Below are 55,296 nucleotides of genomic sequence, written 5' to 3'. Positions count from 1 at the left end.
TGTTAAAAGTGGCTTTGGTCCCTTGGCTAAAAAGTGCTGCAGTTGGTGTTTTTAGTGTTGCAATCGCACCACCAGTGTACCCTCAGAGGTCCTGCACACTGACAGGGCTTGCTTTATCGCCCACCCTAGCAAAAATAAAGTGCTCTGCGATATTCTGTGTTGCACTGGGCTCTGTGAACTGGATCACTCTCTCTGATGCAGTGAGGAGCCATCTGGGTAAAATCTTGCAGAAGCAGGCAAGCTGCTTCCTCCAGCTCCCAAGCACACGTTGTCTCTTACTCATTCAGCAAAGCAGTTTCATTGCAGGACAAAAGAGGTGACAGTCAGGGGAGCCAGGGAGGTGTCCTGGCCAAAGGATTTGGTAATTGCCCCCTCTGTCTCCAGATTATGCAAGGTCAAGGATGTGCTCAGCTTGGGAGAGCCTTTGCCTCGCCCTGACCCCAGGCTGTGACCCCTCTGCAATGACGAGTTTAAAATCCTGGCGGCAGCATTGACCATCCCACCACCCCCCGGATCGTGTGGCTGCTCTGAGTGCTGCATGCCCCTTATCCATTAAGGTTCTTCTTTCCTTTGTGGCACCAAAACTTCCTGCCTGAAAGAATTTTGATGCATTTAATAAGCGTTAGTGGATCAATCTGTGATTTATGCAGTCTTCTTTTGATCCCCTGTAAACTGTCAGCACCCGCAGTATCCTGTGGCACTGAGGCCGCAATTACACATTGGGTGGAGACGTCATTTTTGCTTGTTTTGAAGCTGTCACAGGTTAGCGCTGTTTGGGTTGCCACTGTTCTTGTGCTGGGAGAGACATGAAACCAACCCTTTCCTCCTCCCCAAATCACTGATGGCTTCAGACCTCAGCCGTCTCTTTCCCAGGCTGGAGCACCTCAGATACTCAATTGTTCTTAAAAAATAAGCTGTTTTCTACTTGACTGTGCGGGTCAAAATGCTTTGAGTAGCTCCTCCAGGTCCCTTCCAGGTCTGACTCTTGCAGGTCCCATGTGTTAAGCTTCCCAGGTCTCAGCACAGATACCTGGGGGGCTCCTGCTGGGACCCCTCCACTCACACACACGTGTACTGTTGCTCTCTGTCTTCCAACAGTCACATAATTTCCTGTCCTTTGTCACCAGTCACCCTGGCACTGAGACTGCGGAAAGGGAAGTGGCTGGCTGTGCCTCCTCTGGCCTCCCACCACATGTCCCCTGGGGACCTGATGGGGCTGAGCTGAGAACAAGTGAAACTACAACAGAATAAATGGCTGTGTACACGTGTGCTTTTTGGTCGCTTTTGGGTTTTTTTACAGGTATCTTCAAGCCTGCAGGACAGGCGAAGCTGGCTTTGGGGATGGAGCCACCAAAAGCTTGGTGACAATGAGTGGCTGGTCAGTGCTGCAGTCCCAGGGACCCGTGGAAAGCTGCTCTTGCCCTAACGCATCCTGACTCTCACCCCTGCAGCAAGGGAGGGGACAGTCTTTGCAGACAGGACCCCATGACTGGGGAGCCACAGGAGCCAACAGAGCATCTTCTGAACTGGGTGTGAGACTTCAAGAAAAACAGTGGTACTCACCTGAACATGCTTTTCCGTGACGGTGTTCCCTCTTCCTCTGCAGCAGCATGCTTGCAGCTTTGCTGGGATTGTCCTGTGCAACAGGGCGGCACAGAAACCCCAAGTGAGGTCAGATCCCCCTGGGGCAGTGCTATAAAGGCACAGAAGAAGACCTGGCAGCTGACCTTAGAAGATTGCCATTCATACAGCCAAGGAGGATGAAAGGGGAATAAAACAACTTCGGGATTAAGAGAGGAGAAGGTGAGCATGTGTTATGGACAGAGATTGTCTCTCTGAAAAAAGTACTTCAGGGAATTGAAAGTGGCAGGGAGCAGCATGGGATCTGTGCTTGCAGCTCCTGGGGTTGCTCCTCCTTGCTTGCTCCTCCTCCTCCTCCTCCTCAGTGAGCTCCCAAGTGGAAGGAGGCAGCCATGGCGGGGAGATGCTGTCTGGACGTGAGGAAGGTGCAGGGATCAGTGGCGACCTCCAGCACAGCAGTGCCTAGGAGGCACTGGGAGGGCAGCCAGCACGCAGAGGGGCTGAGCAGGGCAGCCCATGGCGTTGGAACAAGGGGCAATGGCTGGGTGGAAAATGGAGCCAGAACCTGACTGCCAGAGGGGGGTGCCAGGCTTTCTTTTTCCATGCAAGTGGGTGTAATGACATGTGTGAGTATCCTGTTTCTTTCCTTGTTCCTCCTCTCTCAGCCACTTACAGGAAATGTATTGTTGCCTTCTTCGTCAGGACATGCATCCAAGGTATATTTAGTGGCGCTCTCGTGGCCAGAGAGGAGAGATTTATAGGAGCCCATCCCTGCAGCACAGACAGGTAGACCCAGGGCATAACATGGAAGTCTCTGATGTACTGTGGCAAATGGTGGAGATGATACAACCAGGCTGACTAAGCATGGCTGGGATGCTCACTCGAATACCCATGGAAGCCCAAACTGCCTCGGAGGTTTTTAGCAAGCTGGGAACATGGGAATGAACAATTCAGGGCCTGCCTATAGCTGTCAGCACTGCCTGGATTTCTGCCCGTAAAGCTCCTGTTGTTTCTCTTTGACTACGTTTAACCATTCCACAACTGCCCTGTCATTGTCCTCAATATCCCATGCAGAGCTCTGCAACACTGGCTGAGCTCAGCAGCTTCCCAGCCTGGGATCTGGGTCTACCTCTCTTTTACTTTCTGCCTCTGAGGCCAATCTCCCAGCCTCCTGCTGAGATCGGCATGGCCACCAGCTTGAAGTGGGGCAAGACTCTGTGATCATTTGCTGCAGAAAGATGCACCTCGAGGAGGGGAGTTGGAGAGGATGAGTCTGATCTTGAGTGACGGGGAAGCTTTTGACCATCTCGGTCAAGCGAAGTCTTGGTATTAAAGTTTGTCTCCTGCATCCCACATGGTGGCAGTGGCAGGCTGACATCCCTGCTCCGCCCCCCCGCCCCATGCTCATAGCTGTTTGTGGGGCTGTGCTGTGAGCTACATCCACGTTTGCATCAAAACCAGCAAAAGGCTACACAAGAAAAATCAGAGTTTGAGAGAAGACCGAGTGGTAAATATCAAAAAAGAAAAGACATCAGCAAAACAGTAAGATGAGCTTTTTGAATCTGTAAAACCTGGAAATACTTTTTCAGGTTTGGATCTTTTTACACTGAAATTTCCATTAATACCTTTTTTCTTGTAGAAAAATCTTTAAAATAAAAAAACCAAAACCCCCAACACCTGCTTTATTCAAAGAATAAAAGTTTTCACAGTTTCTCAGACTAACTTAGTTTTAAACACATTTAACTGGGAACAAGAGCAAGTCACTTTAAACGTTACCTCTGTTAGGTTTAAAAATTGTGACAATCCTGGGTTTGATTCATTCAGCACATGGCAAAGGACTCTAGGAACGGAAATGGAAAATCACTGTGGAGCAGGGGCACATGACACCATGGGGTTTGTTAAAGACCCTCCAACTTGTTTGGCCACTGCTGGACTTCTGCTGCCCTCTGCAAATCCAGCCCCTCTACACACCTCTGCAGCAGAGAAAAATGCTGGATCTGTGTGAGGAGCTCTAGCAGCTACTTTGGGCATCTGTTACCCAGGCAGTCAAAGAGGGGTGAGAAGGTGGGGAGGAGGTGCTCTGCAAGCCCCAGCAGAGCCTGCTGCTGCTGGGCAGCTTCAGGAGGGCAGACGACAATGTGATGAGGGGCTAAGGAGGCCCAAACAGAGACTGAGAATATGGAAAAAGGCACAATAAAAGTTAACAGGGGGCAATGAGAGAGGAAGGAAGGAAGTGTACCACAAGGAGGAGACGTCAGACCTCGCAGAGCTGGTGAGGACAAACATGGCTCAGCTCCAGGAACAGTCCCAGGTGTACATGTGTATGCTGCAGGCAGAGGAGCTCAGCACTGGGGGACTCTGGGGCTCGGTTGCTGGCTTTGCTTTAACAAACCAGACTTCGCTGGTGAATGGAAGGTTTAGCGACCGCCGACGGGAACCTTCTTTGGGACACCTCCAAGCAGCCTAAATGCAACTGAGGAAGTTCCTCAGTGCTCCTCTTTGCATTGCATGAATTTTCAGGCAATGCTGCCAGTGAGAGATGGTTTTGTCCTCTTTGGGCGGTTTCCTCCAGCCCATTTCCTTGTCTTGGCATGAGTGATTTCAGAAAGAACCAGATCAGTTCAGACTTCTAGATGCCAAGTAATCCTGGGTGAAGGTAGAAGTTAGGTGATCCAACTTAAGCACAACTGCATGTCAGAGAACAGCTAGCAATTTGCTTGGGTGGGGAGGGGGGCAGGACTGCTTCTTAGAGCAACAATTTGTAGTTAGATTATTTAAAACCATTTGTGAATTTGTATCTTCTGCCTCCAATGCCAGAGATTCTGATGCATAATAATACACAAGCAGAAAGGTTCTGTCCTGCTGGGAGATGCTTGTTACAACAGGTCCAGGATATCCAGAGTCCTGCGAGACCTAGAGATGAGCACCGTGCCTCTTCCATGACATCAAAGAAAGTGCCACTGAGACTGACAGTTATGATACCTTCAGCCCACAGCAATGCACTGCCTGCCAGAAACTTCCTTGTGGACAAAGTGGTGGTGGTAATTTGTGGATTTTGCTTTGTGGTGTCTTCAGTTTGTTTTTTGCCTTTCTCTGAAGTTTAAGATCCCAGGTTGTTCTGTGGCAGGATAGTAGACTGGAAGTGCTTAATAATGATGTGTTATGAGAAATCCTGTCTTCTGTGTTCCTACACTCAGCGATCTTTTGGTCATGGTTTGAGAGTTGAACTGACTCCCATATTCAAGCCTGGGACAGCTGGTGCCATAGGACCCATTAGCAGAGACCTTGCTGCTCTGTTGCCTTGGTGGGTGATAGAGGGCACCTCTGTTGGGCTCAGGTGGCCAGTTTCACCTCCCTGCCATATACCACCATAAACTCAGAGCTCCTTGACTGTTCCCAAGTTTCTAGTTCCAGTTTTGAAAGGAGTCCAATCATTTTATAGTAAGACTCATCTTCAGATTTCAAAACTCGTGGCTGGGAATGATTCCACATATTTTCTTCCTGGTTGTGATCTCCCATGTTCCACTGGCACACAGTCTTGGATACATACTCTGCAGGATTGGGCCAAGACTAAAAAGAGCATTTCTAGAGCTCTTCACCTGAGCTGAAAGCCCACAGAATTAGCTCCTTGATAACTGTTACTGTGGATACTGATCGGTCTGGTCTCTTGATGGAAAGGACAATGGAGAAACAATGCTATAGCTGACTTACAGGTTGCCCTGGCATCTGAGTACAGCCAAGCCTAGGATTTGCAGCAGAAGGAAAAATTGTTTTTTATGTGGTGGGAGTCTCCATGTGACATATATGACAACTTACATATGTAAGTTCAGTCCAGAAGTTTGTTTTTAGAAATGCTTTGAACTGAGGTGCCAAAGAATCCCCTCTGAGACTGAAAGACTTTTAGCTGCTAGCTTGGCCAACTCACCCCAGAATCTGCAAGCTTCTGCACTGGAATTGCCATGGTTCTGTGCTTCTGTGGATAACTATGAACCAGATTGGACCTCAGCTCGCTGTCCCATTGGTAAATGGCTCGGCAGGATGTAACAGAGGGAAGAATTTGTGTGAAATTGTACATTCGGGTGGTACTGCTGGGCAGAGAGCCCTTGGGACAGGAGCTGTGCTGCCTATAGCTGAGAAGAGCCCTCACTACACTAGCTCTTCTGCCTACAGGTCAGCAGACAGGGCTTCAGCTGCTCCTGGAGGAAACAACAACCAGCAAGAGGAAAAAGTGGCCTCTGCATCTGTTTTTTAGACACAAGGGTTTTAGCAGCTACAGAGACAAGCAATTCTCCTCAGTTCATGGCTGCAGAAAGGGATGCAGGTCCTTTGCTGTTTGCCAAGGGGCAGAGGCAGAGCCATCTTCTCCCCAACCCTTCACTTTCTCCACTTGTCACGTCCATTTTTCTGTGAGTTTTTTTCTTTGGAGGTTGCCCACTAATGTCTGCCCAACATTGGTGAAGTATGTTTTTTTTAATTTTCCGGTTATGTCTTATCTTCTTTAGAGTTATCTTTTTTCACCTTCTAACAAAGGCCTCACTGGTTACCAAAGCCTAGGAAAATCATATTTAGCCAGCTAGGCTGGGAAGTTTGCACTCCTTTAAATTTTTGTGCCTTTGCCTAAGCATGTCTAGTTTTTTTCCCTAATACAGCATTGCAGCCTGACCCTGTTGAGCAGAGCTGATCAGAGGAAGAGGGTGAAGGAAAGGCACATGGAGGCAGGAGTCATCTGAGGGTAAGGCAGGGCTCAGCTAACTCCTCCAGTGATGCTCTGCTGCTTTGCACGGAATGACGTTGGCACGGGATGATGTTGGCAGGCACAGACAGCAGATCACTCAGTGCTTCTCTTTGGAACAGAAGCTCAGAGCACAGTGGCACCCCCGGGATGAGAGACCACACTACCCCACAGTGTCCTGGGTCTGCAGGACCAGCTCTCTCCCTGGGAGAGAGAAGGCAGAAAGCTGCAGGTGGAACATCTAAAATGCTGCGGCGGGGTGCTGCACAAGAGGCCAGCAGCAACTGGCGTGGGGATACAGCATCTGCCTAACAAGGAATGCTTTCTCTGCAGCAGAGGCTGCTATGGACGGGGACCAGCCATGAATTTTCACAGCAGATGCGGTCCAAAGCATCGTCTCTGATGCTGGTGAGCGGAACTCATCCTTCAGGAGAAGAGGACCAGGATGTGATCTCATGTGGGATACAGAAAAGTGCATATGGGTCAATCTTACTGTCTTCGTGTTCAGGCAGGAGCAGGAAGAGATTGAAACCTGCAGGAAGACACGTGCAAAAGTTGCAGGTGAGGTGGAAGAGAAGCAAGGGAGAAAGGCAGCAGGATAAGGAAGTCCTAACAAAAGGAAGCAGAAGTCAAGAGACAGCAGGGAGATGGGCAGTGAGGACCATGCTGCAGACAGGACCATGGAGGGGGAATCTAAACAACAAACCTCAGCAAAGAGAGAAAGCAAAGGGCATGAAAACCATAGTGCAATGTGGCAAAAAGCCAGGAGGAGAAATCCTGACCTTGAGCTCAACAGGGCCAGGTACTCCCTGGCTCTGCTTCCCGTGATCTCAGGTTAATGTTTATTTGTGCCTGATCTTTCTTGCATCTCACGGTGTTTTTAGACATGTCCGAGCTCCAGCAGAAAGTGTTTAATCTACTGCCACATCAGACAAAGATCTAACTGTGAATGTTGAGGAAAATACCTTCTAGATAAGACATGGCCCAGTCTTCCAATTCCCTGCAACCTACAGCAAGTTAACATCTATCTGTGTACAGCTACAGGCCAAATGACAGAAGCTGCAACTGAGATTTGCCTTTCAGCAAGCCTAAGGGGACTGACCTTGTGAACAACAATGATGAAATGACTTTTCTACCTGCGTTTCTTATCTCTCAGAGAAGGTCAAGTCCATCTGGCAAGAAGCAGCAAATCATAGTCATATAACATAGTTATATGATTATATAACTACAATACTATAACTTAGTACCATAGTTATCGTGGTACTAAAACCACAACAAAACTATTTTACTATCTATTTTTATTTTTAAAATTGTGGATTCTCTGGATTGAGTTTTACAATGCTTTACTACTCAGAGAGGACTTTTCAAAGCTTGACAAGGAAAAAGCGGCAATCCAGACTGTTTCTGTTTCTCCTGTGAGCTAAAAATAATTTTCCAATTTGGGGACAAAATCCAACACTTTTTTTTCTGAGAATACTGGAAAAAGATGACTTTAATGTTGGCTGTTGTGCAGACCACTGAGAAGTGAAGTCCTTAGAGGCTTTGACTTGAAGGTATATTGAAAACTGACCAAAAACATGAGAAGGATGCTTCCGGAGAGATGAGTGAGGAGAGGCAGCCTTTTGTGCCCCCAGCAGTCACCGGCAGGACTGCAATTCAAGACATGATGTTTGCCCTGTCAAGAGATGGGCCAAGTTTGAGCAAGGCGCAAAGCTATCGTGGCTGTACTGCTCTCAGGGACCAAGGGAGCATCTCCTAGTAAAGAATTTGCAATGTCACTTCTAGTAAGCAGGCTCAGACTGCCTGACCGGGATCAGATGCTGGCTGGGTAATAAAAGAGGAAAGCAAAAAACGTTGGAAGAAAAGCAGTTTTGCCTCTGACCCAGGTCTGGGGGGACCTTATGCCCAGGACTACTTGGGATTAGTATTTGAGCATTTCCAGCTCCCTTGTGCTGGGGGTGACAGAGCGATGAGCTGGGGCAGGGTTGTTGTCTGCTATTCTGCAATCAAGGGGTGTCTGGCAATCCAAAAGGCAACAGAAAAGACAGAAAAGAGCAACAAGCCACAAAATGAACCAAAGTAATTGAAAAAAAAAAGCACAGAAAACCATTTTTATGAATCTGTGATTTATTTTCTCCGCACCAAATGTGGAGGAGAAAAGAGGAATTAATTCAAAACACACCCTATGCTAAAGCCACCAGAAAAGAAATCTTGAATTGTTCCAGAAAGGCTGGCAGCAAAGTCAGCAAGAGAAGAGACCATAACTATTGTCGAGAGGCAGCAGTCCCCAGGCTCCTGAGGGGCCAGGGTAAGCACTGCTGGAGATCCTCACCTCCACCTTGACCATAGCAAGCAGCAGCTATGCAGGCAGGAAGGAGCAGGCAGGCATGAGTGCTTCATCGCCAGCATGACATCAGAAGTACCGTGGGGTTTCCAAACCTTGCCCATTCAAAAGCAGCGAGCACATTAGTCCTGCAGGTAGCTCTGCTGGGTACAGGGACTGGCTGGCAGAAGGGTGCTTTAGCAAAGGGACAGTCTGACCCCAGGGGAAGTTTTGGAGCTGAGCTCCAAGCCCAGAGCTGCTTCTTGCTGCTTGGAGTATTTTACTTACCTCTAGAGTCTCCTGTTTAAGCCTTTCATCCCTCTCTGCCAAGAGATGCACAGGTGTGGGATTGACAAGAACAGTGAAAAACAACCCTGCTGCAGTACTAGGTGAGGAGAAGACAGGCAATAACAGAAAATCGTAGTATAATTCACTAAATATATTAGTTACACAAGAGGGAAATCCATAGGAAACCAGAATTTCCTATGAGCGCCTGTAAAGGAATAAAACCTGATGCCTTCTTGGAAAGTCTTACAACTTCCAACCCTGATGAAAAATGCTCTTGGCATTTTTCTTACCCGACTCGGTAGCAGGGCTGCCAACTTGGAAGGGTGCACAGGGCACCGGCCACCACAAGGCTGAAGATGGAGGGCCAAGTGTCCAGTCCCAATTCATGATCCAAAGGCAGCAACGGGAAGAGAAGCAGGACCAACAGAAAAGACTCCAATTTGATGTAGATTTTAAAATGTCTTACTAGTACAAGACATTCCATGGATTTGTGTACGTGGGGGCAGTTTGTTTTTAGGCTGAACTCCCCTGCAGAGGTACCTGGTTTGAACGTGTGCGCAAAGTCCCTGTCCCAAGCCGTGTCCTGTTCCCAGCCTCGTTGGCTCAGTTTCTGATGATTCAGACCTGAAAGGAAGTTGCCCTTTTGTTTCTGAGCTGGCTGTTTATGGCGATTACCCATTCATGCTTTGATCATGCAGCTACACAAACAGGTCACGGTGACGGGGCTCAGAAGTTCGCTGAAGCTACGCAGATTCCTTCAGCTCGTTGGTAGCCATCAGAAAGATTATTTGATGACCTTTTTTCTGATACAAGCTGCTCAGTCACCTGAGAACAATTATTATTTTTGTCCATATCGGTGTTCCTCATGGAAATAAATTTTTCTTCAACACTTGGCACTGGGGCTATGGATGTTGTTGCTGCTGGAGAACCTTTGCCTCCCTCTGTGACGCCGCTGGCCCAACGGGCACACGGAAGGTCCTGAGTCCTGCACTTTGTTGCTTGCCTTGTGTTCCTCACTGAACACCGTGGGTTTGGTATGCTCAGTAAGCATGGTATTTGAGATACTTTGCTACATAAATAAAAGTCTGATCAATGGTTCAAACCTTTATTATGCAGCCACGTGTACTTTGTCCATGCGTCCTCCAAGCCCTAAAAATGACATACCACGCGCCAGCCCTGTGCCACAACCCCCAGGGGAGGGATGCTGAGCCACGTGCCACCCTCGCCAGGTACAAGGTGTCACCAGCATCGCTCTTAGTACCACTTAATGTGCTCCCAGAGGACCTTTGCCTCTCCCGGATGCCCTCCCAGCCTCCCCAAGGAAGGTACACCACGGGCCCGCATCCCACGGGCCCCGGCCCTGCTCCAGGAAGGAGCCTCGGGCTCGCTAGTGGCCTCAGCCCGGGCTCCTGGGGCCGGCCACCATCCCCCGGGGCTGGGAGTGGAGCAGGGGCGATAGCGGCTCCCCAGGAGGCTGCCGGGGCGCGGGATCCCACCCGGGCCAGGGCCCTGGGCCAGGGCCTCCGGCTAGGCCAGGCCAGGCCAGGCCCGGCCCCGGCGCCTCAGGCCCTCATCGGCCCACGGCGGCGGCGCGGCCGGGACTTGTTCCCGTCCCGTCCTCTCGCGAGAAACTTGCGTCACGAGGCCACCGCCGTATCCTTCCGCGCTCTCCCCCTCCCCCTTCTGGAGAGTTCTGCACGGCGGACGCAGGACAAATAGTCCCCGCCGTCCGCCGCTCCTCCTTTCTCCCGCCCGGCCCTCCCCCTTCGCGCCTGGCCCGGTCTGGGCCCCCGTCGCGGCGGCCGCCTCCGCGCCGCCGACCGCCCGCCATCCGGCGGCGGAGCGCGGACCCGGGCGTAAGGGGCGCCGCAGGCGGAGTGATACGCGGAAGGCCGGCGAGGAGGCGCCAGCGCATAAAGACGCGGCGGAGGGATGCGGTAGGAGCTGCGGCAGCGGCAGCCAGCTCCAGCCTCAGCGGCCCCGCCGGGGGAGCAGCGCGCCAGGCCGGCCCGCCCGCAGGCCCCCCGCCCCTGCCGCCGCCTTCTGGGGGGGCCTCCTCCCCTCCCCCCTTCTCTCTCTCCTTCCCCCTCCCCTTCCCCCCTTCCCCCCCCCCCCAGCGCCGCCGCCGCCTCCGCGCTCCTCCTCTCCCCCCCCTTGGAAAATAGTCCCCGTGGGCTGCCCCCCTCCCCGCCCGCCCCTCCTCGCCGCCTCGCGCACACAATGGCGCTGAAGAGAATCCACAAGGTAAGGGCCGGGCCGGGCCGGGCCCCGCCGCCCGCACCGCGCCCGCTCCGCGGCCGCCCGAGCGCTCGCCTTACATAAGCCGGGTAGGCCGCCGCGGCCGCCCCGGGCCTGGCAGGGAGGGAAGGCTGGGCCCTGCCGCGGCGGCGCGGGGTCCCTCCGGTGCCGGCCTCGGCTGGGGGGCTGCGGGCGCCTTTTCCCCGCCCGCGCTGAGGGGACGGGCGGCCCCGCCGCCAGGAGAGGCGGCAGGCGGGCCCGGGGAGGTGGGAGCGGAGGAGGAGACGTTCCCCGGCTCCCCTCGGCGGCGCGGCTGCCGGAGCGGACGCGGGGGCTCCGGCCCGGCCTGCCGGGGCGCTTTGTTCCCCCGGGGAGGTTCCTCCTCACCGGGGCTGGGTGGGGCCGTGCCCCGTCCCCGGCGGCTGTGACCCCCGCGGGGAGGCCGGGGCCGGCGGTGGTCCCGGCGGCCGGGCCCCTCCGAAGCAACGTGGCCCCGGGCCGGGGGGCCGCGAGGGGGCGCCGGCGCCGGGGCAGGGCCGGGCCGCGGGCCCGGGGGTGGGCAGCAGCCGCCGCCAGCTGTTGCGGCTTGAGGGGGTGCTCCTCGCCCTCGGGAAGCGCTCGGGGCGTGGAAGCGGACACGCGTGGGGGTAGCGAGGAGCCCCGCGCCGGAGCGGGGCCGCCGCTCCGGGGAGGAGGTGCCCGGCGGAGAGAGGCGCTGCCCGCGCTGAAGTTTTGTCGTAGCTCCTGGTGGAAGGCTTCTCTCATCCCTCGCCGAGCGGCGGCCTTGGTATTGGGTATTGAAGCGCTAAGCGTAGTGAACTTGTCACGTTTAACTAGTCAAAATAGCGTGATTTATTGTTTTAATGGAGCCAGTGCTGTTCTACAACCTGAGTTATCTAGCAGACTTGTAGGGAGAGGTGTGCGAGGTGCCTTCTCCTCCCAGAGCAGGAGGTGCACCGCACTTGGTGGCCTAGCCTTTCAGAAAAACACTGGTGCTGAATCTCTTGTAGTCTTAAAACTGTACTTTGCTTGATCATCATGGTATCTTTCACCAGGAAAACCCCCCTCTATTTAAGAGGGGAATATCCAAGTACGCTTTTATTATCTTGGTGAGTCAGGCAGGGAATTTATATCCTTTTTCCCCCAAAAGGTAGCTGTGAGTTTGAGGTCCATGTGCAAGGTTCAGGTGCAGAAGCCAGTTCTTCCATAGGGTTTTTGGTCTCGATTACTGTGTCGATCTAATTTTTTGTCTCGAACCAGATGTGAACCTGCTACCTAATATTTAAGATCAGTTTGCTAGCTCTGTTTTGTTACATATGTAGCGTTGGGTTTGGCTTGTGTGTTAATGTCTTTGCTTTGATTGTAGGTTATCTTGAAGTTTTTGTGAAGCTTCGTGTGTCGTACTGATCAAATTAAAGCGAAGGTGGGGAAGAAAATTGAAGAGAGCTTGAAGGCTTGCGTATGCTCATGGAATAGGTAGAGCTTGAAAGGGAAAGATTTTGAGTGTGATTTTTAGTGTATTGAAATTTCCAGATAAGTGTATGGTAGCAGATTATGTAAGGAAGTTGTGCTCCAGCTGAGCATCGCTTGTCTGCAATGTTCTGCCACTTACTTTAGTGATACTCAGTACAATGTGAAGGCGCGTGAAGGCCCACGTTTGTGGGCTTGCAGGTGTCTTGAAAGAGCGCTTTCTTCTTGGGAGCGGGTTGTGTGCCTGCCATCAGAACAGACCTAGGAGGCACAGCAGTGAACGCTGAACAGGGTAAATGTGACTGCTGGGAACAGGGGGGACAGAGGTGGTGCAGGGCTTTTGTGGGGAGGGTATATCTTCTATCAGGTAACTCGGGAAGCTGGAAAAGCTGCTTTATTGTAGTTTAGTGTGTGCTGAGGTTCAGGGTTCAATGCTCTCTCAGAGCACTTCTGTTTCTAGTCTGTATTTTTTAACAGGAGAGAAGCTGAATGTGTTGAGTCTTTGTTAACACTGGGTGCTCATGGACTGATTCTTCATGCTGCTTTTCGAAGATAAAGAATCCTGAGGGATAATGGGGACTGTGTACGGTTACGAGAGTCTTTAAAGCCCTGGGATGTAGTGTGAGAGCATTGCCCAAGCAGTGGTGTATATTGAGCTCTGCAAAGTACCAAGTGTTTCAGTGGAGTAAGAGTAGTGGCTGTTGAGGAAAAGGAAGATGATAGGGCTGTAGGCCACGCTTCCAACAGAAACAAAGTATGTGAAGGGAAATAAAACCACTTTTTCTAGCAGTCCAGGTGCTTTAAAAGTTAGATGGGAGTTAAGCTACAGACTAGAAAGGAGCATTCTTAATTTGAGTTACTGTGGTTGTCTTGCTCAACTACCTAAGTAGTGATCACTGGTTGTTTACGCTCCAGCTATTTTAAACGCTGTGGAGAGTGTTCGTATCATTGTCTTGTTTTTGTTCTGGTGTCTGGAAAAGCAGTGGTATCTTCTGCATAGTGACCATCCGTGTCAGGATAACAAGGGGAAAAGCAAGCTTCCAGCCTTTGCTGTTGCACCTTGTGGCAAGAACAAAAGCCTGCAGAATGTGGATTAAGTAGAAATAATCCCAATAGACTTGAGTACAAAGAAGCAATGGAAAGGAAAGCTGCTACTTAGGCATTTTTAGAAGGTATTATCAGTCTTACACATCAGTGTTCAGGTCTCAATCTTGCCAGTGGCTCTTGTACTTGGCAGTTTGTTTTATGCTCAACCACAGACTACGAGGTTTTCTCCAAAGATTTTGTGTCTTTGAATGATGTAGGGATGAGAACTTCAAAAACAAGCAGAAAATCCCAAGAGTAAACCTTTGATACAGTGTCAGCAGTGTTACCTGAAATGGCCTCTTGCGTGTTGAACTCCTCTGGGCTAGAAGAGGGGAAGAACAAGAAGTTGTTTGCAGCTGGGTAAGTAGTGTTGTTGCTGATGTGTGAGGTAGCGCAAAAACCTGCGTGGTCTGTCCCAGCGTGTCTCTGGCGGCACAGTTGGTCTTGGGGTTGTCCAGAGACTCGATCCCGGGATAATGTATCTGCACGAAGCAGCAGCAGCTGTTCTTTAAGCAGATGCTCTGAAAGAGCTTGGACTTGAGACCTGCTATCAGATTGCTGCTTGTATTATTCACCGCAGTCTTTCAGGCAGCAGTGTTCTTCATTCTTGCTGAGGTGCTTACTGGGACACAGGTCTAAAACTTGGAACTCTTTTCTTGTGAGAAATGTTTGGGATGTAAGCAATGATGTCCCCATAAAATGTGAGGACAACAATGAAGCGTAACAATTTCATTGTTATTTTTATATCTATAACAGTGATATTTTTATCATGGATTTATTCTGTAAGAAATGCAATGTGAAGATATTCAGAGGTAGGATGGGAGTGATACTGGAGGGCCATAATGAACAGCTTCCATTTTAAGATTTAAGCCAAAGTGCTTTGCATTCAGCTGCATCCCCATCTGTGTTGTTTATCTTTAGCAGATACGTTACCTATAACTGAATAACTAGGGCACCTTTTGGAGTTACTTTGGATGGGAGAGCAAGTAAAAGGTTACTTCATTGTCTTTTATGGGCTTTTGTATATGAACTACTTGACGGATCCTACAGTGAGGGGAAAGGGGAAATTGGGAGCTGTACTTCAGCCCTGCTGAAGTAAAACACTTTTATATAGCAGGGGAGCGGTGGCTTGTTACCTGTTTTCTGGGCCTGTATTTTATAAGCAGTACTGCTTTGCAGAACTAAACTATATTCCAGTGATATCCCTGTTCAGCTGCTGAAGGTGATGGGCTTGCCTGTAGTCCAGAGCTCATTGATCTCCCAAGATACTTAAGTATCAATCACTTCTGCCAAAATGAGCACTACCTGCAGATAGCATGCAGTAGACTTATTGCCTAATTGAACAGTGTTAGTGTTAATGTTGTTATGAGAGTAGAGTGCACGCTACCTGGGCTGAGCAAAGTTTGTGTTATTTCTGCACTACCAGTTCTGCTTTACAGCAGCCAGTGGGAACAACTTGGTCCTTCCGTTACAGCCTCTTGCGATGTTCATGGAGCTGCCAGCGCAGCCCATCTGTGTGAAATATCTTGTGTGTCGCTGGTACAGAGAATACTGGTTAAGCTTCTGTTAGCTAGCTAGCTTTTTGATACTCAGATTCCACACCAGGAGGAAGTTCTACATTGCTTTAGTGTTCTTGCTGTTCAGGCTTTAAAAAAATAAAAAGATGGCAGTTACATCAGAGCTTGTTTATAACATGAACCTTGGTTATTACTGTATTTCATACAGCTTGACTTTTCTCATGCTGCTCACTTAACTGCTTGCCTTCTAACTTTTGCAGAGTCTTATAAGAAGTCAAAGTCAGTGGATCTGAGCCATTTCAAGATTGAAAAAGCAGATTCTGCCAAAGGGAAAGGATTAAAATCCTTCTGAAGATTAAAATGCTTCTGTTAATAGGGTAGTAGCCTTAGAATGGCAGATACTCTGGAATTGCAAAAGTCCTGTAGACCAGGAGAGCACCTATGGATGCTGTAGGCAATCGGTGATCTGACCTTGGTATGTATGTGTGAGTGCTGCCTTGTACAGAGAGACTGCTTGGCAAGTAGAGAGCAGAGTTGTGTGAAATGCGTGGTGGATATAGGCTCTCATGCCTCATCCTACACAGTACCTTTTGTGACAGGTAAAGGTAGAACCTGCTGGCCCAAGGAACCTGCAGCAGGCTCTTGCCCAACCTAATGCCTGCCTCGGACCTGTGCAGGTAGCTGGCAGCTGCTTGTCTGTGCTGTGGTCCTGCTGCTGAGGTAAGGTGGAGTGCTGTCGATTTGACTTGGGCCCTGATTCCATATTGCTTGGCACTGCTCTGTTGAAAGCTGCTAACAATTCATGGTTAAGTGGCTGAAAGTTCCTTTCTGGTTAAATAAATCACAATTTTGTAACGCAGCCCTAGACTGCTTGTCACAGAAGGGTTTGGGGCTTCAGGCAAATAACCTTGCTAAAGTCGGATTAAAAGCTTGTTTTGCTGTCAGGTTGCTGCTGTAAGTGAAAATTAGGCTTATAATCAAGCTCATGATGAGTCTCTGAGTAAATTACAGTTTGAAAACAGCTCAAACCGGAGTAGGGAGGAAAGACCATGGAGTCCAAGCTAAAAGGATTTTGGGTAATCTTTGACCATTTGGAGGCCTACATCTAGTGTGTTGGAGTGTATTTGGGGAACTCTACTGCGTACCAAGGTTTATTAGAATTGCTGGAACTGACTACCAAAGGATGCTGGCTTTTTACTTGCTTGGTTGGCTTCTTGATGGTGCCAGTTATGTTGGTTATTCTTACTAAAGGCTGTATGAGCATTAACTTAATCCTTAGAACTAGTCTTGTCTTCTGGCCAGAGCAGTTTTTACCAGAAACATGTTAGACTGGAGAGGGAATTGTTGTCTACAGGAATAAATTGAACTTCTCTATGAAATGTCTTCGGAGTTTACAACTAAAACTAAACATAACTTGAAACATGTGCAGAGTTAAACTTTAAGGTAAGACTTAAAACAGTTGTGTTAATAGTGTTTTAAAAACTTGTGCAGTTTGTGAGCTCTTTGGTCAAGATGCATTTTAAATGCAACGTACTAGCTGCTGGGAAGTAAACTATAATGAGGAGGGTAGCAGCTAATGAGAGCGGGAGTCTGAGTGAGACTTGTGGCTTTCCTGTGTGCCCTGAGGCTTCACTGGCAGCTGATGCCTTTCGTGACTTGGGAAGCACAGCTAGGGGGTCTGTGGCATAAGCACACTCCATCTTCCTTAAAATGCTTTCCTGGAACCCCTGGGTAGGGGTGTGTTTTGTTGGGAACTTATGAACACAATTAAATCTGCTTTTGGAGCCCAAATGGTAGTTTCTTGTGTGAGTTTTGTAGCTTTTAGGATATCTAGTTCATGAATGTAATGGTAGTAGTCTCATTCAACTTGGCCTTTGGGCAAGACACCTTGAACTTTGCTTTGCACCATGCTTCCACTTCCTCATTTTTACTGAGGAACTAATTAATACATTTAACTGTAAGATGGGCCAGGTTAATGGTTTGAACTGCGGCAATGGGCCCAACCCCAGTGGTATTTTGCTGTAGATGAGAGGGCAGAAACTTTAGGTTCTGTAAGGTGGCTTTCTGGCTGAAGGCAGTTCATGGTGAGGTAGCCTCCTGGGAGCTGAAAAACTCAAGGCTGTCTGATTCTTAGCTTTTAAGTTCCTAAAGTGAAACTTTCTACATGTTGCTTGAGGATTAGAAACAGTCTCAAATGGTAACCAGCTACAGCTTTCTTCAGGTATTGGTTTAAAATCAGCGTTGTCAAGATTAGGCTTGATCATTGACCAACAAGCTTTCCCAGATCGTGGGGAAATAGAGCAAGCCTTGCACTTAGGGTCTGATACATGCAGTAATGGCTGGATTGTAGATGATACCAAACTGTAATTGAATCTTCCATGTATTAGGAGTTCCAGTTTTATGTGAACTCCAGAGTTTCTTGTTCTGAGTTATAAACCAGCTGGTTTTCAGTCTTCCTCAGCAACATCTGGAAACAAAGACCTCACTAGGTCTGGTGTTGTGCTAGCACTACCTTGGAAACTGCACAGGAGTTCTCAAAAGGCAAAGTAACATCTTAGATGCAGAAGCTTGGCACTGTGCTGCAGTAGTGGATGCTCCTCTCCGTTTGTACCTGAATAAATGCAGCTACAGGTAGCTACCACTTCTGTTTTTAAACTTGGCTCTGCAGCTCTGCCAAGTGAGTAGTGGAAGTCTTAATAGCATGCCAGCATCTTGAAGAGAATGGCATGTTAAAGCAATCATCTGTGCCCTGCCAGGAAATTTAGTAATGTGTTAGCCTCTCCAGTGTGCAGAGGTAACTGGTGGTCTACTGCAGTTAGTGGCTGTGCTCCAGAGGTGTCTTGTGGAGGTTAAACTTCCTCGTTGTTATCCAAGCTGTTGTTCTGCAAAAGCTGGGAGGTTTTGTATTGCAGGGGCTTGAATTGAGAGTTGTTGCTAAACTTTTCCAAGTGCAAGGAGCTTATGGATTGCTTTTTACATGGGCCTTTTAATCTGTGATGTTTCAGTCTGTGGGTTTATAGAGCAGAACCTGAAATGCTGCTGTGGGTGAGAGCTGCATCACTGAGACAAGTGGTATGAGTGTTCGTTGTAAGTCATCTCTTTCCAGTGAGATACTATACGCACTTCAGAAAACCGAAGTATTCCTTCTAGCTGGACCTGAAGATTGAAGAGAAAGAGTAATTTGATGAGAAACAAGGCTGCTACTAGCTGAACTTCATTGTTGCCTCTGCATCTGTTGTGAGACTTACCTTATGTGGTATCACTGAAGGTGTGGTGTTTGATCCAATTTGGTGGAGCAGTGATTTTGAGGAGTGGGATGTAGGGTGAGTGTTGGGGCAGCTTTGCAGCTGTGTGTTCTACTAGCTGGTAGAATTATGTGCTCAAGCTGCAGCTTGTCTTTGTAACTATTTCCCTTTTATAGTAGGGAAGGTGTATGCTAGGTTCTTCGATATAATCCATAGTAGGTTGTGGTCTTACATGGAAAGCATGGATTCTTACAGTTTTACTCCTTCCAAGTCTAGTGTTGTTTCATCATATTTATGCATAAAATGGGAGTGAAGGGGATGAGAAGTGGAAGAGAGGTTTAGATGTGTTTGGGTTTTTTTAGTAGATGTGTTCGGGGTTTTGAGTACTGTGGCATTAAATTGTCTTTTCCAGAAGATTAGGGTCCAATAGCATTTGGAAGTGGACTGTACGGTATATAACTTTAGAAAGAGTACGTGTATTGCTGTTTTTTGAGTTTTCGTGCGTGTACTTCTGAATTTGTGCATGTGGAGACTCACTGCATTCTTCAGGATGGAGTAGGCTCTTCAGCAGGTGCTGCATACTCAACTTCTATCCAAGTCTGTGAAGTGTGGGATGAAGGTTTGCTTGGGTCAGCACTGTAAGAAGCTCAGTAGGAGCACTGGGAAAGCTTCAGTAGTCTGTGCTGTCAAGTCAGGAGGCTTTCAGCTGGGCTGTTTACAAGTTGGGAGTTGCTGAGAACAAAACCAAACGTGTGTATGCTTTACAGTAGTAAGAGTATGTGAAGCTTTGTATCTCCACTGCAAGACTTCTAGGGGACTTCATACTGAGAGGAAAATCCTGAGATTTACCTGTTGGATGTAAGGCAGCTTTCTTCTGCTGTAACAGAAGAGGGTTTGGTTAGTGGTGGCCTCCCAATTTGTGGGAAGTAGAAGCTGAAACTCCCAGAGATCATCTATTCAAGAGCTTAAATACTGCCTGTAAATAACAAAAGGCCATTAAGTGACAAGCTTTTTCCATTTCTGCAATCAGCTTGTCTCAATCATTGTCCTTAAATGTTTTGTCTGTCAAAAGCTCCAGATAAGTCTGGTATCTGAGACTCCACTGTGGACTGTTGCTGGTAACCCTTGCAGACTGTGAAGTGAAAAGCTGAATGTGCAGCTGGCCAGGGGACAGCATGGGAGTGTTTCCTGATCACTAGTTTCAGTTGTCCTCGTAATGGTTGTTTGCTGTTTATGTTTTTAGCTTTCTAGACTGAGCTAGCACAGAAAAAAGTTAATGTGTTTGGGCCCATCATGCAAAGCAGGTCAGTGGCTGAGCCAGAAATAGAGCAAAGTTTGACTTCAAAGTCTTACTCTATTTGCACTTCCCACTGAATGTCCACTTCCTGAGCAATTTGCTAATGTGAGATACTAGTGATGATGTGTGGACTCTTTCTGCTCTGGGCTGAAATTTTGCTTCAAATTGAAACTCGGTATAGTTCAGAACTACTCTGAATTACTCAACCTGTTCAGCCAGAGCAATTGACACTCATAATAGCATTTTTTCAGAGGAAAATTTGACTGACATGGGTACTTGAAAGTGAGGATTTCCATTCATGGGCTAGCAGTTCTCTAGGTACAGAAGGCCTTGCGTTTTATTCCATTTAACCACCTATATTCACTGATGTATACATCTGGAGGTGAAACAACCACAGGTTATGGAAGTCTTGCATACTGCAAAAAGGCTACTGCAGGCTTGAGATGATAAACTACATCACTATAGCTGGAGCAACCTGGGAGCTGTTACGATACAGGGGAAAAAAATAAGGCTAATACTGAGAGTTGCTGGATTGAGGCCATTGTATCTCTCTGTGACCTGGAGATAGTGGAGTATATGATACCTTGATAATGTTTGGGAGTTCTTAAGTTTTATTGTCAATGAAGGCAAACCTGATAGACACTATGACTTGATGAGGATTGCTGTGACTTGATAGATCATGGAAGCCTAGAGATGAAACTGATGCATATGCCAAATGTTACCTGGAATTAAGGTGCAATTTTGCTTTCTGGGGTCCTCGCTATTAGTTTTGTGGTGTTGCCATTCTTGTGGTTTCAGGAGACTCACTGATGTGAGCATTATGTTCATGATAGCCAAAGTGCCGCTAGCAGCTTTTTTAGCAATAACATGATTGGTTTTGAAATTAAATGAAATAAACTGTTCCTGTTTTTTAGGAGTTGAATGATCTGGCACGTGATCCTCCAGCACAGTGTTCAGCAGGGCCTGTTGGTGATGACAGTAAGTATGCTACTATCAGGAAACACCTGCAGTCTCTAACTTTTTCCTTTTTCTTCTAAAATGGTATGTCCAGTTCCTTAGCGAGGAGAGCCCATCTGTTTCTTTTGGTTAGAGTACTAGATACTATTCCACATACTAATCTTAAATTTGTTGCCCTTCTGTATCTGTTAATACTTTCCTTGTGTGTCACTGGAGATCTGTGTTACTCCTATCTTATTGATTGGGCAGCTCTACACTGAGGACATCTTAAGTTACACCTTTGGAGTTAACTGTTCTGGCATTCTCATAGGGCATGAAATTAGTAAACTTCAGTAGCTCCATGGCCAAACCACCAAACAGTTGCATACAGCTTTCTGAATTTCTTTGATATCTACACTGTATATGGTGTAGTCACATAGTCCTGTAGAAGTAAAACAATCTACTCATAATACTAGATGCTATTGCAGCAAGGTCAGGGTTAACTATATTTTACACAGGAGTTAGTTAACACTGCATTTTTTAAGAGGGTTACATGTAGTCCTTGGGGATAAAAGGTTAAAATGTGAGTGGAAGGAAAACTAGTTGGTAAATTAAAGCTTGAATCATGAAGTAATGTTAGATTTTTTTTTTTAAGTTTAATAGTTATTGTGGTCAAATGAGTTATAGGAACACTGGAAACATTGCTTGTTCTTTAATCTGTTTTGTGCTATCGTATTATAGAGCACACCAGAGTATAAGAACGGAAAACCAGGTTTGGCTGTTAATTTTTAGGCAGGATTTCATTCAATTTGGAATACTAATTTCTTAATGAACAAAATAGGAATATCTAAATCCTGCTGTCATGACTAACTTGTTGCTTGATTTCGACATAGCTGCTTAGATATGAGATAGGAAGTGCAGGTGGAGCATCCTTAAATCACACAGTACTGTTAGGTTTGAAAACTGTACTCAAATCAGTTGGCCCTGCCAGATTCCATATAAAGGATAGCCTAGGATGATCTTTTTTGGCCTACACATCAGCTGGTTGTCTTTCCTATGCAAGGTTGTTCACCTGGTGTGTGATTTGGAGTTGTTCTGTCCTTTTGAAGCTCGAGGAGCTGTGTTAAAGCAGGAAAAAAAGCAGTTATTGTTTAAAGTCCTACCCTGAATTTTTTGTCTAACATCATTATATAGTAAGAAGATCTACTGTCATCTTGTGCATGTATTTTTGCCTAGGGAGGAGGGCAAGATATATCGTATGACTTAATGGTGTCTATGTGGATGCTTCTCTATCATATAACATATGATAAAATAACATTGTAGGTAATGTTCCCCAGTCTGGTTTGATTAGCTGTGAATAAAGCAACTTAATTGTTGTCCCGTACTCTGTGGTGGTTTTCTGTGAGAGGCCTTTAAACTGCAGTGGTTTTGCAAGCTGTATGGTCTTCTCCGTATTAACTAGGATTTTACACTTTCCGGTGAACAACTTTTTTTTTTATAGCAGCATTAAAGTTTTGGTCATAGCTTAGGTGAGCAAGATCAGTAGGATGAGACGAGAACACTTGTAAATTCACCTTTTGCTTTATAACTTTACTATGGGCTTGCATTAAATGCATTGGCATCTCCCCCTGAGATGAGGGAATGTGTTTACACTCTTTCTTGTAGCAGCTCTGCTGTGTAGAAAAGGCTACATAAGAACACTTGTAAGCTCTGACTGGGATGCCCGTTAAACAGCGTGCATTGAACTTGCTGTGCAAGTGGTCTCTGACAAGTGTGCTGTTCAGCAAAGCATTCAGGCTCATGAGAGTAGGGGATACTTAAGTAGGGAAACCCTTCATCTATGCGCTAAGAACTCTAGGCTTAGGTATCCTTTCTAAAAGGAAAAAATTAGCTGCCAAGATCTTTCTGAATCATTTCTGAGCTATTCAGAAGTGCTGAAGTGTATGGAAACTTACACATTCCTATAGAAATCTAGGACTAGATTTAAAAAAAAAAAACAAAACAAAAAAAAACATTTGAAACCTGAGAAAGAGAATACTGAAATTAGTGGAGATGTTACTGTTCAGCAGTGTTTTCAAAGAAGTGAAAGCTGCATTTGGTTTTGAGGGTTTTTAGCAGTAGCATCAAGCTGCTTCTAGTTACTCCACAACTTATTTCTGCTTACAAAATAGTATTTTAAAGAAGCTTTAGTTTCATGGAAGAGAAATTACTAAGATGTAGAGCCAGTCTAAGGCTTTTCTTCCCTTAAATTAGCAAGTGTGATTTGTGCCACGATAAACTACTGCATAGTTTCCAAAGACTGTTAATGGTGATGGAGATTGTCTGGTGGAGGAGGTGGTAGCTTAAGTTGGTGAACGCTTACAATGGAAAGTTACTACTGAATACAGAAAGCTTTCAAGTAATACTCAATTTTTCTGCCCGTGCCACCTTTCTGGAAGACATCTTGATGAAGGACTTTTGCTATGGAGTGCAACACTTTGGGTATATGTAAGTGGATAGCAGTGGCAGCAACAGAAAGATGCCTTCTCCGAGATCCCTGTGTTCTAGGTCTGCCCCGGTCACCTTGTCAGTGACATTTCTTGGAGTTCAGGACATGCTGTGCTCGCAAAGTGGTATCTTGTGGCTAGTCCAGCCGATGTAAACTGTTTGCAGTTACAAGCTTCTTGTCCCTGTAGTTCATAAGATTTGGAAAGCAAAGAGCTGTTTCTGCCTTGTTAACTGTAGCGACAGGATTTTCTTTCTCCTGGTAATGTAGTTTGAGCCCTCTTCCACCCACCTCTGGGCTTTGTTTTGGAAATATGCTTGGGACTGGATTAGGCCAATATACTTCCACAGTGTTATGCAGTGGCTTAGTTCACTTCCAGACATGTACCTGTGCTTAGCTACTGGAAGTCAGCAACCCCCTTACTTTGTAAATAACTCTTTAAATGTCAGATTTCAAAGCAAAGAATCAGTTGAAATAAGCTCTGCATGACAAATCCATCTTTTAGTTCATCAGACTTGTCCTGGATGTTGTAAGAATTTAAAGCTTAGGTTAAAGAAGCACTTTCCTTGAGTCTAGGGTGGGAGTTGAGGAGAAAAAAAACAAAACAAAAAACAACCCCCCCCCCCCAAAAAAAACCCAAAAACAACCAACCAAACTACCCTTCTATCTTGTAAAATGTTAGGTTTGCTGTGACAGTATTTTTCTTTATATTTTCTGTAGTTTCTTCTGGGGTTTAAGACAATAGTTGGTTATATCAGCTTATCTTTTCAGTGTGCAGAGGTATGCAGGTTAATGTCCAGTGCTGTTTGTGTGCTCCAGTGCAGTCACAGTGCATCTTACCTGCATCTGCTGATGCCTGTGAAATTCCTGGTGGTTTTTCTGCGATTAGCCGCACTCTTCACTGCTGGGTTTCTGCCACCCCCTTTGTCCTCTTGTTCTAGGTTTCTCGCTGTCCTGCTACAGGTGGTATGGACTTGTTGTGAAGCTGTCTGAATCTTTTAAAATGGGTGAATGCTACATATGAACACATGAGCCGGTGTCTTGATTTCCTGACTCTACACTCCATGTAGAGTTTCTCAAAAGGCTAGCTGTGTTACCAGCTGTAATACCCTTTGTAACAAACTTGCTGCTCTAACCAAACACTCTTCTCACCTCCCCTTGCCTTGGCAGGGCTGTTCCCACTCTGCTTTTTTTTCCCTTCCTTGTATGAGATCATTCCCAGTTGTAATGCCTGTACCATGTGTAATTAAAAACTGCTCATGCTAGATTAGAACAAGTAGTGCCACTCTGGGCTAAAATTACTTTTGGCACAGGTAGTCTTGAAAGCTGTAGATACCAGTTGCAAGTTAAGTACGTAGCTGCAGGTGGCTTCAACTTTTGTGTCTTGAAGACTTACCTTGCAATGACTGGAGTCTTCTGTATAGCTCTCCAGTTCTGAAGATGCGATAGAGCAAACATCCATGCAAAGAGAAACTTCTGTTTCACAAATAATTTAAGGTCATGCTCTTTTGCACAAGCTAGTGTTAGAGCTTTTGGAGAACACACGAATGCTGAGAACTTCCTAACGTGCCTCATACAGATTAACAGCTTCGATTGTTTTCCTTATGTTCTGCAGCATAAAGACATTCTTCATGAATCTTCTATATTACCAGATTAAGATGTTCTCTTGGACAGATGCATACGAGTGAGACTTAATTTTTGTCCGTTTAACCTAAAGTGTGTACTAGCACATCCTGGTCCCAGGTATTGAGCAGACTGTCATTCTTGCATTCTCTTAAGACTTGTATTGCTTTCTGCTGCTTTAATGAAATCTTGAGGCCTCTGTGGAGACGAAGCTTAAACATTCAGCCAAGGTAAAGCTGGCCTAGGTTACCTCTTCACATACGGTGTATACAAAGCTTAGGTTTACCCTCCATTTAACTTAAGGATCTGTGTAGGAGAGATCCTACCTAAGAAAGGTATGAGTTCATGTTTTACCTTTGCTGTAGCTTGCTCTAAGAGGGCAGTGCAGTCATTGGAAACTGGGCTTTGATTCCGGTGCTTTATTGGAACCAACAAAGTTGAACTCAGAAATTTGTTGGGTCTGAAAGAGTGACCATAACTGTCTGGATTTTTATTGTAAAGGGATTTTTTGCAGGGCACAACATGTGTGTGGTATCACAGCAATCCCAAAGTGTAGACCAAGTGAATGTGGAGTGTTGAGTACTTCGCTCTGTCTCTGTTTAGTTCTTTGGCTTGCTTCCCTGCAGCCTTTCAGAAGGCTTTGTTTTTAAAATAGACTTTTCTGTGCTGCTTTGTCTGGAAGTAAGTAGTTCATTACTTGAGCTTCTCCAAACTGAAGTAAATTTTTCTCTTTTTCAGTGTTCCATTGGCAAGCTACAATAATGGGACCAGTAAGTATGAGAGAATTGATGTTCATAGCTTTTTATGACCAGCCTTCTCGTAATAACTCCTCAAACTGCAATGATTCTTTTTCATTAACAGAATGACAGTCCCTATCAAGGTGGAGTTTTTTTCTTGACAATTCACTTCCCAACAGATTATCCCTTCAAACCACCTAAGGTGAGTGGCTTGTACCATAAATCTGTTCATTACCATATGGTGTAATGTACATTTGTGATCCTACACTGAAATTTTCCTTCTTCTGCAGGTTGCATTTACAACAAGAATCTATCATCCAAATATTAACAGTAATGGCAGCATTTGTCTTGATATTCTACGATCACAGTGGTCCCCAGCACTAACTATTTCAAAAGGTACCTCCAATGCTCATTTAATTTTACTCTGCTGAAATGAATTACTGATTTGGATTTACAATGTAAAAACTGCTGCATTCCTGCTGTCAACCATTTCTGTGGTCACTACTTCAGTCTTGTGACTCTACATTTACCTTGCAGCCAATTCATGAGCGCAGGATGCTCTGGACATGCAATTTCCCTGTGACCATAGGGAGACTGTTCAACTTTACCAGTGGATCAGATAAGTCTTACTACACTAAGTACATAGTCTTGCCACCTCATCTCAGAGTCTAAACACTTTAACTAAATTAAAAAAAAAATTAAACCTAGTACATGATAATGGAAGACTTCAATGTTCAAAATGCACACCAAGTAAAATATGTAGGGGAACAGCTGTGGCCTTCAAAAAATGTTGAACCTGCTTTGATTTTGTTATCTTTAAAAAAAGTCTCTTTTTCCAGGGAACATCAGAAGTGCGTGTTGGTCGGTTTTTTAATAAAACTTTCAATGACATGGACTACTGAAACATGTTTTAAAACTCGGCAAGCTTGCACTGTCTTAATTTTTTTTTTTTATCTAAAAACATCTTGGTCCCTGTGAAACGTGTTAGCTTGTGGGGCACTGGAATATGTCCTTTGCCTGGTAGAGCAGCGTTCATATTAATTAATGCAAATAGGAGGTTTTAAACACCTTGAAAGAAGACCCAGGATTTAATTTTACTGCTGTTTCTGGCTATTGAAAGTGTAGATCTACAGCTTGTAGATCTAGCCATGTCAATTGAGAGTATTTTTGGTCTCTTCTATGCATGGACCATGTCCTGACCATTCCGTTTTTGTAGCTTCACACTGTTTTTGTAATTAAATGCTGCAGATATCACATTTAAGTACAGTAATCTTTACAATGTATCCCAGCTCCATGAGGCTATTCTGTTGCCTGTAATTCTTCCCTCCAACTACATGTGATGTTCCCAGACACTTTCTTTTTGGTTCAGAGAGGTGACTCCTAGTACTCCTTCCTTGCACATCATAACTGTCTCCCTTTTACTGAACTCACAAAAGTTCCTACCTTTTCTGTCCAGCTGAAGGCTTCTGCATTTGTAGAAACAGTTGGAAAGGCAAAACACTATCTTGACTTACCTCTTGACAGAAGTGAATCTGCTAGTGCACGAAGCTGAAAGTCTTCACTGTGAGTTGAAAGAACTGAAGGAATGGTGTCAGTCAAGGGAAAGTGATTGTCAGGTTGACACAGCTTTCCTTACAAGTGCTTTCAGTCAAGTACTGGCTACTGTTGGAAGCATTAAGTCAGTTATTCAGTACTGACTGTTATTCAGTACTAAGTACTGACATCTATTATGTTTTGATTAAATTGCTATGTAACTGGTTAGACTACTGCAGTTGGAGGATGTGTAGTGTGGCATGGTATCTTACTTTCATTTGATTTACAGTCCTAAAATGACTGTGTGGCATGTTTAAAAGTACTGGAGGATAGACTGGAATTAGGACAGTTGGAAAAAGACAGAGCAAGAATTTAAGAGGCTAGTTAAGGGCATCAGTGGATTGCCTGTTAATGTCTGTCAGCTTTAATCACTCACAGAATATATCTTAACATTAATATTGCAACCCAAATACAGTTGCAGTGTGCTCTTAACATCTCCATCTCCTCTTCTCTGCCTTGAACTCTTTTTTTTTTATCCTCTTCAAACTGCATCCTTGTGGCTTAGCTAGAGTAAGCCATGGGATCAGTGTGGCCATTTTGTGTTACTTAGCCCCTTTTATCACCCTATCTCCCTCTTAAAGTATGCTCCCTGAGGTTAGGTGTCTTTATATTGCTGATTGCTTTTCACTCATTGCAGAAGTGTTCATATGGATGCACAAACTCTCCTTTGTATAGCACAAAACACATACAGATGTAACCAGTGAGAAAACAATCTTGCCTGAGTTCCCTTGGTGTTCATTTAATGAAGGAATTAAAGGCATCAAAAGAAATTCTTATGGGTGGCTTCATAAGAATTCAGAATACTTCCCTCAGAAATAACAGGGATGTCTTGTCAGAAAGCAGGCCTCAACTTAGTAAGTGGCAAGAGAGGATACTTAAAAGAAGCATTCCTGTCTTGAACTAGTATAAATAAATTCCACAAAGGCAACTTCAGTCATTTAGGGTGGGAATCTCGTTTTCAGTCGATTTAGAACTGTGTCTTTGTAGACTTTGAGGCTATTTCAGCTCTCTAGTAACTCTTTGATTAGCCTTATCAAAGAATAAAGTGTTGCTAGTAGGAAAAACTGTTGGGTTAGGTAATTAAAAGTTAATAACAAGACTTCAGTTATTCAGCATGAAGCTTACATCCCTTACAAAACAGCAATTTAGTATTTGTAGTGTAGATTTCTTAGAGTATTTCCTAAATTGTGCCACCCTTTAAAAGGGGATGCTATTGGGAGCAAACGGTTTGAATTTAAAATCTGTAAGCAGATAAGTAGAACACAGCTATAAAAAAAGTTTACTCTCTCTACTGATAGGGAAATCAGGAAGATTAGAAACAGTTCTTCTGGGAAACTGCTTATGATACACAGCTTCTTACTCCTGAGGAATCTGGTAGGCAACACTGTCAGCAGCTCACATGGGCTAGATGTTATGTTGCAATTAATGTGTAGCACATGAACATGTTTTTCATCCTGACCTGCAATGGGAAAGGTGAAGGGGTATGCAGTGACTTCCTTTTAATCTATAGTGCCACTTCTTTGGTGGAAAGACTGTGAAAAATCATGTCAGTGCTACTTAATCATCCCAGTTAAGTGGTAAAGGTAGGGGTCTTGGCTCCTTGCGCTCTGGAGGATGGTAGGCTGCTCCAGGTGGCACTTGGAGTATCTGGCTTGGGAGCCTGCCCTTTTTGCCGGGTAAGATAGCGAAGGCCTGAGTGTGGGGGCTATTGGAGCAGTTTTCTTTGAGACTGCTAAATAAATAAGGAAGTTTCTTTCCCTCTGTAAGCAATCTGATAAAGTGATCTTGACTACCATAGTAGGGGTGACTAGCATCTTGGGTTTTTGGTCTGTCTTTCTAAATGTTTGTCCCTCCTAGACTTCTTAAAACAAATTCTGAAGAATTGGGAGAACAACACTGAGTGTCTCAGTAGAACAGCTAACTTGCTTGTATTAGTAATTCTGAAGTAAGTGTTCCTTAAAGAATATATATTGTAGAATAAATCATCTTAAAATACAGTCTTAAACACACCTTGGTGGTTGTTTTAAACTCCAAAGCTTAAGCAGAATGTGTAGGCTTAAATTAAAAATGTTATATCATGGTCTGCATAAATAAGAATCCCTGTTGCCTTAAACAGGAGAATAAAGTGTTTTAACATGGTTATAACTGTTCTCAGCCATTTTTGGGGAAAATCCCACTTTCTCTTGAGTATGGCAAGTGGATGTTCAAGAGTTAATACTAAACTGAAATACTTCTTCAGTAAAGGTCAGGCTAACTTGCTCTGTTCCCTCCCACTTCTTCCCACTGTGTTTTATAACTAATGAACCATGGAGCTTATATTAAGTGTGGTGGAAGACCCTTCCTGGTGAATGGCAGTGAGTAACTTAAGTCTCATTCACTCAAGAGTTTAGCTCACACTGTTCGAACTCTTCCATGCCCAGTGCAGTGTGAATTTTCTGTGGTGCTGCTCTGACAGGTGTTCAGGAGTCATTTTACTAAGACTTACTGGGTGGGAATTCCCAAGCACCCAGTAACCTAAATGAACTTGATCTTCACAGTGCAGTTTTCAGAATCGAGAAATATGGTTTCTGATCATCCTCTTGGCTTTTAATTTGCCTGTTGTGGTGGTTACCCACATGACTGATGGGGGGGCATGACTTTGTCACATGACATGTGTCAGTCTCTCCATATGTGCTGAGCTAGGCTTGCACTGGGAAACTTTCAGTCTAGCACTTCCAACTCTTTTGTAACTTTAATGTAGCTACTTGTGTAACTTCCCAGATGTTGCCCTTGCTGCAAAGAAGGCTGCGGTAGGAGGAGTGTTGCCAGCAGGTCAAGGGAGATGGTCCTTCCCCTCTGCTCAGCCCTGGTGAAGCCACAGTTGGAGCAGTGTGTCCAGTGCTGGGCTCTCAGAGCAAGAGAGACATGGACATGCTGGAGAGAGTCCAGTGAAGGGTCATTAACATGATGAAGGGACTGGAGCATCTCCCATTATGAAGACAGGCTGAGAGAGCTGGGACTGCTCAGCCTGGAGAAGAGGAAGCTCAGGGGAATCTTACCAATGTATATAAATACTTCAAGGGTGGGTGCGGGGATCACAGAGCCAGGCTCTTCTCAGTGGTACCCAGTGACAGGACAAGAGGCAGTGGGCACAAACTGAAACACAGGAAGGTCCCTCTGAACATCAGAAAGCACTTTTTTTTTTTTTAAACTGTGAGGATGCTGAGCACTGGCACAGGTTGCCTTAGGAGGTTGTATAGTTGTCCCACATTGGAGATATTCAAAAGCCATCTGGATGTAGTCTTGGGCAACCTGTTCTAGGTGGCCCTGCTTGAGCAGGGGGGTTGGATGAGATGGTCTCCAGAGATCCCTGCCAACCTCAACCAGTCTGTGACACACTGGGCAAAACTTAACTTTTCTTCTCTTGTCACCAGAAATTGTTGAACTGACTTAGCAGGAATTAAAAGTTGTTTTAAAGTAAGAAGTTTAAACTGCTCAGATTTAAAGGTATGCTACTTGTGAGACTAGGTAAGATTGCTGGAAGAGTTTGAAATGAGACTGCGGTTAAGGAATAGGATTTAACTCAAGCAGAGTCCAGAGTTCCTTTAATTTACTCAGATGCTTCTTGCCCGTTCACAGTCAGAGCCAGTCATTTGATAGTTAACTCTTGAACTTGTTGGACCAGTAGTGTTTTCAGTTGTGTTTTATGCTTAATGCTTGTCAGTGCTAATGAAACTTTGACAACTGTATGCCTCAAAAGTTTCAAAAGTCTGAGGCCTGGAACTCAAACATAGTGATTGTATAGATGAATACTCTTTCCAGGAGTCAGCTTTCTTCCTATTTTGGAGGAATAGTGATCTAAGGAGTAGTGGACCTTGATGTGGAAGCTTTTGGCTGTCAGACTGATGATTAGCAAAGGAGGAGCCCTAGCTGGTGTGAGAGGTAGGACAGCTGGATAAAGCCTCCAAAATTGAATTAAGAATTCCTCAGCAGCAGTATGTGTCCAAAGCTCAAACTTATGCTAGCAGAGATGTTTCATAATTCCCAGAGTACTGTGCTGAATGAAACCTGAGTTGACAAACTTTGTTACTTTCATACTCATTTTCATATTTGGAAACTTGGCTGGATGAGCTGGATCAAAAAGCACAGCACTGTCTGTCAGAACCTGTGGCCTGGTCTCCAGGAGGATGACAAATTGCTTTCCATAGAAAAAACTTACTGATATAATATTTGTCGTTCAGCTGGGGCAGAGCAGGCAGGATGGGGTGCTTCCATTACTGTGAACTTGTGATACTGCTGTGGTGTGCAAGAATTGATACTAACCTGTTTTATCAGACTGTTCCATGTCAGTGCACAAGCTTTTTGATTATATGGTGATTTTGAGACTACTGTGTGACTTCAGCTAGGACAGATAGCTGAGTGAGTATCATCCTGCTGTCCAGGCAATCTGGCATACAACGTAACTGGCTCATCACCTTCTTGGTACTTTAACAAAAATTTTGTTGGTGCAGTCTTATGCTTGCTTAGAAGCTTGGGAGAAGACTGGCTTGGGGTCTGCTGAGGCCTTTTGACCCATGCAGGAGTTGAGCCTACAGGAATAACTTTTTTTTTAAAGGCAACTTATCTTTTCCCCTCATTCTGCTGATTAAGTGATGTGCTCTTTGCCTTTAAGATAAATGTTAAGATAGCAGAGGCCTTCAAGGAGAGAGCTAAGGGTTTCACTCATGATCTGTTTTTGACCTATGCACCTTGGTGCCCAAGAAAACCCTTTACTCCTAGATGAACTCTAGATTGGCTCTCTTCAGAGAGTAGTAACTGCACCAAACAGCTGTTGAATCAGAACACAACCAGTTAAGATGTTTGTTTCTGGGTAACTCATTACCTTGGAAGAACTGATGCTTGCTTTTTATCTCCCTGTTGTGATTCATGTGGAGATTCCATTGCTCCTCAGTCACTTCTCCTTATCCTGAAGTGTCCCATAGATGAGTGCTTTACTGAAGCAAGTTTTGTTTGCAAATCCAGCTAGACTTAAATAGCAGTATCTATAGTGACTAGTACCCTGTATTAAGGGGACAGCTGGAAGTGATGGATACTAGACCTGTTCAGGCTTTGCAAATGAAGTGAATGATTTTGAATTTGGAAGATGACTTCTGCATTGAGAAAGTGAAGATAATCATCAGCTCCTTCAGGCAATCTTTTGGAAGCCTGCGCCTTACAGGTCATGTCTCGGGCTTCTGCAGCAAAAGTATCTACACTTCCTGATTAACTGGGATTACTGTCTCAGTACAGGGTGATAGGGCAGATCTAATACCTTTTAGGCTGGATATTAGAAAAAACTTCTTCACTGAAAGGGTAGTCAGGCATTGGAACAGGCTGCCCAGGGAAGTGGTTGAGTCTCCATCCCTGGAGGTATTTAAAAGAAGGGTAAATGTGGTGCTCGAGGACGTGGTTTTGTGGTGGACTTGGCAGTGATAGGTTAACGGTTGGACTCGATGATCTTAAGGGTCTTTTCCAACCTTAACGATTCTATGATTCTAGTGCTGGTATCTGAAGAAACCAGAGGGTGTAGCTTTTGGGTCTTACGTCATCCTCTAACAAGGCTTAAATAGAGTTTTTCAGTGATGACCTGGACTGTCAAACTGCTGTAGAAGTCAACTTAGCCCAATTGACTTGAACATCAACACAATGTGTGCAAAGGAGTGTTAAACACTGTGGCTCGTACAAAGCTGCTTCTGGCTCCTAAAGACCACTTCCAGCTGCAGCTACGTGCTCTGGACATACAAGGGTGTGTCATAGCCGCATGATGCGCTTGGTTATAAAGTCATTCCTCACATCAACAGAAGCTAATTGCCATGTATAAATTGCTAGGCACCTTTGACTTCCTTCCCCTGTTGACACTCTAGGGAGGATGTCCATCTTTTGGCTGTGGAGCTTATTCCCTCCACCTGGAGCTAAGGGCTTCTGGCTTTTAAGAGTCTATTTACCTCCTGAGTTCCAGGAGCTTTGATGTGCCTCTTAGATTTGTACAGGCAGATAGATGTTCCAGTAGACAGATGGTGGTTTAAATTGTTTTCCCTATTGCTTGTTTGGCTAGTGCTGGAAGGATCTGTGGAGAGCTGACTTCATGAATTGTCCTGACGAATGACTGAGCTGCTTCACAGCAGAAGAAACTCAGCCATGGAGTTTACATATTGAATTTGCATCTACCCACACTTTCAGTCAGGTGTGGTAGAACCAGGAAGATGAAGTTGCTCATCAGAAATGGCAGACTACTCTTAGTGATATAAGAGCACAGAAGCCTGAGAAGATGAGGTTGATCTTGCAGCAATAAGCTGTAGCTAAACTTGTTGACAAGCTGTAAATCGCATGATTGTCTGCACAGAGGAGCTGCCTTAAAGAGTGTCGTTTCATTTTGGAGCGTTATGTACTCTGTAAAGGGAAGTCTCCCAGTGGAAACTGGGATCAGAGTTGTGCTGTGTCATGCTAGTAGACCTCATTTTGCCTCAAAGAGCATGTTGCTGGAGCATTCTTAAGTGATGATTCTGCTTGATGAGAGTGCATTTGTATCACTGCTCTATGGGGAAGTTAAGCCCATTACTTTTTTAGAAACACTGTTAGCAGTCTTTCTGCTTGATTAGTTTGGTGTTCTCAGTGCCTTCGTCATTGTGAAGTACTTGGTCCATGCTAGTCCACAGCAGTAGGAAGCCCACTAAAGGACAAGTTGTTTTTGTTTTCTGCAGTAGATAGATGGGGATCACAGTTGAAGTATTGGAGTTAAATAGGCTCCATGGTTGGTGAAATAAAACAAAGCTGAAGCAAACCAATTTTTGAATGAAAGGGAGCTTTAAACTGACAGTGTTTTAAGTTGCCTAATGTTTTGCTACAGACTGGGCAGCTTTGACACTTCAGAATGAAGAGATGAGATCTTTTAATTGTCTTCTGCTGATCTTGTAGTCATTTGACTAGTAAATGTCAAAGCTTTGCTATGAAATTCATTGCAATAATACCTTATTGCAGAAGAAGGTGGTCTGGTGATTCCCTTCCACAGTGTTGGTCCAGTTAGTTACTCTGATGCATCAAAGAACTCCTGTATCTAACTAATGTTTTTAAGGATTACTTCCTCTTTTCTCTTGTACTTGGCTCCTTAAACTTTGAGAAGGTACCTTTTTCCAAGGTGTTTTTTTTTTGTAGTGGTCTGGAGGCTGCTTACATGAGTTGGTATAAAACATGCAAGTAGATGCAGTGTTCTGGTGGAAAACCTCAATAGAAACTTCCTGAATTTATTTTGGACAAATAGCTGGGTTCAGCAGGCTATTACAGTTAAACCAGTTTAGATAATTCTCAGTTAAAAATGTTTTGCTGAGGTTATACAGATAAAAAGGGAAAGATGTGAAGTTACCAGCAAGAGCAAGCATAATGGAGAATAGTTTTGATTAATGAAGACTTACAAAAATAAAACAAAGCAGCTGAATGTGGCAATGCAGCTTGAAGCCAAATAATTGTGTTCATTTTTATTCAAGGTTTTTGGAGTGGAACTTCTAAAACAAGTGAACTGCTGAGGAACAAAACCTAGAAATGGGCTTTGAGGTGACTAGACTGCCAGAATTCATCACAGGAAGCATTTAGCTACTGATTGAGTTCTAACAAACCACAGCCCATTTTAGTAAAGAGTATTAGTGGCATGGGATTTTTTTAATGGCCAGCAAGTAGCAATGATATGCTCATGGTGATAGCCTGTAAACCAAGAACTGTAACTCCTAGACTGGGACAGGGGTTAGCTCTCCCTTTCCTTTTGGCAAAGGAGGTGCTGTTCAAGGCAGACTTGCATCTTGCTAGACAAAGCTGGCTTGTAGGCAGCGTCAGCCTGTCGGACTGTTGTTGCTCTGGAGGACACAAAGCAACACCCTGGTTATCGTGATGCCTGTGCTGACCAACTGCTGAACACCAATTGAGTTTGGTCTGGTGCTTAGAGCAGATGGTGGTGGTGGTTTTGCAAGGCTGATGAGGTGCGCAAAGAGGAACTCCCACCCAGTACCATGGGTGTTGGGGAAAGGGGCATTATCGTGGTTGGGGAATGTAGTCAGAGAGGACTGGATGGACTTGCAACTTGGTTCTGCTGATGAAAGGTGAGCCATCTTGTTCAAAAAAAGTCCTTGGTTATTAAAGGACTGTGGTAAGATAAAACTTGAGGGAGTAGTTGTAATAGCTGACCAGAAAACTTTGATTGGATTTCCTACAGCTTCTGTTAAAGGGAAGCTGTTTTACTCATCCTACTAGCTGAAGAAACTTCAGTGACCAGAGCAGTGGAGTCTGACAAATACAAAGAAATGAGCTACAAGAAAATAGCTGGAGAAATGACTGTGATGAAGCTAAACTGACAAGCAGCAGCTGGGTGTAAGGTGGCAGAGAGATTCCCATTGCTGAATGCTAATGTGAGTTTTACTTGGTGTGTGGTGGGGGGGGAACAGTGCTGAAGCTGATGGAAAGTGTTAGAGGGTACTAAATGTGCTGTGTCCCTTGCTAAGGGACAGCAGTTCAGGACTAGTGGCTTCTACATGCCTCCAGCACAAAATTAGCCTTCCCGCTCTGAAGCTGTTTTCTGAGATAGTTGAATAAATGGTCCAAATGTCAGTCAATGGTAGAGAATAATTAAGCTCTTTTACAAGTGTACAGTAAAAAAAATCAGGAGAAGGAGGAAGAGGTAGTTCTTTATTCTAGAACAAGAAATATATTCACTTAAATCAGGAGCAGTTTGTTACTAAACTTGTTCTAGAAGCTTTTAACTTTTGAAATTGATAATTCATTAATGAAGGGTCTACAGAACTATGTAGGAAAACTGAACTAACTGGGTTTCTGGGTTCTTGGTGTCCTCATCACTGAGCAAGTAGCTCAGTTAAGACCTAGCGAAGCTTTCACTTTTGTCCTGCTGTGAAAATCTTCTCCAGTTTATGTGAATATTGGCCAAGGTGGCCAACAGCATCCTGGCTTGTATCAGAAATACTGTGGCCAGCAGGACTAGGGAAGTGATTGTCCCTCTGTACTTGGTGCTGGTGAGGCTGCACCTCGAATACTGTGTTCAGTTTTTCAGCCCCTCTCTACAACAAAGACACTGAGGCGCTGAAGCTTGTCCAAAGAAGGGCGATGAAGCTGGTGAAGGGTCTGGAGCACAAGTCTTATGAGGAGCAGCTGAGGGAGCTGGGGTTGTTCAGTCTGGAGAAAAGGAGGCTCAGGGGAGACCTTATGGCTCTCTACAACTGCCTGAAAGCAGGTTGTAGGTCTTTCTTCCCAAGTAACAAGTTATAGGACAAGAGGAAATGGCCTCAAGTTGCACCTGGGGATGTTTAGATTGGATATTAGGAAAAAACGTCTTCACTGAAAGTGTTATTGAGCACTGGAACAGGCTGCCCAGGGAAGTGGTTGAGTCACTGTCCCTGGAGGTTTTTAAAAAGATCTGTAGCTGTAGTGCTTAGGGACATGGTTTAGTGGTGGACTTGGCAGTGCTAGGTTTGCAGTTGGACTCGATGGTCTCAAGGGTCTTTTCAAACCTAAACGATTCTATGAATATCAGACCTATTCTCCCCTCTTTCTCTGGCTGTATCTAGCTGTTCTTTGTTCTGTGATCTCTGTTTTTAACTGTCTTAAAAACCACACCCCCCGCCCCCCAAACAGAATAGTATAATGCGTGCTGTTCTCTTTTATTTTTCAGCTTATGTCTTTCAGCACAGTAGTTCTGCCTCCTGTTCCCCAGCACAGTAGCAACCAATGGAAGTTTGAACAGATTTGTGTTTAGTGCCTTCTAACTGCTGTCATCTCCAACTTGCTTGGAGGATGCACTGTGACAACTCTGCTGTTGCTGCTATTGGTGAAGGGACATATGGAGTGGCAGTGTTTGATTAAAACAGGCTGAGAGAAAGCAATACAAAGGAACGTTTGGCATTTCTTAGGGGGGCAAGATGTCCTCGACATGCCTCATGTAGTGTTGTCCCAATATGCCTTGCTTATAACTTAGTGCCTTCTCATCTCTTCTACTTTGGTGTGAACATAAGAATGTGCACGTGCTATTTGTAGCTTTGCAGGCAGTCTCCTGACTCCTTTTATGGATGAAGGTTGACGCTATGCTGAGCAGCATCATATGAGTGGGATGTGGCTTCTGGGATATATACAGTATTTATACTGAAATTTTAAAGTTGAGGAGTGTGGTAGGCTGTGCTTTCTTGATTCATTTTGAATACTATTCTACAGTTAATCCATCTAAACCTACCTTATGCTCAGAAAATAATTGGATAAAGCCTCTTAATTCTCTGCAAGACTAGCATTTTTTTAAACAGTACTTAAGTATCTGTGAGCAGCTCATGCTTCCTTCATCTCAGTTGGATCTGTCTGCCATTTGACTTTCGGTTAGTGCTTTTGCAAGTCATTAACAATGAGGTTGTCTGGTTTAGGGAAAAGCTGTACTTCAAGTGCAAAAGCAGGGATGCTTTCTGAGAAGGCTTTCAGGTACGGTTTCAGATAGAACACTTCTGCCTTGTGATTTAAGGCTGTTATCTGATACACCTGTTCCAGGAGGTTCCCAGTTGTGGTGGTGATATTTAAAAACTTGTGGTCATGCAAAGTTGTGTAGTTAAATGGTAAGGATTTTTGTTCAAAGTAACATGGCTGAAGCATGTGGGATTACTGCTTCTTGGCATTTTTAAAAAAATGATGCTAGTACTAATGGCTAGAGGGGAAGAAAGTGGGCAGGCTGACTTCTACAGGTGTATTCAGCTGCACTTCAACTCTAATTCAGTATCTTTTTTTCTCTCCCTAGTACTTTTGTCCATCTGTTCTCTGTTGTGTGATCCCAATCCAGATGATCCTTTAGTGCCTGAGATTGCACGGATCTACAAAACAGATAGAGAAAAGTGAGTATGGATGCCAAAAAACATGTCACATCCTTAACAGAGCAGAATCCACACTTAAATAGTAAAGGGGAACTGAAGGGACCTGCTTCTTGGAAAAGCGTGTGAACTTTTGATTTGCCTTTTTCACTTTAACTGTGGTCTTTTCAGAGCTTTTTCCTAGGATCTGTAGTACAGCTATCTTAACAGCATTGCACTGTTGTAGGAAAAAGGTATATATGCCAGCAGAAGTGAAGGATATAGAGGCCTTGTACTTCTGTGGTTTTATTACTGCATTTTTATTCCATACAATGGTCTTTTGTTAGTGTTGTAGCTGTTAATTACAGATTTGCTTGGTTTAATGAAAATGTGAAGTGAACAATGCAAATCTGTTTCCTATGGAGCTCTTGAGTTAGATGTGACCAGCTTTTAAGAGCCTTCACTGCCTGCTTTAATTCTATATAACCAGCAGAGGGAGAACAAGTTACTCTAGTGAGAGAATATTTCCATGCTAGCTAGTGGTGATGGAATCGTACAAGCAAAGAAATAACAAAAAAACCCCGTTTCATCTTCATTTGACAACACAGGGGAAGAACAAGTGGTATAGAGGTGGGGTGGGAGGACTCCAAGCTTCGATGAAGTAAACAGCAAGAAGGGAGAGAACTCCAGCACTAATGAGCACTTTAAAAGCAGCAGCTTAATGACTGTAGTAACACTTTTCTACCTCACTGTTCCCTTCCAGATTTGATCAGTAGTCTTAATTTCTGAAGCTACATGGTCATCTGATGAGAACAAGATAGGAAGGGAAAATGATCCACAAACTTGCTTACTCTACTGCATACTTGAGAAGCAGTGTTAGTTCATCCATCGTGTTTTTTTAATGAGAGCTGCAAGAGTAGCAGTGTGTATTTTGAGATGCAGCTAACAGTGACTGACTGCACTTAATGTATGCAGGACTCTTTCCTATTTTTTCCAAAAATAGGGAAATAAATTTTGTGCTTAAACATAACTGGACTTGCTTCTTGAGTAGTCTCAGAACAGTGAAGTAACAAATGCTCTCGTCTTCATGAGTGGATTGCCAGATTCTTTAAGCTAAAGAACGCTGTCTACAGACCAAACTCCAGCACAAGAACCTAGCCGACATATATAACTAGGAAACTTCTTCCTATAAGTGCCTTATGCTTTTTCTACAAATTCTGTAGAACAAGAACAACTTGCCTTCTGTTGTCAGAAATAAGCTTTTATCAGTACTGTTAATCACAATGACTGCTTTCTTTTACATAAGTATCCTGAGCTTCCTCTAGTAGTGGCTCTGGCTATAAAGAGTATTTGGGTGCAAAAGCTACAGGTGGCTTGGGAAAAGGGACATATTGTGCTTTCAGAATAAAAAAAAAATTCTGGTGGACAAATCATTGTGTCCTGATAGTCAGTGAAGTAGCCAAATCCAACATGTAGCATGAAACAAGCCTGTTGGGGTTTGGCAGCCTAGTAGATACCAGGTACTAGGCTTAACTTTTGAAGAGAAGAAGAATGGAGTGGGAGGGAAGCATCACCTATTTTTTCCAGAATGCCAAAATTAAAACCTGCAGTAATAGTTTTCCCAGGGATGCAGCAGTTGAGGGCTGGAGGAGGTGCAGGTAAAGACTTCCTGAAAATACTTTCCCCGCAGACCTGTGCTAGCTCTGTTTTGTGGCTTGAATCGCAATGATCTCGTATTCCTGTTGTAAATATGACTAGTTATTTCTTTTCCATGAAGTACTGTGGGCTTTCTTGTTTCCCCTGTTTCCTTAATATTTCAGTTTGCTGTTAAATTTTACAAATTCATGATACTACTGGAGAGAATGTAAGTTCATGCCATGTGTAGACTAGACTGCTGGGGTCAAAATACTGTTTGGATGTTATGTTAAGTAAATCCTCTTTTTATACATACAGGTACAACAGAATAGCTCGGGAATGGACTCAGAAGTATGCGATGTAATTAAAGAAATTATTGGATAACCTCTACAAATAAAGATAGGGGAACTCTGAAAGAGAAAGTCCTTTTGATTTCCATTTGACTGCTTTCTATGAGCCCACGCCTCATCTTCCCCTGTGCACATGTTTACCTGATACAGCAGTGCTGCGTGTTGTACATACTTGGAACAACAAAATAGAAATACTGTATTTCCCCGTACCAACATTGACTCCTAGCAGAGAAGTGTGTGTGTGAAAAGCTGGTTCTTCAGTCATAACTTTGTGAGCCTAAAAGCATTCCTTGTTGATTTAAATTGGGTAATAAAATGTGAATGGGAGAGTTATGGTGGATTTCATGTTTTTAGGGACAGTGCTGATCTGTGAAGGATTTTAAGTGGAATCCTTTTAAACTCATAACAGTTATGAAAAGCAAGGTGAAGAACTTGAAGCTGTTTCTGTATTCATTTTATTCTGAAGGACCTACACCTTAGGTAAATGTTATGACCAATGAGATAAACTGTACCCACATCCTGTGTTTAAGGTCTAAGTTTAACCGGTCAACATTTAAATGGATTGGAGCTATTAGTGCATCAAGTGATGTTGATTTGTTTCAACTCTCTCCCTTCCTTCATACTTTTTTGGTTTGTATGTGGTTTCTCAGTTAATACATAGCTAATAGCTCTTGTTTTTCTTAGGTTTTTTAACTGCTTAGGTCTTTCTGGATGTAAGGGTAAAAATTCATTTGACAGAAAACTTGTGTATATTTAAAGACCCAACTGCTCCCCTGGAGCTTGTACGTTCAAGAATGATTAATCTGTGTAATAAACTGATTACTACAGTCATTACATATAACTTTGTGTGAATAGGCTTTTAATTTGAAGAGCAGTTTGTTACAGGCTAAAACTAATGGTGGATTTCTCTAAAACTTTTGCATTCACAAATGGTTGCATTTGGAAGTCATGAAGCAGTTTGGTTTGCATCACACAAGGCTATGCACCTGAACAAGACAAACAAACTTAAGCACTTACATGAAATCAGGATGTGTAGTGTGCCAGGAACTTGACTGTTAAACCAAACAAGCAGTTTACTAAGTGAGAATGAGTGACATTTTACAAAGCCTAATGGTATTATTCCCACTTGCATGGGACCTAACACAATGCATATGTATTGTAGGTAAGTGAAACCTTATGTAACTAAAATAATGGATGTAAAAGGGTAAAAAAAAAAACCTACCAAACACATCAGCACAAACTTTCATAAAATGTAGCTTTTACATAATTACTTTGCACTAAACATTTGCAAATGTTCATACAGTTTTAAATTGTACTTCTATGTGTCTTTTTTTGAACAAAGTCTTCACTTGAATCTAGTGAAAAATGTAGTTTGAAACTTTTTTGTATACAAGTGTATTTGCCAGCATCGTTGGTGTGAAATAGGCGAGTCTGCAAGTTTATCTCCTCTTAGTAGAATTGTAAACAAAGCCATTGACTATGAAGGAGAGGCTGTAGCCTCCAGCTCTCCAGCCACAGGGGTCTGTCCTATCCATTTTCAAATGCATCTTTACACTCTTGCACAAATGAGGAATAAATGTCCACTGCTTTTGGTCTAAATCTGTTCCACTTGTCTCATCTCTTGATGTCCTCATGCATGCACCCCTGGATGTAAACGTTAGCAGTGTTTCTTGGAGCCCTGCAGCAAGCTGTTGGTGAAACCAGCATACGTGTGCATCTCCAGCAGGCACGAAGACTGCCACACTAGCAATCTGCTGCTGTGTGGGGATGAAGCAGCTCTAAAGCAGTGGAGCAGAGCTTCGCTGGAAAAGAAATGAAGCATGTGGCCATGTTTCCTGGCTGAGTGACAATGTAGGGATGAGGGCTACTGGGGAGGGGGAGAAATATGGTGTGCAGGAATATGAGCTGGCTATTGGGTCATCTTAAACTCTTGGCACTTGTGTTATGCCACAAAGCGTTGGTGTCTCCACTGGTTTAGAAAGCACTATATGGCCTATCACTGAAGTGTGGCCCTGGGTAAAAACTTTCTGCATTGTCAAAACTAGAGTGTAAGCTAGCGGCTGCTAGCGTATCTTGGTTTTGTGTTAACCTTTAACCATGTCTGGCCTTACCTTTTAGTAAAGTGTTCTAACACGCAGGCTAACACTGCTGCTAGACCCTCTGTGGCCGAGGGAGAGAACATACATCAGTGGTGGTGGAGTCGTCCTCCCCTGTTTCTGCCGTGGGGTCGGCAGGTATTCGCTTCCTCAGAAGTACAGGGAGGGGTGGGTTGGTTGCGGACCTTGCAGCAAGCTCTTGTTTGGGTTCCCACAGCTGCTTTACAAGTGAGCCACCCAAGAATGATTTTTGTGGCAGATTTGGCTGGTTTTTGACACTGGCAGGTACTGGAGGAGATCAGAGGCCTGCACAGGAGAGAGAGAGAAGGGAGCAGTAACAAGTGTAGAAGTTGAGGAGGATAATTTTCCTTTCTGGTGGGGCAGAAGTCGCATGCGCTAGGTGACAGGAAAGTAACAGGGCCATACATGAATTGAAAGAGAGTCCTGAATGTTGTAGCAACTTCAGCTTAGATACTGTATTAACACATCTGCTTGTGTTGGGATGATTGTATCATACTTGCAAAGCAGTGTTTAAACAGATCAGACTTTCTTGATGGCATGACAAAAGCTGTGGTATAGTAAAAAGCAAGGCTGGTGATCTTTAAGTAGGAGTACATATGCTGTCCCTTGTGTGGGCTGACCATTTGTTGCTGAGGGTTGTACTGTGAACTAAATGAAGGAGCCTTTTTTTTCTAGGATTTATTTAAAACCTGATCTAGCTTAGCCTTTTTTGGGACTAGAAACTTGCTCTTTTGAAACAGTGTATTGTGTATGTTCTAATGTAAAACAGTACAAGAAGCCAGGGGCTCTGGTTGTTGCCTTTCTAGGAACTCTGAACTTGTCATGTCATGAACTTTTTCAGTCCCTGGTTTTTTTTTTTTAACTTGATTTAGTATTTTGACTACTTCAGTTTGCATGGCTTTCTTTGTGCTGGGACTTCTGTGGATGTAGACTGTACATGCAATTTCCCTTTTTTCGTGTCATGTGCTAAGCAAATGTGTTTTATTAAAAAAATAAATGCTGGGCTGCTTAGATTCCTCCAGCTCTGGCAACACTGTGAAGCTGAAACACTGTGACTGGTTGCATTGCGTGTGTTCATTTGTGCCTGTCCACCGCAACAGAGTGCACCAGAAGACAAATAACTCCAAGTTCAGTTGAACTGTACCGCATGTAAATCTTCTAGGACCACTGCCTCTATCAAGTAGCTGGCATTATTTGACAGTGCATATACCTACTGCAGCGTGTATTGCCTGTAACTTGAGTTTTCAGGGGCTGTTTGTGTACGTGTGCTGTGCTTGCATATGAGAGAATGTGATCCAGTCTATTTCAGAAACTTCTAGCTCAGTCCTGAGTAGCCACTCGTCAGTGTGCAAGAGTTGCCAGTTAGCTTAAACGTTACCGTGGCTTACAGTGCAACATCTATGGACCTACAGACTGGGATGGAGCTGATTCTGGACGGTACTGGAGACCTGGTTACTGTGCTTGAAATATCTAGCTTGTCCTTCGGTACCATGTGCTGCTGCATTTGTTTAATAGCTTTTTGGCAATGCAAGAGTGATTTTGGGGTTTTTTTGGTGGTATTTTTGTGTTACTACCTTGCTACACCAGTGCTCTCAAGTACGGTGCATACTGGAGTGCCTACAGACTTTTCTGTTTGATCTGCACACATCGAATGATGTAGTAAAAACAGTGGGACTAAGTTGGATATGATCTTGTGTCCCCAGTGTGCTCAGTAAAGCAAAATGTAACCTGTCCCTTGCCACTAAAGGCCACGGCTTTCCTTGCTTTTGGTACCTGCAGCTGCTGACAGAAATGCCTGGCTGCGTTGTCCGACAGTCTTAGTCATCTTCTTGCTATTCACAGCAGCAAAATGGCTCCAGAGTGGTTCTCGTTCCCAGTTCTGATGTACAGTAGAAGATCGGAAGCCTAAAGGAAGGGTAATGGGAAGTGCTTTGCCCAGTTAAGGATGGATTTCTTTGTGCCCTGAGCAGCTCTTGCAGGGGAGAACATAGCAGAAGACCTGGGCACGTGGGAGGTGCAGAAGAAAACTACTGCTCAAAGCAGTTAAAACTTATTCATGTCACCTTGCTCTAGAGAACCAGGATAACATAACAAAACATCTCTGAACATGCTCAGCACTTTCACTCCGGATGGAGGAGCCCTTGGGCTTAGGTGCCAGGCATGCCTGCTTGCCCAGGCAGGGCTTGGAAGCCACATCCTGCAAGAACAAAAGCCCCATGGTATATTGGAGTAGAAGGAAGGCTGTCCTCTTCAAATAACCTTGGAGCAGTTTTGCTCTCATCCCTTCAGTGTTAGGGAAGCCTACCTCTGTCTTCTACAGATAGCTAGAAAAGAGTTTCATCCACCCTGGTTATTGTTTCCTTCCATTTCTTGGCTCCTTTATGTAGACTTAGAGTAAGTCTGTGATTGAAGCTGGAAACCTTAGTTGCTTTGGGGTTTGGCAGAAGCTGTTTCCTACAGGGAATGCACAGGGACAAGTATGTTGAGGGCACCTGATGGAAGGTTAAAGCAGGAAAAAAACTCTGCTGTCCAGCTTTCTGGATGCACGGAGACCACTCCCTGCATGAGTAACAGCAATCAGAGGCTTTGGGAGGGATTCCTGCAGCCATTGCCTTGCTGCCCCTGCCCTCACCTGGAAGTGTGTGTGAATAGACCTATGCTATCACTACCTGTACTGTTGTAATGTGTTGCAATTTGATCACCATTAAATAATTCCCTTAAACTTACTGTGGCTTGATTGCCTTTTTTTTTTTTTTTTTTTGCTTTAGTTGTGCCTTTTATACCACTTTTTGGCTCATTTTATTTTCTTTCCTCTTGTAGCTACTCTCTCCCTTCTCACCAACGATCCAGTTCTGCACTGTCCTCTGCTCAGCTGTCTCCAGTCACCTTCATCTTGTTTTTTTTTTTAATTTCCTGCAAAGCCTGGCTTGCTCTCTGAACATGGGCAGTACTTTGTGGGCAATGTTGAGTAGCTTTGGTGGTCTTCTGTCTACTTGATGTAGAAATGCATATGCTCTCACCAAGCCCAACGTTGTCCTCTTCCTTGTTGGAAGCTGTGATTTAATAACAAGCTTGTTGGTGCTTTGATTTCATAGCAAGCTGCTGCTAATGCCTGTGCCCTTGCTTCAGTGGGCTCACTGTTAGTTCTGTAAAGCTGGGATCAGCTCTGGTGCAGGAGCACAAGGCATGTGGCATCGGAGGAAACCAGAGCTATCCTGACTGTTCAGGGGCTCCCACAACTTGTGACTTACCCTTGTGGCTTACTCTTCCTCCAGTTTGACATCCACAGGTTTTGTTTTATTGTTGTGTTTCTGCTTCTCAGCACCCCCCCTCTTTCCTTCCTTGTGTGAGAATATTTAGTTTTTATTGTCATATAGCTAGGTCAAACCATCTCAGTGTGAGTGGGGATCGGATGTATTTACAATTCTTGCCCTTTCATGAACAAATGTATTTATAATGAATGCTTTCTTTATGGATAAATCTCACCGAGTTGCTCGGTGAGAGATTTATTGGCGAGTTTATCTTGTCGAGTTGCTCAGCTGTATACACTTCTTCCTTGCCCCCCCATCTATAGGGAAAAGTTGTTCATCTCCCATTGATGGAAGCTCTTGCTGGTCTGGAGCTTCTTGTGGATAGTTGCTGGGTCCACTGAGCCTGCAGAGCAGATTCAGGATGGAATTGCAAAGGATTGGATCGAAAGACCAAGTCATGGGGTGTAGATGCAACTCGGCATTTTGAATAAGCTGGGAACTCAAGTTTGTTTGGTCACTGTGTTAGGTCTCAGGCTCTGCACTGCCTTCCTATGTAAGAGAAATAATGTTTATTAGCACTGGAAGTCTAGCTACACCCAGTTCTTTATCTAACAGTGACCAGAATTAAAGGCCTGTGTGAGAAGACAGAAACAGGATGGGCAGCTGTGATGCTTGACGTGCACTCGCTTCCACCTGAAGAGCTTCTTGAGGGGAGGTGTGGGTCCTATAACCTCTCTGGTTATCTTGAATAGACTTCTGTGAATGTGTCCTCTGGTCTTTACGTTTGTGTAATGTCTTATTGTTTATCCATATTTGATCTTGTCAGTGCAAAATAATTTAGTGGTACTGGTGATGATTGCAGGCTTTGGGGGGAGCAGAGCTTCTCGTAGATGGTCAGCCAGGAACAGTGAGATGGAGGGAACTTAGATGACTTGGAATGGCATCGCCAGTTAGATGAAATAACAGAATTGCTGTTAAGACTTTCTACCCTAGAAAACTCTTTGGCGTATGGTGCTCATGATGGAAAAGTATTTTTTCTTAACTGGAATTAAACACAGAGGGAGCAGCTTTGAAAGCCTGATGGAGGGCAGTCTGTGCTGTGGTGCTTCTGCCCTGATCTGAGAGCCTGCTTTGCTTCACCACCTTTTTGGCTTTGACAAGAGTGAATTTATGGTCTGCAAAGACAAAAAATTTTGTAGGGCTTTTTTCTTGCTGGTCTTTGACTTTTTTTTTTTTTTTCCAGAAGACAACCTAGTCTTGGCGTTTTTTGGTGGGTTTTTTTGTTTGTTTGTTTTTTACATACTGAGTTCTGTGACATCCTTCATAAGTTGGTACTGATAAGAGGACCCAACAGACCAAGGGGAGCTGTGGACCTGTGTACTCTTAGGCTGCTGTTACAAGATCAACATGTAAAGCATCATGTCAGAGTTGTTGGGAAATACCTACCCCTGAAAACAAAGCTTTGGAAGAGAGTGTGGAGTAACCAGGACCGCATTACAGAGTCCAAAGTCTTAAACTTGGACGAGCTCATGGAACGAGGGAAGGTGGCAGGGTGTGAAGCTGTGGTGTCAGCGGTCTGGCTGCGGGCGTGGTCTTGTGTGTCGTGCTGCAGGGCTTTGCCTGTAGTCTGAGCCCTGGCTGCTGGGGAGCATAAACTCTTTCTTCAAGTGTGTTTTCCAAGTTCCTCTGATATGAGATGATAAGTGTCCTGAAGCCATGAATACCATACCTCTAATTTCCCTCGTATCTGCTTACGTGGGTCCCTGTGTCCAGCTGAAATGGTGTGGTCCTGCCCTCACCCAGCCCCAGCTGCTGGAGGTGGCTCAGGAGACAACTCCAGCTACAGCAGGCAGCGTCTTGCTCCCTGGTCTCAGCGGTGGAGGCGGCATCTGGGCTGATAAGGCTGGGGGAGAGGAACAAGCCGGCCTTGGGCCACTGCAGCTGGCAGCAAGATGGGAAAAAGTGCCAACGATAGTGTGTGGGACGGGAGGGGAGCATTAATTTCTTGGTCTGATGGAGCGAAGGGGAACCTGGAGTTACCATTGCAGAGGTTTCTGACCCCCTTTTCCCTTAACCACCTTAAAACTGGTGGTTTGTATCAAAATCCTCTCCTTGCTCCACCTACTGGGCCACCCCCAGTAGTGTTGGTTCTTGGGAGATTTGATTTCCCTGCCTTGTGTCTGTTCTTGAGCCAGCTTTTAGCAAGCTTTATTAAAACTCTCATACAGCTTGGGAGTGTGATTTTATTTATTTATTTTTTTCTTAATCTTGGCATAGTGCTTTGTGAATCGATGCGGTGATACTGTCAGTGGCTCTTTGTGGGGTCTGTGTGTTGCCAGTTCAACCTGGGATTCGGTAATTCTGCATTTCTGCAGGGTGTCATGCACATCCCTCACTCCATGCTTGGGAGCAGCTCCAGGAAATTCAGCAATCCTGTTTTGAGTCTTGTTGAGCAGATGAGCAACTCAGTGTCGCCAGAGCTTCCAGAAAAACATTGTTGTACCTGATAGCTTAGCCTTGGCTGTTGCATGGCTTCCTTATGTTGACCTGCCTCCTGCTCAACTGGAGGAGAGGTGCTCTGAAATGTCCAATCTGCTGTCCTCCTGTTAACTCTGTGCATGGCTTCCTTGATTTGCCGCCTTTTTTTTTTTTTTTTTTTTTATCCCCCTTGGCTGACACCTTGCAGGATAACAGCTCAGGTTTTCAGGAAAACAAATAGAATTGAGCAGAGCAGTTGGTGAAGATGCACGAGCGGGGTGATGCAGGACGGTGTTGTGAAAGCCCGCTCCTGGATGTACTTGGGCTGTTTGCTGTAACTAAGCAGGTGCAAGTGGCAACTTGGCTGCAGAGATAAAGGTTGCGTGCACAGCCCGATGTGGCACCTCGTTTCTGGTGAGCTGTCAGCAGCATGTGCTGCATGTTGATCTTGCTGAGTTAGTGACTGGGATTGACTCTGACGGATTTATCACTTGTACAAAACTGAGTGGAAGTTTTTTTCCTATTGTAACCCTGAATACCAACATAAAGTACTTGGTGTTTCAACTTGTAATCCCTTCTTGGAAAACTCTGATGAAAAAGCTGTAGGAACTTCTCCAGATCCACACTGGACACTTCACGGCAGGATAGGCTTTTGCCAAGCAGATTTTATTGGGTTTGTTGTGGGGTAACTGTTCAAATGCTGTGGTCTGAGATGACGTACAACAGGTAAGCATAGATGTTCGGTATTTAAATGCTAAAATCTTTCCTCAAGTCAAGTCTTGCCTTGGTCAAGTAACTCAACTGACAAATCATGTGTTGGCCTCTGTAAGGCACCCACCAGGAAAACCATACTCCTTGTCCAGAGGCTTATTTGTAAGACTCCCATGTCGGTGCCTCCTCCAGAGAAGAGGTGGTCTTGGCTGGAGTTGATGCAGCCCCAGCTCAGCCCCATCGAGGAGCAGATGGGGCAGACCTGGGAGCACCTCCCGCCGGCAGCACCTCGAGCCCTGTGCTAAGGGCACGTGCCCTGCATGGAGATGGCACAGGACATGCCTCGGGGAGGTGTTGGTGAGGCCCTGTTGGTGCACAGCTAAAGGGGCTTTGCTGTGGGACTTGAAGCTCTCCTGCTTTGACAGGTTCCTTTCATGCTGTAGATGTGCTCCTGCTCTGGGGTGACTTGCATTACCTTGCTACAAACTGCATGAAATTCTTAATCCTTCAGGCTGCTCGGCCCCATTTCTCCTTTTTATTGCTGTCTCTTCTCTTTTTCTCCTAGCAAACCTGACTTTCTGTTGGGCTGTGTTTGTCCCAGCCCTTGCCCAAGCCCTTGGCTGCGTTAGCAGCGTCTGAGCATAGATGTCCTCTCAGCCAAGCCTTTGGCTGGATAACAGCAACACTCTGGGATGGCTGAGTGGCAAATGCAAACCTGAGGCCATCGCTCTGGTTGTAGCTGACAGAGCCCCTCTGGGTGCGAGGTGTTTGGGGGGAAGGTGTGGGAGCACTGGCAGCAGGCATGGGAAGGTGCCACTTTGCTTTTGACGTGGGCTTGAAGACCAGCTCTGAATAGGGCACCGAGGGTGAAATTCCCACCTCTGCGTGGACGCTGCTCCCGAGTCCTTCCTAGGAAGGCAAGTGTGCCAAATACTTGCTTTGACCGCACTGCGAGGATGCTCGTGGGAGCCTAAAAATGGGGCATGGCCCCTGGGAGATCCAGCCTGCCAATGGGGGAGCCTGGCCCTTGCCACCCTATCACAGCTCGGCAAGGCTTGAGCTGATGCTGCGGAGGGTCCCTGGTCTTTGCTTGTGGAAGGGCAGCCAGCGAGAGGCATGGGACCATTTTCCCCTCTATTGGTTGGTATAGGATCAGGGTGGTGGGGACCTGGAAGCCTCTTAGGGCTGTCCAGCTTCTGAGGGTGAATCTGCTTGTACAACCACTGTAAAAACTGCTTGGTGTGTTCTAGGTTTGCTTTTTTTTTTTTTTTCCCCCTACCTCTGCCTGTGACTCTTGTTGCAATGTTGTTTGCTGGGAGAGGATCCGGAGCTGGTAAGAAGACCAGGAGTCCTCGAACCTCTTGACGTAAATGGGATCTGCTGAATTCATGCCCCTTTCTTGGAGCCCAAGCCAAATCTGCCCTGAAGCAAAATGGCCCAGATGGAGCCTTCACACAAAGGAAGAAACCCAACCCAGAAACTCCTTCCAAAGAGAAACCATGCCTATTTCTGGGTACCATGGGAAGCACGAGGGCTTCTCCAGGAAGGACCAAGCATGGGCCCATCTCCCTACAGCCTGCAAGAGCTGGGGGGCTGAGATGGAGCTGGTGCTGCTGGGTGGGCTGGGGTTGGGGTTGCAGAAGTCCCTGCCCCATGCTGGCCCTGGAGCTCACGGACCCGTCCAGCTCCCTTGGCCCCTGGCCAGGCAGGAATGTCACACCCTTGCTGCCTGTGGCTTTGCCCAGGGGCAAAATGCCAGGGGCACCTATTCCCAGGCAGCTGCCTGCAGCAGGGAGGCCAGGGATGCTGCTCTGAGAAGGGATGTGGCATGCTGGGTGGCTGTCATACCTTCACCAAGGGTCCTGGGGAGGCTGCAAGCAACCCCTTGAGTGCCGGGGGTCATGGGGCGAAAGTTCCCCATGCAGCCATGCTGCTGGGGAAGCAAGGATGTGGGAAGGGGCAGGCTGGGGGGAAGCAGCTTGACTGCCCAGGGAAGGAGCATTTATCACTTGGGTGTGATTAGTCAGGCCAGATTTGGGCTTTCCAGCTGTGAGTGAAGCTGGGCGCAAGGGGACTTCTAAGAACGTGGCTGCGGGGAGCCGGGGAGAGGTGAGGACAAGGGGAAGGGGCTGGGGGACAGTAGCGTGCCCCTGCTGGGCACTGGCTGCCCCACTGCTGAGCCCATTGCATTGCTTGGTGTGGGTGAAAAAAATACACCTGAAAATAGGAAATAGCTCCCCAGCAGGGCCAAAAATAGGCAATATCCCCCTAGTAAGGGGGTGCCCCCCTGTCCTTCGGCCGGCAGGGGGGCAGGGCTGGGCAGCGGGACCCCCCGCATCCCTCGCGGCCGCCGGGGATCGGGCTGTCCCCGGGCGGGGAGCGAAGCCACCGATCCGCCGGGCTGCCAGGGGATGGCAGCAAAGGCCCAGGGAAGGCAGCGCTGCCGGCAGCCGCTCCCCGGCCCCTGCTGCGGCCGCCGTCAGCCCCGCCGCAGGGGCGCGGGGTCCCCCCATCCCCTCCCTGCAGCTCCGAGCTGTCAGCGGGGCAGGGCACGGAAAACCCTTTTATTTAGGAAGCTGCTATTATTATCAGTTTTATTATTATTAGCAAAAGTAAGCTTCCCCCCCCAGGTGGGTAGACGTGCTCTGCGATGCTGCAGTGCCCCAAATCCCTCCCTGACGAGTGTCTCCTGGAGATGCACAGGGCTTGTCCTGCTGCTGTGACTGGGAGGGAACCCGGCAGCTGCTCAGCAGCTCCTGGGAAACCTGCTGAGCGATACAGGAGGGCTGTGGGGTGTCCCCAGTGCAGGGGACATGGGACATCACCTTATTGCAGTCCTCTCTTGCAGAGCCAAGGCTGGGATAGGGGATGCTGGACCTGCCTGCTACCCCCTGTCTGGCAGGATCACCCCCAGCCTGGCCACCCCCCTCCCTCCAGAAGCCATCCCGGCAGCCTGGTGCCAAGGACATGGCGCAGGCGGGCCCGTGCTGGCCATCTGCTGCAGCCGCTGCTGGCAGGAGGCACCTTGGGGCTCTGCAGTGCTGGGCTGAAGCACAGCTGCGGGTGGTGCATCCTCCCGGGGCCCTCGCACCTCTGCCGAGAAGCTGCCAGCTCCTGGCACATGGGGTGGCCTGGCCCCGGCTGCCCCAATGCCCCACGGCCAGGCTCCAGCTCAGGGTGCTCCCATGGCGCTGGCTCCCCCCTCCCCGGCATGGCTTGCTTCATGTCCTGCCATCTTGCGCCTGTGAATAATTCACCGCCTCTGTCCCCGTTGTTTCCTTGCAGGTATTTATAGCCTGTGATCACGTCTCCTTGGAGGCAGCTTGCTTCGTGGTGGTGTAAATTTAGCTCCTGCCGTCTCTCACATGTCATGCCCTCTAGTCCTTGCGAGAGCCCTTCCCCATGGCTCCTCGCTGGCAGGTGCCGGAGCCCCTACATTCCCCCCTCTGCTGCTGCAGCCCCATCGCTACCCCCTGTGGCTGCCTGCTGCTGACCCTGGACCACGGGCAGCGGTCCTGGAGTGCGCTGGGGAGATGCTGTGCCGGGCTGTGCCCTGCCATGCGTCCTCCTCTTGGCGGCCCGGTCCTGGACGCCAGGGCAGCTCAGCTCGCCTCCGGCAGCTGCACGGGGCTGCTGAGCCATTCAGCTGCTACGGCACGGGGGATGCTTTGAAATTCCTAGGCTGCCATCTGTGCTATGCAAATCCCCCAATCTGATGGCTGTGTGTGGACCCGCTTCCGGACCCAGCGAAGGGAGCTGTTATTATCTTGCTCCTCCTCCCTTCCAGCACCCAGCGGCAGATTTGGAGCAGCAGAAACATCACCCTTCCCCGCAGGCAGAAACCTGACATCCTTTGCCAAAAGGCCTTTGCTCTGCCTGAGCTGGGCCATGGAGTCAGGAGGGGGGATGGTTGTCCCGCTGGGTCACCGGTTACCTCGAGTCCCCAGGGTTCTGGGTCTGGCTGCCAGGATCATGGCACCCTGCAAGCATCCATCTCCCCCAGGCAGGAGATATGAAGCCAGGGCTGGGGATAAGGGGCAGCAGGCTCAGTGGACAGGGACCAGTGGGGACCGAGGCATGCTCAGCTGCTTGAGCAGCTGACACAGCTGGTGGGGCAAGGGTCCCTGGGCTAACCGGCACAGCAGGGACCCTGGCACCAGGAACCAGGCAGGAGGAGAGCACAGCCCTGGGAGTGACACGGATGTCCCAGGTGCGAGGTGAGCACCAAGCGGGTTGGTGGCACTCAGGACTGAGCTGTTCCCATAGGACACCCCACTCTCCCACCCCAGGGACCCTGTCCCCAGCCTGGAGTCTGTGTGAACCACACACAGAAACAAAAAAGCAGAACCAAGCACGGCCCTTGCTCCTTTCCCCACTGTAGAGCTGGTGTGCAAATACCTCAGTGAGCTGCCCCAGCTTTCCCCTGAGCTCACCCCGAGGTGTGTTGGGAGGACAAGGCCATACCCAAGGGCGCTGAAATGGCAGCGAGGGGCCGCCTTCCCCAGCACGGCCCCCTGCTACGTGCTCTTTAAATGCTGAGCTGGTGGGAAGGCGGCAGTTCCTCCGCCCCGGGTCGGAGCAGCAGTGGCTCCCTGGGGTGGTGAGGGAAGCGGGGGGCAGGTTTGCCAGCGCCGAGTGCGGAAGGTAATTAATGAGCATCCTGCACTGCTCCCCGCTGCGCCTCCGTCCCCCCGGGGATGCCTCGGCCGGCAGCGCGGGTACCGCCTGCTCCTGCCGGCATTGGGGACCGGGGGACCCGGCGGCAAGGGGCCTTGTTAATATTTTAGGAGCTCTTTTGTCCGCAGGGGATGGGGAGGCTCGCTCGCAATCGCCTTTCATCTCCGTGAGGCCTCAGCACGGGCTTCAGCCTCTTATCTGCCGCCTCCTCGCTGCTTCGCTACAGCCAGCTTGTTATGGGGCTTGGTTTTTTTTTTTTCTTTGGGCAGGGCTGGAAAAAAAGCCTGGCTGCTCCTGGCCAAAGGGCACCCTCCAGCCGCGCTGGCGGCAGCTGTCGGAGCATCCCTGCACGCCTCCTGCCTGCCTGCTGCCGCCCCTCAAGCCGCCTGCTTCTGAGCTGGAGCCCCTAGCCAGGCAGGGCTCTGCCAGGGGGCTGGGGCTGGATGTGGCCCACGTGGCCCCAGGGAGGGCTTGGAGGTGGATGCTGAGCCTGGGCACATGCGGATCCCCGTGGTGGCAGGGAGAGGAGGTCTGGGGGGGTGTGCACTGCCTGCCAGGTCCCTGGCCACTGATGAAGCTGGGGTGGGATGCGCCAGGGGCCGGCTGCAGCCCCAGGGCTGTGCCAAGGGGTGCATTGAAGCCCTGTTCCCTGTGGGGGATGCCCAGTGCGGCCATGAAACACAAGCCCTGGTGCTTCCCGGATGGCTGGGATGGGGCAGGGCCAAGGGGCAGAGCTGGGTTGGTGCAAGGAGGAAGAGGGTGGTGAAGGAGCTAGTGGCTGGAGGGAGAAAGGGGAGCTGTGCTGCATTTCTGCTCGCCCTGAGCTGGAGAGCATAAGCAAAGCTGGGAGAGTGGAGTGTGCCTTGGGAACATGTACAGCTTGGCCCTGGGGCTTTTTCTGGGCATGCTCCACAAATAGTTCTCTCTTGGTCCTCTCCTTGGTCCTCTTGCAAGCTTGGCTTATGCCCGGCTGTCCCCACCTCCCACACTCTTGAGCTCAGCCCCTCTTGGCTTCCCCAGTCAGCTTTGCTTGTGGTTCCAGTCCCAGATCACCGAGAGGTGTGGGCTGCTTGGGGTCCTTGCTCGGGGTCCTTGCTCAGGGTCCCTGGGGACTCTCCAAGTGACCCACACACATGTGGGCTTTGCTGGGGACAGTGTTGCATGTCTTTTGCTGACTCTGTCCATCACCCATCCCCTGTGTCACAGAGGAACAATGTAGCAGGACTCACCTTGCCCTGGAAGAAACCCAATCCATGTTCCCGGCCACCTCCAAGTGTAGGTAATGGCTCTGGCAAGACCTAGACGCAGTTGCCCACGTGTCTGTCCCACTGGCATAGAACCCGTCTGTCTGTCCCTTTGATCAAGCAAGAACTTGGGTCCCAGAAGGAGATCTGGCTGAAGGCCTTCAGGGTACTTTGCCAGCCATGTCCTGCCAGGGGTGACAGCTTCTTCCCATGGGAAGGTCCTTCACCATTCCCCAGTGATCCATGCTGGGATTCAAAGCTCCTCCATCCCACACCTACACCAGTTGCAGGCACACCGGTTGGGACCGCTGCCATCCCCCAGGGAGGTGGGCATCCCTCCTGGTGCCGGCACCACTGGTAGGCCAGGCCTGGGGACCACAGGGATGGCTGGCGCCTGCACTCAGGAAAGCGGTGAGCTCACGGGTTTAATTTTCTCAAGGCTTCGTTCGGCTCTGACATGTGATCCTCGTTACAGGCAGGACGCGGCAAGCGCGTCGTCCCCCGGGGCTGGCTGGCTCGACCTTGTGGGAAGAGGTAAGAGCACATCACAGCTTTTCCGCCCCGCTAGTGTTGCTTCCAACAGCAATTTAATATCTCCCTGATAACCCAGGCCGAGTTTCAGGCACCATTAAAAAAAAATAAAGCAGCATCTGCTGACAAAAGTACACGCCCTCAGTTGAAATCCCCAGGTGCAGGGTGTGCACGGCTGGCCCCACGCTGTGGCTGGCTAGTGCTGCCCATCACCAGCCCTGGGCTTGTCCTTGTCCTCTGGCAGGGAGCAGGTTACCCCAGCCAGGGATCCAATGCCCTTCCGGAGAGGCAAGTGGGACTACGGGAGCTCCTGGTG

At 46.7% G+C, this 55,296-nt stretch overlaps 1 protein-coding gene across 7 annotated transcripts; it reads left to right on the top strand.

Annotated features, from left to right (window-relative positions):
• Positions 1 to 9,132: 9,132 nt before the first annotated feature.
• UBE2D2 (ubiquitin conjugating enzyme E2 D2) lies at positions 9,133 to 44,814 on the top strand. Of its 7 annotated transcripts, none has more exons than XM_087760215.1 (9): positions 13,937 to 14,078; positions 15,496 to 15,710; positions 20,692 to 20,755; positions 24,814 to 24,882; positions 25,560 to 25,591; positions 25,683 to 25,760; positions 25,849 to 25,954; positions 37,938 to 38,031; positions 39,940 to 44,814. In XM_087760215.1, exons 4-9 carry the CDS (start codon positions 24,873 to 24,875, stop codon positions 39,983 to 39,985), a joined length of 366 nt encoding a protein of 121 aa, XP_087616341.1. In that variant the 5' UTR covers positions 13,937 to 14,078; positions 15,496 to 15,710; positions 20,692 to 20,755; positions 24,814 to 24,872; the 3' UTR covers positions 39,986 to 44,814. The 7 variants fall into 7 exon arrangements, with proteins under 7 accessions (XP_087616342.1, XP_087616340.1, XP_087616345.1 ...); XM_087760218.1 differs by lacking the exon at positions 24,814 to 24,882 and adding an exon at positions 15,835 to 15,955; XM_087760216.1 differs by lacking the exons at positions 13,937 to 14,078; positions 15,496 to 15,710 and adding an exon at positions 9,133 to 11,168.
• Positions 44,815 to 55,296: the final 10,482 nt, after the last annotated feature.

Source organism: Nipponia nippon, unplaced genomic scaffold (genome assembly GCF_047370975.1).
Source record: "Nipponia nippon isolate SJK-2023a ecotype South Korea unplaced genomic scaffold, ASM4737097v1 scaffold_21, whole genome shotgun sequence".
NCBI classification, from domain to species: Eukaryota; Metazoa; Chordata; class Aves; order Pelecaniformes; family Threskiornithidae; genus Nipponia; species Nipponia nippon.
This window is presented reverse-complemented; position numbering and strand designations above follow the sequence as displayed.

Coding starts and splice junctions, on each gene's coding strand:
- UBE2D2 (XM_087760214.1), top strand. CDS start 11,145: ATGGCGCTGAAGAGAATCCACAAG. Junction 20,756..25,559: donor AGGGCCTGTTGGTGATGACA/GTAAGTATGCTA, acceptor TCTCTTTTTCAG/TGTTCCATTGGCAAGCTACA. Junction 25,955..37,937: donor AGCACTAACTATTTCAAAAG/GTACCTCCAATG, acceptor TTCTCTCCCTAG/TACTTTTGTCCATCTGTTCT.